General features: G+C 39.3%; 1 protein-coding gene across 1 annotated transcript; it reads right to left on the bottom strand.

The window, feature by feature from the left end:
• Positions 1 to 602: 602 nt before the first annotated feature.
• On the bottom strand, positions 603 to 26,898 carry wdr41.L (WD repeat domain 41 L homeolog). The gene is made up of 13 exons (XM_018265421.2): positions 26,705 to 26,898; positions 23,518 to 23,633; positions 19,801 to 19,849; positions 18,695 to 18,826; positions 15,000 to 15,062; positions 14,143 to 14,254; positions 13,742 to 13,804; positions 12,715 to 12,825; positions 11,441 to 11,625; positions 9,026 to 9,147; positions 3,720 to 3,805; positions 2,597 to 2,730; positions 603 to 1,034 (listed from the first exon to the last, which is right to left on the bottom strand). Exons 1-13 carry the CDS (start codon positions 26,750 to 26,752, stop codon positions 873 to 875), a joined length of 1,383 nt encoding a protein of 460 aa, XP_018120910.1. The 5' UTR covers positions 26,753 to 26,898; the 3' UTR covers positions 603 to 872.
• Between the last annotated feature and the right edge of the window lie 45,191 nt (positions 26,899 to 72,089).

A 72,089-nucleotide genomic window follows, 5' to 3' on the forward strand; every position in this document is an offset into this window, starting at 1 on the left:
GAGTGAGCTCTAATACATCTTCTAGGCAAAAGGAGCCCCCTATAAGATATATTGGATCATCTGACACCAAACTCCTGAATGGAGACAGAATGGAGAGAATCAGATGCTGAGAGAGGGATAGTGAAGATAAACTTGATTATTTAAGAAACAGTACATCATTTTTAATTGATTGTTTCTTATTTCAGTATGCTGAAGCTTATATTCAATTTTCATTTTCATGATAGTTCCCCTATCATTGTAGGTGGATGTGGCCTGAGATGCTGTCAGGGATAAGTCAGGACTCTTGACAGGCAATTAATCTTTCTGCCACTGTCTCTTCCAAGTCCATTATGAAACAGTCTCCGGGCAAACTACACACTTAGCACTAAAACTATTGTCTGATTTGCTGTGTGTAGGGCGGCCAACCTCTGGAGATTCAGAAATCTGCTACTACAGGGCACAGTGATAGCGTTACACTCTGATGTCAGGATTAATGAGCAGAGATGAGGAATTACTAATAGTGCAGTCTCAACAAGGCTCTGCTATGTTATACACAGTGTATTAGGCAGGGAAATTATTACTGGCACCAGGGAAATACAAGGCAACATAAAGAAACACTGAAATAAAATATAAAACATTTTTATACAAATAAAACCAGTGGCAGTCCTTCAGTTTCAGGCTTGAAACTTAAATCTAATCATCTAAAAATGATGTTTTCTGATAATATTTACACCTGATCAATACTGTAATACCGCAGTCACTCTCCAGCTACTATGGACAAGCAATTCCCAAGAGATTGAACTTGCTGCTGGGAGGCGCTGGGGTTATGGAGAAGCGCAGTGTGAAAGCTGCTGCCAATGTAAACATAAAAGCAAGACCCCCAAGCAAGTCGCTCAATTAAGGGAAAACTTTGGGTTCAGGTCACCATTTTGCTCAAGCTTCTGAAAGAGCATCAAGCTGCGCAGCCTAGACTCGCGATGTCCTTCCTTCCATATAATGATGAGATGGTCGGCAGAGCAGGTTACCAGGCCATGATCTTTAAAATAAAGGAACATCTTAAAAAAAAAAAAAAAAAACGAAGTTAGTATTCATGGTGTCAAAGCTGGTGAGTCAGTAAACACTTAAAAAGACACAGTCACCAAATTGCTTTATTGCCGAGTATAGGGAATAAATAGGCTCATGTTTACATGGAAGTTTATTCAATAACTAATCAAAGTGATCCCTGCCGGACATCTTTGTATGGGAAATTTATAAAACCCATTAGGCTTTATGAAGGAAAACTACAATTTGAACAAAGAATATTTTTAAATTGTGATTTCTTTTCTCAGTTAGAAAAGCCTTCAATGAAGTGTGCTCTCCCATGATTCACAGGGAAAGTGCGTTCTCCCATGATTCACAGGGAAAGTGCGTTCTCCCATGATTCAGAGGGAAAGTGCGTTCTCCCATGATTCAGAGAGAAAGTGCGTTCTCCCATGATTCACAGGGAAAGTGCGTTCTCCCGTGATTCAGAGGGAAAGTGTGTGCTCCTGTGATTCAGAAGGAAAGTGCGTTCTCCCATGATTCAGAGGGAAAGTGCGTTCTCCCGTGATTCAGAGGGAAAGTGTGTGCTCCCGTGATTCAGAGGGAAAGTGCGTTCTCCCGTGATTCAGAGGGAAAGTGCGTTCTCCCGTGATTCAGAGGGAAAGTGCGTTCTCCCATGATTCAGAGGGAAAGTGTGTGCTCCCGTGATTCAGAGGGAAAGTGCGTTCTCCCATGATTCAGAGGGAAAGTGCGTGCTCCCATGATTCAGAGGGAAAGTGCGTGCTCCCATGATTCAGAGGGAAAGTGCATTCTCCCATGATTCAGAGGGAAAGTGCATTCTCCCAATATTCAGAGGGAAAGTGCATTCTCCCATGATTCAGAGGGAAAGTGCATTCTTCCATGATTCAGAGGGAAAGTGCATTCTCCCATGATTCAGAGGGAAAGTGCATTCTCCCATGATTCAGAGGGAAAGTGTGTGCTCCTGTGATTCAGAGGGAAAGTGCATTCTCCCAATATTCAGAGGGAAAGTGCGTTCTCCCGTGATTCAGAGGGAAAGTGCATTCTCCCATGATTCAGAGGGAAAGTGCGTTCTCCCATGATTCAGAGGGAAAGTGCGTTCTCCCAATATTCAGAGGGAAAGTGTGTGCTCCTGTGATTCAGAGGGAAAGTGCATTCTCCCAATATTCAGAGGGAAAGTGCGTTCTCCCGTGATTCAGAGGGAAAGTGCATTCTCCCATAATTCAGAGGGAAAGTGCGTTCTCCCATGATTCAGAGGGAAAGTGCGTTCTCCCATGATTCAGAGGGAAAGTGCGTTCTCCCATGATTCAGAGGGAAAGTGCGTTCTCCCATGATTCAGAGGGAAAGTGTGTGCTCCTGTGATTCACAGGGAAAGTGTGTGCTCCTGTGATTCACAGGGAAAGTGCGTTCTCCCATGATTCACAGGGAAAGTGCGTTCTCCCATGATTCACAGGGAAAGTGGGTGCTCCTGTGATTCAGAAGGAAAGTGCGTTCTCCCATGATTCAGAGGGAAAATATAATGCAGCACTGCAAGGTACCCAAAGGGACACATATATAGAGACATGGAAGTCTGTCACACCTGCACGGATCCTGAATGGCCAATCAAATTCCCAATCAGCTCCAGTGTTGCTATTATCCCTGTATCCTGGGTTTTCTTCACTGCATGACTGGATTGCTTGGCAGTTTTTCCAAACCCCCACATACTAAAGAATCCTGTGCAAAAGGAAAATAAAATGAAGAGCTTAATTAGAACAGATAAATATTATATTATAAAGTGGTCTTTTCTTTTGATATAGATATTCCTGTTATTGGGAAGTTACAGAGATTCTGTCATGATTTTTATGGTGTAGTTTTTATTCCTAAATTACACTGCAAATAATTCACTCTACAATATATTTCATTCCTGAACCAGCAGGTTTTTTTTTTTAGTTGTAATATTGGTGTGTAGGCGCCATCAGGTCATTTTGCCTGGTCATGTGCTTTCAGAAAGAGCCAGCACTTTAGGATGGAACTGCTTTCTGGCATGCTGTTGTTTCTCCTACTCAATGTAACTGAATGTGTCGCAGTGGGACCTGGATTTTACTATTGAGTGCTGTTCTTAGATCTACCAGGCAGCTGTTATCTTGTGTTAGGGAGCTGCTATCGGGTTACCTTCCCATTGTTCTGTTGTTAGGCTGCTGGGGGGAAAGGGAGGGGTGATATCACTCCAACTTGCAGTAAAGAGTGACTGAAGTTTTTCAAAGCACAAGTCACATGACTGGGGGGCACCTGGGAAACGAACAATATGTCTAGCCCCATGTCAGATTTCAAAATTAAATATAAAAAAAAAATATTTGCTCTTTTGAAATACAGATTTCAGTGCAGAAGTCTGCTGGAGCAGCAGTTTTAACTGAGGCGCTTTGAAAAAAAAAAAAACATGACAGTATCCCTTTAAGATTTACCATTGTGAGTATCTACTAACTGTAATTCTAAAGCAACTGGACTTGCCAAGTCATCATGAAAATGTTTCACCACCCATCTGAGCAGCTTTGAAAGCGAACATGGCCGCAATGCACAAACGGTGCCCAGTATGTCGGCGTGGAATACATTACAGGGTCCCATGACACAACCAGCACATTGGGGAGAGGCAACAACAATAATAATTAATAATTTTATTAACAGGAATGTATCAGAGGCCACCATGTTACTTGCACATACTGTACCTGCTGGCACAGACTCTGCTTGAAGTGGCCTGCTGCGCAATTCCCAGATACGAACACTGCCGTCCTCTGAGCAGGAAACAAGCTGCCTATAGAATGGGACAAACAAAGTCATTATTAAAGTGGTGCAGTTTAGTCTTCCATCAGATTAGTGTCTGCTTCCTGAAGTGCAAGGAGAATACGCCCCGAGGGCCCCCTATACTGCCGACTTGGTCTGAAGGGGCTGTGTTGTAAGTTTTACCTGCTCATGTCTGGCCTCGTTCTATTATTATTATTTATATTAGCATTGTACCTGAATTATCACAATGCTCACAAGTTTGAGCAAAATAGAGAAATTTAATTACTTACCGTAATTTCTATTTCCAAGTCACCTACCATGGCAGCACTCACCAACATGAGTATTCCCCGCCCCTCAGGTCACTGGACAGGAAAGGGTTAACTCCCAACCCTATAACATCCGCTCTGCACCGCCCCCACCTTGTCTATGTTTCTTAGCTTCAGAAGGGAGGGAAGTTGGTGAGTGCTGCCATGGTAGGTGACTTGGAAATAGAAATTACGGTAAGTAATTAAATTTCTCTATTTCCCAAGCCACCCATGGCAGCATATCACCAACATGAGAATTTCCAAAGCCAAAAGAAGGGAGGGACAACAACTGATGCTTAACATTTATTATGAATGCAATACAGCTTGCAAAACTTTTCTCCCAAATTTAGCCTCTTGGGAAAGAAAAACATTTAACTTATAATGCTTTATAAATGTATGCAAGGAGGACCATCTTGCAGCCTTGCAAATTACGTCTGGCGGCGCTCTGGCTTCCGCCGCCCAGGAAGCAGCCAATGCTCGAGTAGAGTGAGCCTTCAAGTCTCTAGGTACCTCTCTGCCTGTTTTGTGATAGGCGAACACTATGCATTCAACGATCATTCAACGATCCATCGACTGATAGTCGCTTTAGACGGGGCACAACCTCTTCTAGGACCCCTCGGAATGACAAACAGTCTTTCTGACTTCCTCCACGCCTGTGTACGGGTCAGATAATGAGATATTATTCGAACTAAGTCCAACGTATGCCACTGTTGTTCACGCACTGTTTTGGGATCTGGACAAAAGGAGGGCAAAGTTATCTCCAAATTCCTCTGGTTAGATTTCTCGGGATCAACCACCAGTCTAGGCTCGCCATCACCTGACTTGGAATATGAAGAAGTCTCTTCAGATTTATGGGATTGGTTGACCCTGAACCCAGAAAAAATATTTGAAGGGGTCTCATGTGCCATCTTGCCCAACGTACCATCTGAATGGTGGAGAAAAATAGACCCAGAATTGACATGCAATCCTTGACTGACACTCTGGTGAGCTGTTGAAAGGATCTCACTCGGTCCATGATGTATGAGACCTTCTGATCTGGAAGAGACACTATCCCTTGAAGAGTGTCCAAGCTGGCTCCTAAGAAAATTATCTTCTGAGTTGGCACCAGATGACTCTTCTGCCAGTTTATCACCCAGCCGAAGAGTTGCAGAATTCCAATCGCTTTGTCTCTGTTTTTTACAGCTTCTTCTTCTGAGTTGGACACCAGAAGTATATCGTCCAGATAATGGAAGGCTGGGACCCCCTTCACTCTCAGGAAAGCTATTACTGTTACTAAGACCTTTGAAAAAGTCCTTGGAGACGTGGACAGGCCAAACGGAAGGCAAGTGAACTGCACGTGTTGTTCCTGAAACACAAACCGCAGGTATCTTCTGTGTGGACCATACACTGGAACATGAACGTACGCGTCTTTGAGATCCAGATTTACCAACCATGCTCGAGGCGGAATTGCTGCAATTATGGATGTCAGGGACTCCATCTTGAATTTTCTGCAACGTATAAATTGATTTAGTGGACGAAGATCTAGAACTGGTCTGAAGGCCCCTGAGGATTTTTTACTAGAAAGAGTTTGGAGTAAAACCCTCTCCTTCGTTGCTCCCGGGGTACTGGTTTACAGCACCGGTTTCTAGCAACTGATCCATATATTCTTGGACTATTTCCTTTGCACCTTGAACCTTCGGCACCAAAGAAACTCGATACACATCGTATCTTGGGATCCTGGAGAATTCGAGATGGTAACCTTCTCTTATAATCTCTAAAACCCAACGATCCCGAATATTCTCGGCCCAAACCTCCTTGAAGAGTGCTAAACGCGCTCCTACTGCACAGGTTCGAGCCGGCCTGATCTCATTGTGTTCTGTGTGAGGAGGAGCCGAACCCAGTTGCCTTTTTTGCCGGTTGTCGTGGCTCCCCTCTAGAAGATCTCCATGGAGACTGTCTGCCTTGAGACCTCCCAGGTCTGTACTGCCTTGAGTTACGAAAATTCCTATTCTTAGGTGATTCAGCTCTTGGCCCATGACGTCTGAATTTCCTCTCTTGTGGAAGAAAAACACTTTTCCCACCAGACACCTTTTTAATAATTGAATCCAGACTCTCACCGAACAATCTGTCTCCTTCGAAAGGCAACTGACACAAATTGGCTTTAGAGGCAGTGTCTGCTGACCAGGACTTCAGCCATAGTGCTCTCCTTGATGCTACTGAAAGAGCCATTGACCTCACTGCCAACCTGACTAAATCGATGGAAGCTTCTGCCATGAAATCAGTAGCTATTTTTAGATCAGACAACATCTCTCGCAAGACTGATCTTTTGACATTTGAAGAAATGGCATCTTCTAGATTGTTTACCCAGATCTTCATCGCCCTAGAGGTTGAAGTTAGTGCAACTGCAGGCCTGCAAGATGCCCCGGCAGAGACAAACGCCTTCTTCAGATCCAATTCCATCCGCTTTTCCATCGGATCTCTAAACGCACACGCATCGTCAACCGGAAGGGTAGTTTTCCGAGCCAATCGAACCACTGCCGCATCAACTTTAGGTAGATTATCCCACAACTTTGCATTAGGCTCATCCACAGGGTATTTCTTTGCAAATTTTCCTTGAATAACCACTCTCTTTTCCGTTTTCTTCCACTCTGAGCTAATTAGCTCCTTAATTGAGCCATGAACCGGAAAGGTAGAGGAACGCTTTTTCACAGACGGAAACAACTTGTCTGCAGAAGAACTCTTTGGTGTCTCTTCCGTTAAGCTTAATGACTTCCTAACTGCCTTTACCAGACTCTCTACTGTGGAGGCATCAAAGGCAGACTCATCCTCAGAAAAAATTTCACCTTCTTCTGATAAATCCGACTGATCATCCGCCGGATCATAATATTCGTCTTCTGAAATGTCCGAAAGGGACTCATACAGCATTTCCCGAGACCTCTTAGGCCTCCTGCTTGAAGAGGATGCTTCCTGCACCCCCTGCACCACTGCTTGCTTAATTAGGGACACTAAGGCATCCAATTGGGGTGCTGTAGAAGTTTGAGGCTCAGCCGTTAAGGGTTGCTCCGCGACCGACTGCTTTCTTGCTTGTTGACTTTCCACCTTCTGTGCTTCAGTAGAGGCAGAGAGGCTAATAGGAAAGAAACAAGCACCATTAGCCTCCACTCTCTCCCCAACAATAACTCCGTTATCGTTTGCTTACCTAGAAACTTTTGGCTGCACTCCTCTCCCAGAGCCAGACTGATCCATGTTGTCTGTAACCTATGAGACAGGCAATAGTAAGCACCCTTGCGTCCAAAAATAGAGAATTTAAGTTCCTCCATGCTCACCAACACACCACGCTTCACTTCCAATTCCGTCGCGCGTCGTGACGTCAGACGCCGGCGCACGCGTCCGTCGCTCCAGAAATAACGCGCGACCGGAATGACGCGCGACCAAACTGACGCGCGACCGGAAATGACGCGTACATCCGGCCGGTGGAACGCAAGAACGCCTGGCTCTGGGAGGAAAATGACGTACTTCCTGCGTCTGTTAGAAGCGTTTTTCAGAGGATCCGCACTTCGCCACCAAACAACACGGCCAGTATTTAACTGTGGGCCTGATAGGTGGAATTTGACCCAGCCATTGGTCCTTCTCCACCGCGATCCCCTCCGGGGAGCATATGGGAGGCATCAGGGCAGAGAGAGAGCAGAGAGACCCTGGAAGCGGTAAGCTACACACGTGACCTGGACAGGAAAAAGACAAGGTGGGGGCGGTGCAGAGCGGATGTTATAGGGTTGGGAGTTAACCCTTTCCTGTCCAGTGACCTGAGGGGCGGGGAATACTCATGTTGGTGATATGCTGCCATGGGTGGCTTGGGAAAAATACCTTTTCCCCTATTGCAAGTTTGATTTTTATTTATTTATTCAGGGAAAGAGAATGTGTTTGTGCCATTTGTTTTATGTTTAACATCATTTACTAATGCATTTTTCGGCACTTCTGAAACTATTTTGCCTGTGATTAGGCGTATCCTGTTCTATCCAATCATTCTGCTGAAATAGCGGCTGTTATGCATTTCAAACTATGTTTAAAACAAAACATTGAGGATTAGTAAATGAAGTGACAATGACGCAAAAATTAAAAAGGTGATTGCAATCACATGGGCTCCTAGCTAAAGTAATAACGCAATGCATAGCTTTGTTTTGGGAATACCGATTACGTGTCTTTCTCATGCAGTACAAGTAGGGAGTTATTTATTAAAGTCGGAATGCCAAAAACCTGAAAAAAGTTTTTGTACTATAAAATACGAATTTTTTGTGGGGGAAAAAAACTCAAATTTTTCGGTATTTATTATACACCGAGGATGGAAAAAGTCAGAATCCGAAAATCAGGCATCTCAGAACTGCCAAGGTTGCGTATAAGTCAATGGAAGAAATCCAAAGGTATCTTGATCTGCGCTGGGTTTCGTGCAATAATGCGAAGATTTCATGGGTTTCGGGTCAAAAATCCAAAAAGGTGAGTTTTCATGCGGAAAATCCAAAAAAAGATGTAAAATTAGTTTTTTTCATTTATTTTTCGTGTTTTTCCCCTGCACAGGAAATTTTCGGGAAAATGCATTGATAAATATGGGGGGAAAAAACGGTGCGGATTTGGCTGGAGTGGTTTTCAGAAAATAATGAGATAAATCCTGACTTTGATAAATGGGCCTCTTACAGTTTATATCATAAGAATGTAAATACTATTAAAAAAAGCACTTGAATGAAAAAAATGGCACAATCATAGGTGTAGGGTTAGCACATTGCATTAGACAGACAGACCTGTGCCTATATATCTGAAGGCAATAATTGTATCTTGAGGTTCCTGAGCTTCCATTTCCTTCTTTAATATATCCCAACAAATTATCATTCCAGTAAACAAATATCAACATGGAACATGACATTTTTCGAGACCTAAACTCCATACTGCGAGATGCAAAATGCAGGTGACCGTACCCATTGGGAAGTTTAGCGATGTGCTGGATGCTGGAGTCATGGGCTCTCTTCTGATAAGCAATCACTCGCTTCATCTGCAGGTTGTACACGTACAGGCCTCTTCCCACTGCAGCGAAAACATTCTGCACACAAAGATCAACATTCAGACATTAAAATGGATTCAGACCAACATAAGGCAACTGGGGTCCAACGAAAACTTCAGGCAAATCATATTAAAGGGCATGTAAAGTCTAAAATAGAAAAAGGCTAGAAATGCTGTATTTTATATACTAAATATAAACATGAACTTACTGCACCACAAGCCTAATCAAACAAATGATTTATGCTTTCAAAGTTGGCTACAGGGGGTCACCATCTTGTAACTTTGTTAAACATCTTTGCAAGACTAAGACTGTGCACATGCTCAGTGTAGTCTGGGCTGCTTAGGGATCGTCATAAACAAAGCTGCTTGAGTTCTGCATGGCTGGGAAGTAAGGCGGGGGCTCCCTCTGCTGTTCATTAGTATGATTGTTTCCCTGCTCAGAAGTTAGGGACCATCTGACAATTCCTATCCACAGCAGTAAATGAAGGGAGAATTTCACTGCATACAGTCAGGTTTCTTATAAAAACGGTACCCATTTTTTAATTAAAGTATATTGGAGATAGGTTTCTTTTTCATTAAAGAAAGTAAAAATGGGGTTTTATTTTTTTGCCTTTACATGCCCTTTAAGTAATTGTGGATATATTGGGATGTACGGAGATACTGAGGGTGTGCCCATTATCGCTCCGCATAGAAAGTATTAATTAGAGGCCAGTCTTTCTCTGAACGAGAGTAAGAGAACTAGGTGCCCCCAATAGCATGTCCATTTGTACACACAACTCATGTGTATGTGTTTCCCCATGCTGAAAATACTGTAAGAATTGATTAAAATGTAATTCAGAGTAAAACTGGTATTGTGCATCCAACAAAACAAGCACCAGTTCTAAACATAACACAGGGGTTCCCCTTACTGTGAAACTGGCCCCTCAAACCATTAGAAGGGGGGGCCTCATATGAAGTATAATTAGGATAAAATTTGAGGTTGAATGCTTATTTGGATACAGCTGGAAATACAGAAGAGTGGGTATTATGACAACTCTTTTAATTGATCTGTTATTTTGTCATTAAGTAAAGGATAAGTAAACCTTAAAAATAAGTGACTGTAAAATGATGAGGGGGCTATTCTAAGCACTTTTGCAATGTATAATCATTATGTATTTTTTTTTTTTTAATTCCAAGATATTAAAGGATACATGTACTGTTAACATGAATGAATTGTGTTACAACAGCGCCACCTGCTGGTCATTTTCCAACCAGTCTGACCACCAAGTAGTCAAGGAAATTGTCAGGAGAAACAAAGAGGACTGCTCTGGTGTTCTTTTGGTTAGAAAAAAAATTAGAAACCTTTCTCAAACCTTTGCTAAACAGAAAAACATCAGAGCAGCCTCTTTCTTTCTCCTGACAACTGCCTTGACTACTTGGTGGTCGGAAACTGACTGGAGCTAATAAAACAAAATAGCGCACTGCCCAGACTTTAAATACTGTGATGCTTCAATCCTCTTAGGCCTCACCACCGGTCCGTCAATGTAACCATAAATTGCAGATAATGAGGAGAGCAATCCAGAAGCAGGTTAACTGCTACAAAGTGTGCTTTGTAGTCTGAAATAAATCACTTTGTAGCAGTTAACTTGCTTCTGGATTGTTCTCCTCATTATCAGCAGGTGGTGCTGTTGTAACAAATTTCATTTATGTATCCTTTAATATCTCAGAATTAAAAAAAAAATACATAATGAATGTACAATGCAAAAAGCATCCTCATCAATTTTACATTCGCTTATTATAAAGGTTTACCTATCCTTTACAAGTCTGAAGACCTCTGGAGTGTTAAACATGTTCTATAGAAATTAACCAAGAATGTATTTTGGAGGACAAACTATAGTTATGTGTAATTATGATCTATACACAGGGCAAGGTAATATTGTTCAATAATGAAAAAAGAATTCGCAATATGAATAAATGTGCACAAAGTGAACAGTTTGTCCCTCACACGACGGTATAATAGTGATGGGGAACTTAATAGTTAGAGATAGTGTGCAGTGTATGTAATAAACCTGCTTAATGAAATTTTTTTTTATGTTTGCTCCAAAAGTTAAGCCAACTTCAAGCAGGTGTTAAAGGTTCGCAATGTGCAATTTAGATTCGCAATGCAATAAAAGTCTAATGAAGAATATTACATTGCGACATGCAAATGTTTATTCGCAAATGTGTCCTCTTTGTGAATTGTATTACATTTCCCACATAGATTTTTAAGCACCACAGGACCAAGGACCATCTTTTGCATAATTTTCCAGAGTCAAGTTCGGTAACTTCTCTAGACGAGATTCAAATTCACCTACTTCTTCATCAGATGTAAGATGTTGAACAGAAATCTCTTCTGGGTTCAGCAGTAATTTAATTTCCTGCGGTGCATCTTGTGGGGATAAGATCTCTGAGAAGTTTCGTTCAACTGCCTTATATGTCCAGTCCATGGCATCCCACACAATCAGCTCCCCGGCATGGGAACCACTCACAAAGATAAGATCTGGAGCACAAAATTCAATATTACCCATTGCCCCAGACATTGTTATTGTGCACATCAATGTATTTATTACACACGCATTATTTCGTTTTAGACTTGTGTGCTGTGATATATATAGGTTATTGGTGCAATTATATGTTATACATTTCAGCATTTGAGAAGAAGGAATTCATGGTGTTTATCTCTACACCCAGAACTGCAGGAGAAGGCTTGTATTGCTAGTTGACCATTCGCTTAGCAATTCATGAGAAAGCTGTGATTGCCATCCTGTATGTTTTAATCAATGGCCTGTGTCTGTAATTTTATAAATCACCTGTAACCAAATAATACACACTACAGCATTGATCCCCAACCATTGGCTCGGGATAGACAGTTGCTCACCAACCATTGGATGTTGCTCCCAGTGGCCTCAAAGCAGGTGCTTATTTTTGAATTTCTGCCTTGGAGGCAAGTTTTGGTTGTATAAAACCACATGTACTGCCAAACAGAGTCTCCTGTAGAATGTCAGTCCACTTAGAAATATCCCAATCACAGCCAATCACATCACTTATTTGGCACCTCCCAGGAACTTTTTTCATGTTTGTGTTTCTCCCCAATTCTTTTTACATTTGAATGTGGCTCATGGGTGAAAAAAGTTGGGGACCTCTGCCCTAGATAATTCCTGACATGGTCATTGTGTGTGGCCAACTCTACTGATTCACCTGGGCTACTGTGAGAGTATCTCATATTTTCACTAACTGGCAGGGTTTAGGGCAGTGATCCCCAACCAGTAGCTCATGAGCAACATGTTACTCCCCAACCCCTTGGATGTTGTTCTCAGTGGCCTCAAAGCAGACGCTTATTTTTGAATTCCAGGCTTGGAGGCAAGTTTTGGTTGTATAAAAACCATAAGTACTGCCAAACAGAATCTCCTGTAGGCTGCCAGTCCACATAGGGGCTACCAAATAGCCAATCACAGCTCTTATTTGGCACCCCAGGAACATTTTTCATGCTTGTGTTGCTCTCCAACTCTTTTTACATCTGAATGTTGCTCACGGGTGAAAAAGGTTGGGGACTCCTGGTTTAGGGCATAAGTAAAAAAATGATTCTTACCACTGACTGTTATCAGTGAGCGGATGATATCTTGGTGAGCAGACAGGCACCTAACTTCAGACACATCCCACTGATCACTCTCTCCTCTGGCAACACTGAGTTTAAAGATCACTGTCAAATAAAAAGATTAAGGTTACAAACAACACATACACTTGGAAATACAATACTGCACAATTATCCTGCTGCAAAGCATAATTGAGACAGTAAATGTGGAGATAAACACTACTTCCTGGTAGCTCTAGTCAAGACAAACATCATGAGGATACACCCATCACTGCTGGGACACGAAGTACCAATATTTAAAGGGGAACTATCACAAAAATGAAAATGTAATATAAGCTTAAGCATACTGAAATAAGGAACTTTCTTAATACAAATCAATTAAGTATTCTGTATCGTTTCTGATATAATCATGTTCATCTTCACTGTCCCTCTCAGCATCTGTTTCTCTTCATTGTGTCTTCATGCAGGAGTTGGCGGTCAGATAATCATTGACAGTTAGATTCAATATATCTCATAGGGGGACTCCTTTTGCCTAGAAGATGTATTAGAGCTCACTCTATTAAAATCATGTCTCTCTACATGCAAGAAAAGGCAGTTATTTTGTTTGATTTTGTTTGTACTGGAATTAGTTATTTGAGTGAGCTCTAATACATCTGCTAGGAATTGAAGCCCCCCCCCCCATAAGATATATTGGATCATTCAACTGACACCCAACTGCTGCATGAAGACAGAATGAAGAGAAACAGATGCTGAGAGAGAGATAGTGAACATAAACTGGATTATTTAAACACAGAATATTTAATTGATTGTATTTACAGTTTCCTATTTCAGTATGATGAAGCTTATATTACAATTTTGCAATAGTTCCCCTTTAATACTATTCAGAAGGAACTCCATAAGTCCTACATGTACTGAGCCCCGGATGGACTATTGTGCTCCTTATGGTGGCCCAGGACGGTTGGAAGGTCTTTCTCTGCCATAAACTACAACACAAACACAGTTAAAATAGTATATAATAACTTACTCAAATCTTTGCCGATGGCTGCAGCCACACAGTTTTTGGGTAGTTCAATCAAAGTGCTGATACCTTTGGGAGGAAGGGGGGGGATAATCAATATATATTCATTATAGGATCCCAAGCAAACAACTGAAAATAGAAGCGTTTTGTGCACGCAATTCTAAACCATAGCTTTTATTTAATAATCATTCAAAAAAAAAAAATGCTTACATTTTTAATATTTAACAAATTTGCTGCTCTTAATTCACTAGTAAAACAGTGCTATTATACCAGTGTGAAAAAACCTACCAGTAAGAAAACGTCATTCACAAACACCATAAAATTCTCCATGTGATTTAGTGCAGCAAAACAAAAAGATGCCGGACCCCATGCTGCCAATACACTGGTCTCTGAGAAATCAGACTCACCTCCATCCACAAAATAGCCGGTCTCACATAGCAGATTAAAATCTCTGTTCCACACTCGCAATTCATTGCCTCCCGACAGCCACACGTCCAGACTCTGAAGAACTAGAAGCGCCTGCACAAAACAAAATACAAACGCACTCCTTAAAATTGAAAGTATAGTCCGGTGTGGTTATTTGTGCATGACACAGACAAAATGTTGTTATGGAAATCTATAAACTATAAAAGGGGGTGGAAGTAATTGAATCCGTTGAATTTCACTTGCTCATCACATCTTATTCTGGAGGCAACTATTTTGTTTTGTCCTAAAGGTTACATTATAAGCCAATATGTAGCTACGAACTTTACTACAAGTTACCACTTGAACAGGTATAAGATCTGTTACACGGACACCCATTATCCAGAAAGCTCTTTAATATAAATGAATTCCTACTGGAGACAAAACCAGCCTATTGAGTTTATTTAATATTAAAATGATTTTTTTTTTGTAGACTTAAGGTATGAAGATCCAAATTACGGAAAGAGCCCTGTATCCAGAAAACCCTAGGTTCCGCGCATTCTGGATAACAGGTCCCCTACTTCTACTGCACTTTTCTATACTGGTGCTTTGTATGTTTGCATATATTCACATGGCAAGGGACTTCAAGGTTGCCATTTTTCTAAACGTTCTCCTTATACTTCAAAATATCAGAATTTCTGATCATATGTATAATTTACAACAAGCAGCATTCTAAGCACACATCACCTGATAATCCCTTTTTATTAAAATGCATATTTTTTTCTTTCATAATGGCTAAAAAAAAGGCAAAAGAGATACTTTAATAAAAGAAGAAAGTGCATTGATAAAGTGAGTAAAATACCTTTACAGTGGACTGGAAACCAGACGCCTTCTGCACTTGCTGAGCACTATCACAATCCCAGGCCTGACTTGTGTTGTCAAGAAATTTATTAGAAGCCTCACAGAGAAACCCTTCACATTCTATTAACCATTCCTTCACAAGACCCTTATTAGCAGTGTGCAAAACATATGCCATTTCTCTTTATCAGAATTCATGAAAAAAAAGCATGCCCATTAATCGTTCATTAAAGGGCACCAAAATCAAACACATATTAACAATCTGACCAGTACAACCTAAACACATTTAATCTAACTACATATATACTGTATTTGAAAAAAAACCAGCAGATTTTAAAAATCCCTTACTTTGCAAATGGGTTCTTTAACTGAGGGAGTCCATACTGCGACAATAACATGCAAATGAGTTCACAAGCATGCTCAGATTGTAGTATTGACCTGCGTATTCTACCCAGAATGCCTTGTTTTAGTAAACTCCTCCACTAGAAGTATCATGAGATTTCCCTATCTGTATTAGCAGCAATTAACAGCCCCACTGCTGCACCATCTTCCTTCCAAAACTTTACTAGCAGCCAACAGGATCAGCTCTGCAGCTTAGTAGGGAGCCAGTGGGTGAATTAACAGGTGCAGTGTACAGCAATTATAAAGAACTAAGGGGCAAATTTACTAAAGGGCTAAGTGACTAATGCTGGTGTAACTTCGCTAGCGAAGGAGATAGGGAGCGAAGTAGCGCTAGAGTCTAATGCCTGGCTAATTTGCGCTCTGACGAATGGACGTAACTACGCAAATTTGCTAAGATGCGGATTTTACTGAACGTTACCTCTTGCGCCAGACTTGCCTTCGCCACCTCAGACCAGGCGAAGTGCAATAGAGTAGATAGGACTTCCTCCAAATTTAGTTGGAAAAAACGCTGGCATCTTCATTTTTTCAGGGTGATAGGCTGCAAAAGAGCGTAACGTAATTTTTTCTGGGGTAACCGGGTTCCCCTCTACATTTCCTAACATATGGAACATAAACTATACACTGAGCTCATGTGTAGGACAATATAACAACTTTATTTTCTTTTATTAAGCTTTCCCGGGCTTGTGTAATGTAATGTATTTGCTGCAACATATACGTCCATTCAACATTAACTTCCCACCATATGCAAATTAGCCAACGCTAGCGCAACTTCACTTTGTGTGGTGCAGTAACGCTAGCGCAACTTCGCCAGCATTTGGCACCCTGTACGCAACTTCAGATTTTAGTGAATTAGCGTTGTCCTGGCAAATCTACGCCTGGTGAAGTGTTGCAATGTGAGTGAAGCCGTCGGTGCCGAATTTTCGGAGGTTAGTAAATTTGCCCCTAAGGGTTGGCTTTGCCACAACAGATCTGGCGGCGCAGCAGTCTAAAAGGGAAACTTTAGCGATGAATGAAAATTTAATATAAGCTTCCTCATACTGAAACTTTCTAAATACAATCAATTACATTTTCTGTACTGTTTCTGAAATAATCAAGTTTATCTTCACTATTCCTCTCTCGGCATCTGTTTCTCTTCATTCTCTTGGGTTGGGTGTCAGATATTCATTGACTGTTAGAACTAATATATCTTATAGCGGGGCTCCTTTTGCCTAGAAGATGTATTAGAGCTTGTATTTACAATGTTTCTTATTTCAGAATGCTGAAGATTATATACCATTTTCAATTTCACGAGAGTTCCCCTTTAAGGGTAGTGCCCAGTGTAGTAACCACAGACTAAAGCTGGCCATACACAAATCTTTCTGTATAATTTTTCATACATGTATGAAGGCCCACCATTGTGACCCATATCCATGTACTATGATGCCAATGTCAATTACAACCTGATCCGTCAGAGGTCTGGTAGGTCTAAAAGGGGCGGTTCACCTTTAATATGTTATAAAATGGCTAATTCTAAGCAACTTTTCAATTGGTCTTCATTACTAATTTATTATAATTTTTTTAATTCCAGCTTATAAATGGGGGTCACTGACTCCATCTAAAACCAAATGCTCTGTAAGGCTACAAATGTATTGTTATTGCTACTTTTTATTACTCGTCTTTCTATTCAGGCCTCTCCTATTCATATTCCAGTCTCGTATTCAAATCAATTCATGGATGCTTGGGTGATTTGAACCCATCAACCAGATTCCTAAAATTGCAAACTGCAGAACTGCTGAATAAAAAGCTAAATAACCCAAAAACCACAAACATTAAAAAATGAAAACCCAATTACAAATTGTCTCAGAATATCACTCTCTACATCATACTAAAAGTTAACTCTAAGGTGAACAACCCCTTTAAGAGGGGTAATACATATGTTAGGTCTAATCTGGCTAACAGCGCACATGCCATATCTGCTCACATTCTTTTTGGTTATACTTAACGTCATGAAGAACCACTGAATGTTACTTCTGGGACCCAGACAGCTAGAAAATTATTTTTTTTAGTATTTTTGCTTTAAAGGAGAAGGAAAGGTTAAAACTAAGTAACCCTTATCAGAAAGGTCCATCTAAATATACCAGTAAACACCCCAAGTCCCATGTCAAAAGAAATACTGCATTTCTTTCCTTCTATTGTGTACACATGGGCTTCTGTATCAGACTTCCTGTTTTCAGCTTAAAGGAATTGTACAGTGTAAAAATAAAAACTGGGTAAATAGATAGGCTGTGCAAAATAAAAAATGTTTCTAATATAGTTAGTTAGCCAAAAATGTAATGTATAAAGGCTGGAGTGATTTGATTTATAACCAGTCAGTCTATATACTACTTCCTGCTTTTCAGCTCTCTTGGTTTACACTGACTGGTTACCCTGGCTACCAGGCAGTAACCAATCAGAGACTTGAGGGGGGGCCACATGGGTCATTTCTGTTGCTTTTGAATCTGAGCTGAATGCTGAGGATCAATTATAAACTCACTGAACAGAAATGTACCATGTGGCCCCCCTTGAAGTCGCTGACTAACTCAGAGTTATAGAGCTGAAAAGCAGGAAGTTGTATTCTGGCTGTTTTATTAGACATCTGTTCACTCCAGCCTTTATATATTACATATTTGGCTAACTAACTATATTAGAAACATTTTTTATTTTGCACAGCCTATTTATTTACACCGTTTTTATTTTCACACTGAACTATTCCTTTAAACCTCATTGCCCTGGGCAAGAGCATGCTCAGTTTGCTCCTCTCCATCCACCCCTCCCTTCTCTACTGTAATCTGGGCCCAGAGCAGGGAGAGACTTGGGCAGGAAGTGATGTCACACCATGTTAATACTGCAGCTCCTATTCTAAACAAACAGAGAGCTTTTTTCTCAGGTATGGTAAAACATTCTACAGAATAAATATAGCAATCTAGCTTGCACTATTGCAGCTAATCTATTGGCAATAAAATGCCTCCGTAGCTTTCCTTCTCCTTTAAAGAAATTGTATGTAACTCTCTGCTATGCTGGATTATTTGGAACACTGAATGCCAACTGTATCCAGCTGTTCATTCAAAATCATCCATCCAGTTTAAGCATATATAGGGATCAAAGGACTATGCTTTTAAGCACTTTTTTTGACATGCTGGCACCTAGTTGTTCGGATTAGTGGGAATAATGCACGTTACATTATTTCTCTACAAGCTCAGGGTTCAAGCATCTAGAATCACAGCACATAAAAATGAATGTCTATATTCTTTCTGCTTAGCTGCAGGTACTCAAGGATACAATAACAGTTTTATCAGCGGAAGCGGTCAAAATTATTTCTGTCTTTCCATGAAGAATGTCTGATGCACCCCAGACAACCATCGCTGTGATCTTCTGTGTATGTCCATGCAGCTCACACAGTATATCTCCTGTCTGGGCAAAAAAAATACCTTGTTAAAAACATTTTCAGTTTTAAAATTGTATTAACTATTAATATTTAAATATTACAAATAAACCCATTTTAAAAACCATGTAAATACAGGTAAACAGATAAAATAATTATAATATTAAAACCATGAGCATCATTTACAGACACTTGCAAGATTTGACCAAAGGGGCCGTAACCAATAGTAAATTGACTGATTGGTTGATACGGTTTATCACATAGAGCAAACTCTCCCAATAATATAAAGGCACCACTATTTCCTAACTGAAGTTGTTCTGATTTAAGCAAAAATTCACCAACACAGGTGTATGAGACACATTTCATGTACAAATATTAAGGCTAAGTGGGAAATCTGGTCTAGTCATACACCTAAAGGTCCAGATCTTTACCCAATTTGGCCATCCACACATTGGGCTGAATGGAATGATCCAATTGTTTAAACCCTGGGCAAACAAAAATATAATTGGGGCATACTAAGACTAGTTGAGAGAGAGGAACACATCATTGTCCAGTTGTGGTCCTCACCTGATGACGGGCTTATTTTATCTGCCACATATTGGTCAAGCAATTCATCGAGGGCTAATAAGAGATATATATGTGTGTGTGTGTGTGTGTGTCTGTGTGTGTGTGTGTGTCTGTGTGTGTGTGTGTGTCTGTGTGTCTATGTATGCTCATGAAACTCCTTGAAGACTGATAATAGGCTTTGGCTCCTCTTCTTTGCAACTGCAAACACACACAGAGCTGAAGCCAGTTCTGCATCAACTTCAAACTGCGCACATTCCTGTGGCAAGCTTACATAGAAGAGGACCAGAAGCTTCCCAAGATGTACACATACACATACACACACACACACACATATACACACTCCCACGAATACCCTCTCATTATTAGCCACTGCATTTATTATCTCCATCCATGCTTTTTTCTTTTCAGCTTTTATAATTTTACAACAGTTACATACCTGAACATCCCAGATATAGACTGATCCATCATCACAAGCAGATGCAAACCTAGTGTAATTGGGTAGGAAAAAGCAAGAGATAGCAATACAGAGTTATTGTAAAGATACACAGGGAAAGGAAACTGCATGAGGCACATTGTTGGTATATGGGGACTAATGAGATTTTCAAAAGTTAAAATTAAAAAAAATATTTATTTTGTTTGTAAAGTAAGCAGTAACAGTTCATGTACAAAGCGTTTAAAATAATGCAGCACACTTTGGCACTACTCACAAAGGCACTTGTGCATACACTATCCTTAGAAACTTGCAGAAAACAGTGCCATGCGCCTATCGGATGAATTGTATGCATGGCCTTAAAGGGGTGGTTCACTTTTTAGTTAACTTTTAGTATATTATAAAATATCCTATTCCTAGACACTTTGCAGTTGGTCTCTATTATTTATTTTTAATAGATTTTTATTTTTTCCTTCCTCTTCTGCCTCTTTTTAGTTAATCACTGCCCAGTTGCTATGGTAAATAAGATCCTAGCAACAAATAGCTGCTGAGGAAAAAAGGAAAGAAAAAAAACACAAAACATTAAAAATAGAGACCAATTACTACTTGACTCAGAATATAAATATCTACATTATACTAGAAGTTCATTTAAAGGTGACCCACCCCTTTATTGTACCCTACATACAGGTTTACACAACCTGTTACTTGCAGCAGTTAGAGAAGTGTCAGATGAAGGGAAGGTATGAGAGAAAACAATTAAGGTGTAAAGTAACCATAAATTAAAATGTAAAATAATCATGAGAAATAGACTGCAGTGTACCACTATGAAGGCCTTTACAGACAGCCACTGCTTATCCTATAGAATGCAAGTTCATTGATTGGATTATCTGTGGCCTAATTCATCCGGGGCCTTTAATTCCAAGTCAATTATCTTCGATTAAAGGAGGCAGTATTGGGGCTTTAAGATAAATGCTCAGAGAATCTTTTCAGTTCTCTCCCACTGAGAGTCAGGCTTCCTCAGGGAATGGGACTGCTTTTATTATAACCCCCTTTCTGCTTCTATTAAAACAAGAAATGCTGCTGATGATATGAAATTGTGGCTGAAGCCGTATCTCCTAATGCATTCTCTCTCCGCTATTGATTTGCTTGTTTGCCGGTGGATTGACAGGTGCGAGCGAAAAGAACACAGGTCTCGATATTTTGTATTTTCCTTCGGACACCGCCATCATTTATATTGATCTTTTAAGCCTTTGTAATTGCTTTTGCTTTTGGAAAACAGCAATTCTCAAAACTAACTCTGCAGTTTTCACATAAAGGGAGGGAAAAAAAAGAATCTCTTTTTGTTCGTCAAAGTCCACTTTTGTCAAGGTTACGGCAATAACCCAGGCAAGTGAATGGTCTCCATTGCTGGATTTGATGCTTGTAAAGATGGATGTGTTTCCTTAACCCCATTTCCAGGCACACTCTTAACAAAAAGAACTCATTGTGCACCATGAATGTTAGCAGAATGCATCCTAGATGAGCAAGATGTTTGGTTTACTAGTGTTTTTCTAGACTCCTTCCAGGTAGTGCATGATATAAGTATTACTCCTTTTGTTGCAACAGAACCTTTGTCCATATTTATTTGTTTGCTGTGGTGTCCAACCACAAATTTAGAGGCAATTGTAAAGGTGAAATGTAAAATGTAACAATTTTACTCACTCTGTGCCAACAGATACAATATATGGGCATTTTGCACATCATATAATGCAAGGTACCAGCAGTACAGCCTGGGTAGACAGGATAGATCACCTAAATTAATTTTTAGTATGATGTAGATAGTGATGTTCTGAGGCCATTCGCAGTTGGTGTTTTGTATGGATTGTGATTTTTGCATTGTTTGGCTTTTTTTCCAGAAGCATTTCAGCAACCTGGTTGCTAGGGTCTTATTTATTATATCAGCTGAATGAGAGAATGGAAGATGAACAGAAGAGGCCTAAATAGAAAGAGAAGTTTTTTGGCTGCTGCAGTAAGCGACCCCAATTTTAGGCAAAAGGAGGTGGCAACAAAATCGACTATATAAAATGCATGCCAACTGAAATGTTACTCAGTACAGGCCATTCGATTACATATTTAACGTAAGCTTCATTTTATAGTTCTGCAGAAATCCTTGACCTGTGACCCCTGTTTATCTTCCTGGTTAACCATTCTATTCTTCACAGCTTATCTGGTATCTCAAACATAAACATGTGACCTGTAGGCCTATTTCACCTTGAATGGCTGCCAATACAAATACATAGCAGCTAGTTTATATGAACTATAGATGTGTTTCTTAAGCAAATGCACAAAGCAAATAATGGCGAAAGCCACTGAATGCAGAACTATGAATCTCTTCATTATCATTGATTTATAAGAGATTTTTGGCAGTATAGCTCTCTTGTTCACTCTCTCAATCATTTGCTTTGTTGCATATTTTAATAGATCTTTCAGCTAATGGCAGACAAGAGAGAGCTCTCTTCCAAAAATATATAGTGAAAAAATACCCCCTTTTGTAAAATATAAGGATATTATAAGTTCCATGGAGGAGTTCCATGACCATATAAAAGCACAATGTACGGTATTCCTCATATTTTCCAACAAGGGGTACTTTGTTTATTATAATACACAAGTTTTAGTGTGGTGCTGCTGAATGTATGTATAAACGCTGAGATACTCTTTATGATGACATATTTAATTTCCAAAAAATATGCTGCTAAAGCCCAGCAAACTTGGTCATTAACCAATAATTAGTCAGGAGAGAATTTCATTGTAGAACAGTGTGGGGCAGATTTATTAAAATGCGAGATTAGAGTTTATCACAGGAAAATAGAATATATATAGAATCATTTATCAATGGGTAAAAGTTAAGGCCCCCATACACGGGCAGATATAAGCTTCCAACAGATTAAGTTGGCATCTTATTGCCCAGTGTATAGGCCCTCCCAACAGGCTTCCCTGATCCATACCTACCCGAAAAATGGGCAGATCCCAATTGGCCTTGCTTAAAAATCCCATAGGATTGAGGACTGCATTGGTAAATTGATGAGGTCCTCGATCGACCACCCTTATTTGCCTTGTTGTGATCTGATCGTTGGGCCCTAGGGCACATGATCGGATCAGCCCAATATCACCCACTTGAAGGTGGGCATATCGGAGAGAGAACTGCTCGTTTGGCAACCTCACCAAACGAGCAGCTCTCCATATGTATGGCCAGCTTTAGAGATAACCATTTGATAAATATGATTTTAAAAATCCAATAGGAATGAAAAGAAAGTTTTTCTGTGATAAACTCACATCTCACATTTTGATAAATCTGCCCCTATGAGTCAGAGTTGCCCAAATATGTCATAGCAGCAAAGCAGGAGTCTCAGACAAGTAGAGCTTCCACAGGAAAAGGCAAACATGGCTGTGGTAAGTAGTGCTTACACATGAAATAGTCTTTTGACAAGTGAATATTTCATAACACCCAATAACAAGTAACAAAAAGTCTAACCCTGTATAAACCCAAAATCCAGGTTTCATAATTATCTTAGTCAGGAAAATGGCAAATGTCGGTGGAAAACAATATGCACAATGCACCCAGCAGTGAATGACAAGTAGAAGTTGCTGCTAGGTCAATTAGGAAAGGATTGAAATGCTCACATACAAAATATAAAAAATACTCATTGTTTTCCATTGCACATTTGTAACCACGTACATTCTTACCTGCACTCATCTATCTGTAAAAGGAAACGAACAATATCATTATGTCCCTGTAGCACAGAGAGTTCTGTATACGGGTTCTGTGTCTGTTCTTCCCCAATATCTACTACTGAGGATTTCTGTAAAAAAAAAAAAAAAAAAAAAGTACAGTTCACTATAAACACATTATTATTGTATATGGTATATGTGCTATACCCGGGTGTCTACATTTACGGATTATTGAAAAACCCCTCTCTGAAAAGCAGGGTCTTGGCAACGGTTTTAAGGGTTACATTTTTATTGTTGTTGGCAGAATTGGGAATAAATAATGCATTTTAATTTATCTCGTAACCTTGATTGTGTATTATACTTTAAAAAGTGGAGGTGTTTCAAAAAAAAAAAAAAAAAAAAGTTCATCAGAATGCACAGTAACAATGGGTGACACTTTTTCCCTACACTCTCTGGTTAGGAGGGAGTTATCACTACCCAAGTATCACTGTCCAAACACAGCAATACCATTCAGCAATAGCTAACAATATCACAGCTAGAGTAACTTTTGACCTAAGTCAGTTTAGATCTTATCTGCAGTTATTCAAAATGTGCACCTTGCATTTCAGTATGGTTACACTCAGAACCACTCAGCCCTTTCTGCATCTCAATCTGTCAATCAAGTGCTGTAGCATCTATTGACTCACGTCTGGTTGACGCAGGGTGCTGAGGGATCCCTGAAGCAACTGACTGATATGGAGGTGGTGCTAAGTCTAGGCGTTCTCTCAAGCCTCTGCATCAACAGGCATAGCACACATGCATCTAAAAAATTATGAGCATGTGTCACAGTGTAGTAGTGATGACAGAGAGGGGTGGGGTTGTGATATTTCAGGGCCAGAGTCGTTTACGAGCCAAATTGGGCTAGTTTTAAAACTTAGTGGCGGGGTTTAAAAGTCCAAAACCACCAACATACGGATTTGGACTAGTTTTGGAAGTTGCTGCGGGTTTGGACTTTCAAAACCTGCCCAATTTTTTTAATGCAAATTAAGCCCACGTTAGGTTTTAGTCTGCTCTTTACTAGGCTTTGGCATGTACTAGCTGTGGAATCTGCCAGGGGGAGCCGAGTTAGCCTAGTTGATGCTGCTAAGCAGTTCATTGGTCCAGACTTCACTGCTTTCTATTCTAACACCCCACAGTTGCTTTTGCATTGCCTGGTCATACCCCAGTCCCTCATTTTGTGTGGGGATTGGTATCCTTGCGGTGAGTTTCTTCAGCTTTCTAATCTATGTACCCATGTGTTTCTTGTGGCGATTCTGGTAGACGGGGTAAGGGCCACTAAACCAAATATACCTGATTACCTGAAACTGGTATAGCTTTCATAATATATAGAGAAATATTATAAAACCATTTTTTTTTTTTTTTTTGATGTATGAAAACACAAGGGAATACCCCCCTATCCATCAAGAGCAGCAATACTATGTTGGTTTTTGTATAGGTGTATTCTGGGGAAAGGGCCTCCTAAAATTGACATTTGCTTGGAATACCCTAGAGGCTGTAGCTAAAATGCACTTTTTCATTTCTATAGAAATCTATCACAACCAGGAAAATGTAAAAATGTCCACTTTAATGTAAGAAAATTGTAGACCGTTCACTGATTTGATACCCTTATTGTTTTACTTTATTAAGATTTTTTAGTGTACAAATTGGGCTATTTTTGGGCTACTTTTAAAATGGCTTTTGGCTACTTTTTGCCTAGTTTTTTTTTTTTTAATAGTTTTTGGCTGGTTTTGAAATGTAAACCTGGCAACCCTGGATTCATGGCATTCTGGGGGATGGCTTGCCAGGAACAGAATGCTGTGCTTCAGCTTAGGGGAGTAGGCATACCTCCCAACTGTCCCTTTTTCGGAGGGACAGTCCCTCTTTTGACAGTTCAACCTGCAGTCCCTTATTTTTACTGGAAAGTCCCTATTTTCTCTGCATTGAACAGCCAGAGAAAAACAAAGTTTCTCACTTAATTGGCTTTTAGCAGAGAGTCCAGAACAGCTAACAGATGCAAATAAGATACTTTGTAACAATTTTGAGATACAAAAAAACAGTTTAGATGAGAAATATTTTCACTTTCATAACCGGCCAGATTTTGTAAAATGTACACGGTAATTAGGGGGTGTGGCCACAGAAAGGGGCATGGTCAAAATGCCGCTGTTCTACGTGCGAAAAAACAATTTTGTCCCTCTTTTTACTTCCAAAATGTTGGGAGGTATGGAGTAGGCAGGGTTTGGGAGAGGTCTTTGGGCGGTTAGGAGTTGGGCCATGGGTGGACCAACTAGGAATTGTAAACTTACTGCAAATACATTGCCAGTAAATTGGTAATACCAGGTCTGGAGTTATTTTACTGAAATACCAGTCGGGTGGTAACTAAGGTTGCCACCTGGCCAGTATTTTACCTGCCTGACCGTTAAAAATGATGCTCGACACCAATGTTATTAATAGGGAAAACATCTAAATATACAGGACGGACGGTATTTTTTTCCAAAAGGTGGCAACCCAAGTGGTAACCCCATTCTAGCGTCGAACCCTAAAATGACGCCAGCTGGTGTAAAACTTTCAGTAATTGTGACCAATTTACAGCACAGTGTGAGAGCAATTATGTTAATTTTAATCTATTGGGTGCAATACTAATGGAAAAAAGGCTGCATGGGGGGAGGGCAACCATATTGTGTTCTCTGCCCCTTGAATGTTCAGTCAAGTAGGGCTAGGGTTGCCAGTATTTTACTGGACTGGCAAATAAAAATGATGGTTGATCCAGATTGTTTTTTCCAGAAAAGGTGGCAACCTTAAGTAGGGCCCATAGCTAAAATGCAAAACAAACAATAGTCAGAGGGTGGCAGACCCCAAATAGAGAGCAGATTTTGGAAGTAGCCATACTGAAACAACCATTGTCTATTTTTATACATTTTTCAAGGGCAAGAATTAGTGCAGACAGAGCATTGAAAGTGTGAGCCCCAGGAATGAGAGGGACCCTAAAGGGAAAGAGATCAGTGCGCAGCGGCATGGAATATGTATTATAATAAGTAACAATTATCAACTACGGGAAACAAATTGTAACGACTGTTACAGTGTGACATGTTTGCTCTGAGATAGTTGGGGTAAAACCCCTCTCTGCTCCCTAAAATCACCCCTTCCCGTTACGCGCTGCTGTATGGAATTCCCACACAGTAGATACCTCCACTCCATTGTGAGGTTCTCGGCTTCCCAGAAGCCATCGGAACATTGCAGCGTCTCCGTGTGTCCCTGTCCCCGGGCTCGGAATCGCCTTTCTTCGAGTTCGGTCGTTTAAGCGAAAACAAAAAATAGGAACACGCAAAATCACTTCCGCAAAGGCTCCACAATAACAAACTAGGCCCAACCTGTCATTGGCTGTCACCTAGCAACCAGCAGTACACCGGCACTACGGCGAGCGTGACAGGCAAAAATGGAACGCAAAATCGATAAGGGAGTGTGTAGTGTAGTGTAGTGTAGTGTAGAGGGATGTCGGCTATTCTGTGCTTCTGTTGCTTCTTTTTTGGTGGGTTTGAGAGAATGTGATAGAGGCCAGCTGAGCCTATATGTGCTATATACATTGGGAATATTCTGCTGGGTTTATCTGTAACTGTGAGCATCCCTTTGGTAGGGGATTCTGGGAGTTGTAGTATCTACATGATCACAGGTACATTCATGTTTTTCGTAGTGCAGGTTTATGTTTGCTACAGAATGGGTTATTGCACTTTCCAGGCTTGCTGTCCAATAATTCAGTCCTGTTCTTATGCCTGCAACCTCTTCTACTTTTATACTGTAATATAGTATCATTCTGATATGTCAGGATTTTGCTTTTGTTTTGTAAACCTTTTTTCATTATTAATAAAACTCCCTATGGCTGATACTTTATTAATCCCTTTGGGGTGGTGACACATGCTAAGATTCAGGGAGATTTTGTTGTCTCTTCTTCGGGCGACTTCCTGTCGGCTAGAATCTAAATCGCCGGTGGGATGGCACTCGGAGCGCTTCGTTTTTCGAAGTTGCTTCACAAGGAAACTTCGGGAGACTTCGGAAAACAAAGCACTCCGAGTGCAATCCCTTCAGCGATTTAGATTCTAGCCATTGGAAAAGGCTTTTCGGGGAGATTAGTCGCACGAAGAAGAGGCGATTTGTCGCTGGGGGAATAAATCTCCCAGAATCTTAGCGTGTCACTAGCCTTAAAGGGGTGGATCACCTTTAAGTTAACTTTTAGGGGCAGATTTATCAAGGGTCGAAGTGAATTCGAGGGAATTTTCGAAGTAAAAAAATTCGAAACTCAAAGTAATTTTGTGGATACTTCGACCATCGAACAGGATACTACAACGTCGAATTTACTTCGACTTCGATTCGAAGTAAAATCGTTCGAATATTCGACCATTCGATAATCGAAATACCGTCCCTTTATAAAAAACTTCAATACTTCGAAAACCAAAACCTGCCGAAGTGCTATGTTATGCAAAAAAATTCTGTATCAAAAGATATCTGTCCTAAGGCTTTTTTCTTCAGTAAAAAAAATATTTTATTTAAATTCACATTAAAATTCAGATACATACTGACCCCCACATGGCCCACTTTATGCGTTTCGCACCTTCCGGCGCTTAGTCATAGGTGTCTCATAAGTGCTATGTTAGCCTATTGGGACCTTCTAATGCATTTTTCTAAGTTTTTTGTAGTTGAAGTAAAATCATTCGTTCAATCGCTGAAATCGTTCAATTGAACAATTTTACGTCAAATTCTGTAAAAAAAAAACTTCGAAGTCGAAGTATAGCAATACGATGGTCGAATTTCGAAGTATATTTCACTTCGAAATTCGACCTTTGATAAATCTGCCCCTTAGTATGTTATAGAATGGCTAATGCTAAGCAACTTTTCAATTGGTCTTCATTTTTTCTTTTTATAGTTTTGAATTATTTGCCTCCTTCTTGTAACTCTTTCCAGGTTTCAAATGAAACTCACTGACCCCATCCAAAAACAAATGCTCTATAAGGCTGCACATGTATTGTTATTACTACTTTTTATTAATCTTCTTTCTATTTAGGCCCTCTCCTATTCGTATTCCAGTCTCTTATTCAAATCAGTGCATGGTTGCTAGGATAATTTGCACCCTAGCAACTAGATTGATGAAATTGCAAATTTCTGAATAAATAAAGCTGCTGAATAAAAAGCTAAAATAACTAAAAAATTAAAACAAATAAAAAATTAAAACCAATTGCAAATTGTATCAGAATATCACTCTCTACATCATACTAAAGGTTTTTGGTATTACTGTTCCTTTAAAGAGGTTGTTCACCTTTTTAAGTATGATGTAGAGAGTGATATTTTTTGATGTTACTGGTCCCTTAAAATTAGACACTCATTAATTCCACATTATAATAACTAGCAATTCACATAGACGTGTACTGTAGAATATGCAACTTTCTATGTAGCCATGTAGTCTGCATGTAAGTAAATTATTGGGTAAATTTTTTTCCTGCTCCTGTCAATGGCATTTTGCTGTGTCCCATATTGTGTAAAACTCAATTTTTCCAGCAGGTGGCACTGTGGCATGACATAAGGAAAACCACAAAAGGAAATAATCTTATTACCGTGTGTTATTCTTTACAGCATAAAAAAAGATTGTTTTGATTAATTAAAGGGGAGCTATCGCGAAAATGAAAGTTTGATATAAGCTTATAATATGGAAATAAAAAAAAAACTTGCTAAATATAATCAGTTGTTAAGAGAGTGAAATTCTTAGACAATTTGTCGTTTTTCTTATTATTTGTGGATTTTGAGTTATTTTGCTTTTTATTCAGCACCTCTCCAGTTTACAATTTCAGCAATGTGGTTGCTATGCTTTACAGATTACCCTAGCAAGCATGCATTGATTTGAGTAAGAGACTGAAATATGAATAGGAGAGGGCCTTAATAGAAAGATGAGTAATGAAAAATACCAAATAACAATACATTTGTTTTTTTTAAATGGGGTCATTGACCCCCATTTGAAATCAGGAATGAATCAGAAGAAGAAGAAGGTAAATAATTCAAAAACAAAAACATAATGAAGACCAATGGAAAAGTTGCTTAGAATCGACCATTGGAATTGACCATTCTGTAACATACTAAAAGTTAACTTAAAGTTGAACCACCTCTTTAAAAATGCTGTACCATTTCTGAAACAATCAAGTTGCTCTTCACTATCCCTTTCTTTCATCTGTCTCTCTTCATGAAGTCGGGAGACTGACTTTGATTGACAGATCTAATATATCTTTTAGGGGTGCTCCCTTTTCCTTGCAGATGTATTAGAGCATACTCAAATAACTATTCCTGCATAAACAAAATCTAACAATATAACTGATGTTGGCACAAATCCTGCATGTAGAAAAACAGGATTTTTGGTGATTTTGAAACAGCGCGCTCTAATATCAGACTAATATCAGACTAATATTAGACCTAACGATCATTCAAAATCAGAATCCCAATTCCTGCATGAAGATAGAATGAAAATAGAAAGATGATAAGTGTAGAGTCCTGCAACAGGTCGGGTACCCACAGAATACACCCAAATTAGTCAGTATATTGGTGGGGAAAGACCACATGTTCTGACTGTGGGTTCCCATCTGGAAAGTTGTGGGCAGCTTTAAAACCTAAAAAATACCCAAGTCCTTTACAATTTGTGACGCCACTTCTGGTCCTAGATCTGTTCTGCCCAAAAATACTGATGTTACTTTTAGGCGCATGTGTAGGAGCTAGGGCGAGATGCCAGAGGCAATGCAGGTGCATGGGTTTCACCATCTCAGGGCGCAATTATTAATCATTGGTTAGTCCCGTAAAATCTGGGCACATGGAGAAATCACAATCAAGCTAATCATACTGTACATAAGAAACATATGGAGAATACAGATTTTATAAGCTTCAATGGGATACATATGGGCCAATTTACTAATGCTTGAACTTGCAGGCTTGAGCATTCAGGTTCTAAAACCACACAAGTTCCTAAACTCGTGTGGTTTCTGCATCCAAATACCTCGGTTTGCATTGTTTTTTTCCCCGGAGCTGGTTTTTAAAAAAAAGATGAAAATAAAAAGCTTGGCACCCAAAACCGGCTTTTCATTTTTTTTGTCGGGGGAAAAAAAACCCAAGGAAACCACGCATGCCCACGTGAGTTTAGGAACTTAAGCACTAGTAAATCTCATCCACCACATGTGTCATAAACCAAATATTTGCCAGTTCATTTTGTAATATAATACAGAAGGTAAGTGGCTCTGAAGTCAATGTTTACAGCATAGAGTAGTCCTTGTCAGGTTACTTGGTATGGCCCACTACTTGGTATGTTCCACTACCTGATGTCCTGTGTGTTGCAAAGCCACTGCAGATATGAAAGCTGGTGAAAGACTGAGGGGTTGAAGGCTGCTTTGTCTTTGTCAAAATATAAAACCAGTAAAAAGTACCTGAAGGAAAATATTTATTATACAGGTATGGGACCTGTTATTCAGAATGCTCAGGGCCTGGAGTTTTCTGGAAAACTGATCTTTCCATAATTCAGATCTTTATACCTAAAGTCTACTAGAAAATCATTTAAAGGGGCTGTTCACCTTCAAGCTAAATTTAGGGGGTTATTTATTAAGGATCAATTTGTGTTTTGCACAAATATTTGCGTTTTTCAAGGTTATTTGTTTGGGCAAAAATCACATTTTGGGGTTAAAAAAACTTGAATTACGTTATACGAAATAGGGTGGGACAGAGAAGATATCTGCCCTGGGCTCCAGCATCACAGTGCTACTAGGGGGAAGTGTTGATAGAATTCCAAGGTACATATAATGCTGTGTAACAGTGGTTATAGATGTACATCAGGGAACTCCATCCCATGGTTAACATGCCATTTATCTGCAACTCTTAGCATCAACTCTTAGCGAAATTGCACAGAAATTCCCAGTCAGCTTACTGAGGACGCGGAAGATGGACGCGCAGAACTTCGCTGGAAGAATCTGCACCGAGGGGTAAGTATGGAGTATGGGGCATTTCCCTGGGGGGGGTAGTTAGCCTGGGGGGGGAGGAGGGAGGCCTAACTGGGGTGGGGGGTAGGATTTTTTTCCCCACAGGTTGATTTCTCCTTTAACTGTCAGATTCTGTAAGTTGAAGCAGCTAAAGGGTCACATGATGGACACTGGGTCACTTTAAGATACTAGTGGCCCCTGGGCTAAGATCATTTGGGTCTGTCCTCACAGCTGCCCCAAACAATCAAGAAGGAGAAGTTTAATATAATAATGATGGAAATAAAGAATTAGTCTGTGCTTGCTGAATTAAACATGAGGTCCATGCACGCCACCCTGGACCAACAGCACTTGGAGCAGATAAACTAAAACAATAAATAACATTTTTATTAATATAATATAAAATTAAAGTAAATCTAAATTGAATTATACAGAGTTCTTTCTGCTGATTAAAATGAGAGGTCTGCTATTTCTAGAGGATGCGTTATAGCAAATCAAAGGCCCTGGGTAATTGTCCCTTTTTCCCATTTATTAAGACGTCCCAGCTGAATATTAGTACTTGGGAAGAGGTTCTTGGTGTAAAGAAGGGTTTAGGGAAACTGGGTAGAGCAAATCAATAGTATTAATATAACTGATTTTAACTGCCTGATGTACGGAGGTAATGACTGACGCGTGGAAGCCCTTGAGAACTAATTCAGCTTGTTCCTTAATATTCTTCTCAAATATTAGCAAGAGCAAATAGATAATAGCATTCTATGAAAAGCAAATGTAGTTAGAGGGCAAGGCAACAAGATAAATCAGAGAGTTTAAAGTCATCTAAAATTCTGACATGTACAAAAACAGTGAATAGGTATAAGATTTGAGAACATTATGTTTACAAAATATTCCTATGATTACTCACCAATGTAGTCTGCTTTTTTGTACTTTTATTTGGAACAGAGAACATTAAAGTCGCCTACTTTTCCTGCATGTAAAAGCTTCCCACAGGGTTGTGCCTATGTAAAAATGTTCCTTTCATTGCTAGCTGGCACTGTATTTATAAATGTATGTAGGATGTTGCATTATTAAATTAGCCCATACTCTCCAAAACAAAGTACTTTTACCTTCCTGCTTTTAAAGCCATTCATAAATACAAACAGAAGGGATCGACCAGAACAATTTGAGAGACTGGGCTTCAGTTGACAAGGATTTTTTTTTAGACTAGAGCTAATTATATGCATCATGTTGGATGTTGAATCATATTATATTTTTAGACGTTTACACGACACTTTCGTGAAAACAAAAGCTGAAATATATTTGTCCTGTAATATATTTTCATTTATTAGGCATTAAGCACCTTTTCATATATCAAAAGTAGAAGAGTGAGGAGAGCAATCCAAGGCAGAAAATCTGCAACAATGTGATTTATTGGCAGCTACAAACACACAACATGTTTCGGGCCTCAAACGCCCTTTATCAAGATAAAGGGCGTTTGAGGCCCGAAACATGTTGTGTGTTTGTAGCTGCCAATAAATCACATTGTTGCAGATTTTCTGCCTTGGATTGCTCTCCTCACTCTTCTACTTTTGATATATGTCAAAGACTTGCGGTAAAGTCTATGAGGAAAGAAGCACCGTTGCATTTAAATACTGGGCTGTGCGCTGAAGTAACGCTTTACTTTAAGCACCTTTTCAGTTTGCCAATTTAGTCTACCTTTCAAAAAAACAACTCACCCAAATTTTGTTGGAGTCACCCTGATTTAAGCTCCCTCACCTGGTCACCCAGAGTAACACTTAACTGACCAAATCCATTGAAATATATACATTCATCATTCAAAATTCTCCAATATCGTGTAGAGCAGGGAGCAAGGCAGGGCGCTGGGCTGGACTGGAATAGGGGTGGGGTTGGGTGGAATGGGGGGCAGGTGGGGCCAAGATGCACCTGGATCACTTTTGGTATCTGTGCATTAACAATATTATGTTTAGGTAAGTAAAAATAAACATTGGTATGATGAATACCTGCTGGCATAGGGTGGAGTCAAATATTCAGGTGAGACTTCTGTCACTAAGAGCTGACTCATGCAGCCTGCTAGGTTTTTCTGACAGGAGTCATGGAGCTACCAATCTGAAACAAAGATACCTAGAATAAATACACACACACATCAAAGTAAAAAAAATATTTAATGAGATATACAGATTGATGGGGTAAGAATATTTGCACATAATCAGTGAATGACAGATTACCCTTAAAGGGCATGTAAAGACAAAAAAAAATAAAATTCCATTTTTACTTTCCTTAATGAAAAAGAAACCTGTCTCCAATATACTTTAATTTAAAAAATGTGTACCGTTTTAATAAGAAACCTGACTGTATGCAGTGAACTTCTCCCTTCATTTACTGCTGTGGATAGGAATTGTCAGATGGTGCCTAACTGCTGGCAGGGAAACAATCATACTTATGAACAGCAGGTGGAGCCTTATTCCCAGCCAAGCAGCTTTGTTTGTTTCGCTGTCGGCTTAAACAGATAAACTGGGATTCTATTTGGAGGATTATTTTGCAACAGCCACTGGTTATGCACAGTTGGAGAAAGTTTGTATTAAACAATACAAAAACTATAAAGATCCACATTAGATTACATGACAACACAGGACCAAATGCAGTCTGCCTATTCTGATTATTAATCAGTCTTGCTGTGTCGGCTTCTGTTAGATATTATTTGACTTGCGCTGTTTTCATAATTTATGACGATCCCTAAGCAGCCCAGACCACACTGAGCATGTGCACAGTCTTGGTCTTGCAAAGATGTTTAACAAAGTTACAAGATGTTGACCCCCTGTGGCCAACTTTGAAAGCATAAATCATTTGTTTGATTAGGCTTGTGGTGCAGTAAGTTCATGTTTATGTTTAGTTTACAAAACACAGCATTTATAGCCTTATTCTATTTTATACTTTACTTCCCCTTTAAAACTTGAAGAACTGATCGTGTTTTCAGCCAAAACCCTCTGAAAAAAACTTGAACATCTTCATATGGTTCAAGGGACTCCTACATGATTCTTACATGATCTAGACAGGTTTTAGATGGTGAATTTTTTTTTAACCCAAATAGATTTTGAATTTTGACCAAAAAAATCAACTCAAAAACTCAAATTATCGTGGAAAACACAACTCGAACCTTAATAAATACTCCCCTTAATTATCATTTCTTCTTCATTATATCTTGACTTGCTCCCTAACCTAACCTAACATGTCAGGTACTGTAAGTGCTATGATCATTATTGGAAAATGTTTAGAAAGTTGGGGAGGCTGATAAAACATAGTTCCTTTTGCCTTCTTATAAAATAAAACACATTCTAATTGCACTGAAAATCCCATAACAAAATGAAAAAAAGCCACTCTCTTATCCCAGTGCTTAGGGAAAATGGATACACTGTATATTTGAATTTATTTTTGTAAAATCATAATTTTCCATTTGTAGTATAACAGTCTTTGGTATGTATTGTTGAAAAGGTCAATAAAATTATACAAGAAGACACTCAGAGTAGCTCGATGGCCTTTCAAGGCAGCGGAATGTGATGGCACTGAAGCAGTACTGCAGCTTTTATAATGTACTATATAAACTTTACAACTTGCACATTTTCTCCTTGTGCCTTGATATCGTTTTATAGTGGAACTATAAGTGCTGTGGCAGTTTACTGCTACTGCTCAAGATATACATGCAGAGAAAAGGTCAATTCCAGAATTTATCACAATATTGAGACATCTATACTGTGCAACCTCATAGATTGTGGAAATGTTACATATGTATCGTTTTGAAACACACGGCTAAGTTAAATCTTGCTTATCCTGTTGACAGTAAATGGTTTGGTACAATTAAAGGGGACCTGTCACCCTAAGAAATAAGTTGAAATCCTATTTTATCATGTTAGTCAAGCAAAATAAACTTTACTTGCACTATATAAATTATTTAAATCTTGTTCCCTTCAGTCTGAGAAGTCACGATCACAGTAAGCATAGTAACATAGTAACATAGTAAGTAAGGTTGAAAAAAGACACATGTCCATCGAGTTCAACCTTTTTTTTTTTTGTTTGTTTTTTTTTTTTTTTTGTTTATTAACTACCTATCTGCCAGTTGATCCAGAGGAAGGCAAAAAACCCATCTGAAGCCTCTCCAATTTGCCTTAGAGGGGGAAAAATTCCTTCCTGACTCCAAAATGGCAATCGGACTAGTCCCTGGATCAACTTGGACTATGAGCTATTTCCCATAACCCTGTATTCCCTTACTTGCTAAAAAGCCATCCAACCCCTTCTTAAAGCTATCTAATGTATCAGCCTGTACAACTGATTCAGGGAGAGAATTCCACATCTTCACAGCTCTCACTGTAAAAAACCCCTTCCGAATATTTAGGCGGAACCTCTTTTCTTCTAATCGGAATGGGTGACCTCGTGTCAGCTGGAAAGACCTACTGGTAAATAAAGCATTAGAGAGATTGTTATATGATCCCCTTATATATTTATACATCATATCACCCCTTAAGCGCCTCTTCTCCAGCTTGAACATCTCCAATTTGGCCAGTCTTTCCTCATAGCTAAGATTTTCAATACCTTTTACCAGCTTAGTTGCCCTTCTCTGTACCCTCTCTAATACAATAATGTCCTGTTTGAGTGAGGGAGACCAAAACTGTACGGCATATTCTAGATGGGGCCTTACAAGTGCTCTATACAGTGGAAGAATGACCCCCTCCTCCCGTGACTCTATGCCCCTTTTAATACAGCTCAAGACCTTATTTGTCCTTGATGCTGCTGACTGGCATTGCTTGCTACAGCCAAGTTTATCATCTACAAGGACTCCAAGGTCCTTTTCCATAATGGATTTGCCTAGTGCAGTCCCATTAAGGGTATAAGTGGCTTGGATATTTTTACATCCCAGGTGCATGACTTTACATTTATCAACATTGAATCTCATTTGCCACTTAGCTGCCCAGATTGCCAGTTTGTCAAGATCCTGTTGCAAGGATGCCACATCCTGGATGGAATTAATTGGGCTGGATAATTTTGTGTCATCTGCAAACACTGATACATTACTTACAACACCCTCCCCTAAGTCATTAATGAACAAGTTAAATAAAAGTGGACCCAATACTGAGCCCTGGGGGACCCCACTAAGAACCTTACTCCAAGTAGAGAATGTCCCATTAACAACCACTCTCTGTACCCGATCCTGTAGCCAGTTTCCTATCCATGTGCAAACGACTTCATTAAACCCAACAGACCTTAGTTTAGAAAGCAGTCGTTTGTGGGGCACAGTATCAAACGCTTTGGCAAAATCCAAATAGATCACATCTACTGCCCCCCCACTATCCAGAATCTTACTTACCACATCATAAAATGCAATCAAATTCGTCTGACATGACCTATCCTTCATAAAGCCATGCTGATTGTTGCTCATAATGCCATTCATTAGGACAAAATTTTGAATGTGATCCCTTAACAAGCCTTCAAATAATTTGCCCACCACAGATGTCAAGCTTACTGGCCTATAATTGCCAGGCTGAGATCGTAATCCCTTTTTAAATATTGGAATAGCATCAGCTTTTCTCAAATCCATAGGCACCATACCAGATGACAGTGAATCTGAGAAAATCAGAAATAAGGGCTGGTCTAAAACTGAACTAAGCTCTCTTAGAACCCGGGGGTGTATGCCATCAGGCCCTGGAGCCTTGTTTACATTAATTTGTATTAAAGCTTTTTTAATCATATCCTGAGTCAGCCACTGACTAGATTGAGCTGAACCATTCGTGCAGTTATTAAGTGAGCCTGTGAACCCAGACTCCTCTATTGTATACACTGAAGAAAAGAACTGATTTAACACATTTGCCTTATCTGTATCTGTTACAACCATACTGGTACCATTATTTAATGGAGCAACACTCTCAACCTGCATCTTTTTACTATTAATATATTTAAAAAACTTTTTAGGGTTAGTTTTCACCTCCACCGCAATTAACTCTTCATTTCTTTTCTTAGCCTTCTGGATTGCTGATTTACAACATTTATTACAGTGTTTATATTCATTAAATGCAGCTTCTGTCCCTACAGATTTGTAGCTTTTAAATGCCTTTCTCTTCTTTCCCATTAACATCTTTACCTCTGTATTAAGCCACACAGGATGATTCTTAGAGCTTCTACGTTTAGTCCTTAAGGGAATAAATTGAGAACAGTAATGATTTAATATCATTTTAAAGGACAACCATTTCTGTTCTGTGTTTTTAGCTGAAAACCTAATGCCCCAATCAATGCTCTGTAGGGCAGCCCTCAAGGCACTAAAATTAGCTTTGGCAAAATTCATGGTTTTTGTTGCCCCAGTATATTTTTGTTTTTTGCACCAGACATTAAAAGATATAACATTATGGTCACTATTACCCAGGGGTTCAATGACTTGCACATTTGCTATAAGTTCTGGGTCATTTGAGATCACTAAATCAAGAATAGCATTTTTTCTGGTAGGCTCCTCAACAACCTGTGCTAAAAAATTGTCGTGCAATAAGTTTATAAACTTGTTCCCATTAACTGATCTAGCAGTACCGTTGCTCCAGTCAATATCTGGGTAATTAAAATCCCCCATTATCATTACTTTACCTAAACTAGCAGCCTTTTCTATTTGCATTAGGAGCTTTGTCTCTTCCTCCTCACTTACATTAGGGGGTCTATAGCATACTCCTACAATTAATTTGCTGGATTCTTTACAATTGGTGAAGAACTCCACCCATACGACTTCTGGCCCATCATTTTCTAACATAACCTCCTCCTTTATATGAGCTTTTAAATCCTGCCTAACATACAGACATACCCCTCCTCCTTTTCTATTGCCTCTGTCCCTCCGAAACAAAGTATAGCCACTGATATTTACTGCCCAGTCATGCGACTCATTCAGCCATGTTTCGGCCACACCAATCACATCATATTTTCCTTCCATCACCAGCAGCTCCAGCTCTCCCATTTTACCAGTCAGACTTCTTGCATTTGTAAACATACATTTAATACTGGCACCATATTGAACATATGACATGTGGTCCTCCCTATCCTTAACAGTATCCCCAGCCAAATCTCCTCCCCCATTTTCCCTTTCTTTGCCCACTATCTCATCTAACCTGTCTACCACTGAATCTTTTACTGAACCCTCCCCCCCCACACCTAGTTTAAAATCTCCTCCAACCCTCTAGCCATCTTCAAGCAGGCAGCAGACATTTTGTAAACACTGTTATTAAGGCAAGCGTTGCATTATATTAAAATCTTGTTTCTGAGCCAGAATGAGGCACCTGATGCCCATGCCCGTACACTGGTTACAAAGTTAGATGTCAAGGAAAGAGGGGGCATGTGAGGAGTGCAGCAACATCCAGGAAGTGCAGAATGGAAAGTGAAAGTAACTGCTTGCTCGGCCAATATGCCTAAGGCATAGAGGTAGGGCAGGCAATGAATGATTGACAGCTGAGATTTTTAAATATGTTTCTAATAGGTCTGGATGTTTTAATAAAAAAATTATTTAGGCTTTGTGTTTAATTTAAAAAGGTATTTTATTATACTGATTTTTATGTCTGGGTGACAGGCCCCCTTTAAGGACATGCAGCTACTAACATATTAAGGTTGCCACCTGTCTGGATTTGACCTGGACAGCCCGGTTTTCAGAAGGGCTGCCCGGGTCAAGACAGTCTGCCCGGTTTTCCAAACAAGGAAAACTGGTTAGGATCTCCCAAGATTAACATGGCAATCAGCAAATCCCTGATCTCCACGGCATAACCCCGCCCACTGAAAGTAGCATGCCCCTGCCCGGATCGTGAGTTGCACAAAGGTGGCAACCCTATAACATTTAGTTGTATCAATAAGTATTAAGGATGAAAATAGATATGTGCCCTCCCTAAGCACCTAACTCTTTGGAGTCTTTAGTAAAAATTAAGATTGAAACTAATTTAAGTCTAAAAAAGGCTCTTGCTATGTAAACTGAAACAACCCATTAAAGCAGAACCAAACAAAAAAAATAAAAACCCCTACCCCCCCTACCCTACATAGACACTCCCTCCCTGCTCCCCCCACCCAGCCTAGGTGGTACCTTTGGTAAATGCCCCTAACTCTTTACTTACCCCTCGGTGCAGATTCAGGGCATCGGAGCTCACGGGAGCCATCTTCTTCTCTTCGGTAAACTTTGGGTAGAGATCGGCGTAACGGCACATGCGCAGTTGGACCAATCTTCAGTTTCGCGACAACTGCGTGTTCACTGAAAGTCGCTGAAATTGCTGAAGGGTAGTGGTTTTTATTAGCAAGGGTTTGGTTCTCCTTTAAGGCAGTGCCCTTGTGTAATTCCTCATGTAAAACAAGTCCCTTATCTGGAAAGCCGTTATCCAGAAACTTCATATTACCGGAGGGACATCTCCCATTGAGTCCAAATAATTAAAATTTTTCAAAATTATTTTCTTTTTTTCTGTAATATTAAAACAGTATGTTGTACTTGATCCCAACAAAGCTATATGAATCCATATTGGTGCCAAGACAGGTGATTTTTAGCAGACTTAGGGGCAGATTTATTAAGGGTCGAATAGTAAAAATGAATTATTGAGTTCAAAACTTCACACATTTGAATTTTAATCCCCCTATTTGAATGCGAATTCAAATGTGAGATTTATCAAACTTTGACCATGGAAACAGTCCTAATTCAAATATTCGCCACCTAAAATCTGCCGAGTTAATTTACAAGTCAATGGCAGAGATCCGTTGAGCCATTTGGAAATGTTAATAGCCTTCCTGACATTTGAGAGTTTTTTTCTGAGAAAAACTTGGTCTGTACAATGGGCCTCTTAATAAATGGTGATCTCAATTACAGAAAAATCCCCGTCGGGCCCTGGGCCTAGTGGGCCACACCGACCCAGACCCACACCCACCAACGGCCCATGGTGCCCCATGATCACGTTCCCCTCTGGCCCCATCGCAGCCGAAACTACAGCACAGGTACACGTGGGGGGCCAGAGGGGGGTCGTGGCTGGGGGCCTCTAGGGGGTGGCGACAGAGGTAGGGAGGCACAGTGGGGGGAGCCCAAAGGGTAGGTGGGGCGGCCCTGTGGCGGAAGCCATAGTGGGCTCCCGGCCTCCAGTCCGACACTGCCTCCCAGTGCTGGAACTAGGGATAGGCATAAGAGGCACGTGCCAAAGGTGCAAAGTTGGAGGGGTGCCAGTCACAGTACCTCTTCTGCCACCTTTCCTTAGTTTGGACCCTTGTGCCCCCACCTGTGGTAGCAATTCCAGTATTCTGGCCGTGCACGATACTCTGCATATATGCACCTATGCATCTATGGGTACGTGCGCATGAGGAGGTGCCGTGGGTGCACATCTGATTTGGCCCAGCACTGCTGCCCCCAGCATAATACCTAGTGTATATTAGACTCTCAACACCTCTTCAACCATAAGTCCATAGCTGAAGATCTTGGCCTTGGGGGACCAGTAGGCTGTCAGTAAGGTTTTGAAACCTATGCCATGTATAATCCAAGGCCCCAGACAGAGTGTAAGGAGTCTAATGTAACATATGTTCTAGTACGAGTCATAAAAACCATCATTAGGCACCCTTGTTATCAATAGTGTTACAGTTGGTTTCTAGAACACCCCCAGTGTTTCTGTTTTTGCAGTCGTGGGAGCACAGAAATTTTTGTGGGTGAATTCTCCAGCCACAAACCACAAGATAGATTGAGAAGGGGAAAAAACACTATGCAAATGCCAATGTAAATATACATGAAAAATATTTCCAATATGCAACTATGTCAGTCTAAATAATGTACTGTTGCATTTAAAACAATTAATGTCATCTCTCAAGTGTGAAATGTTTTACTTTTGTCATATTCTCTTTTCTACAGTATATTATAGTGATGCTTGGAAATCACCATTCTGCTATACATGGCTAATTTAAATTTGATAATGACATTTCAAAATAATCGGTTTGCTTTGCAACACTTAAGATAAACTGTTTTTAGAGAACCACATGGAAACATTTGTCATCATTTAAGCTATTTTCTACGACTTTGACATATCTGTCCACATTTATTAGAAAAATGTCATCTGCATATAGATAGACTTCTGCGAAGGTGCAGATATTTGGAAGGTCATTAATACAATACATGATAAAAAAGAGGGAATGGGTCCCAGGGCAAAGCTTCCGAAACACTTATTTTAATTGTCCTTGTATTTAAAACAGATCAATTTACATAGTGCCTTTTCAATCAATTTGTTGGATATGAATTTTGACTGAGGGTTTTATTCTTTTCTTGCGTTATTCTTAGTGCATTATTTCTGTCTATTTCTTTTAAGTAAAATGGAATAAATGAATATATAATGTATGTCACTTGGTTAAATACATAAGCAGGTTGACAAAAAGGATTAGGATAAGAATATGTATGTACACAACTGAGACTGCACAAACCCAGCACCCAGATCATGTATATATACATATTCTGCAACATCAACACCTATATACAGTACATGTATATGTTATTGAACATGAAATTGCACCCGCTCTATTCACAAAATGAGTTTGGTGTGGCCTATTTCACATATTGGTACTGAGAGAGAATTCTTTTTATATAGATTCCCCTGGGAGCTGCCGTGACTTGGATGTATTATGTTTTCAAGCTAGCCTTGGTCACTAGAACCATGGCCTTGAGGGCAGAGCCACATGTTTGGCTCTAAGAGCAGTTCTTTGTTTTTCTGTGCTGTGGAGTGATATCTCTATGCTCTCCCACCAGTAACTCCCTTTTCATAAGTCTATAAAAACTCTGTGATTCCTTTGTTCGAAGTTCTGACTCTTTGTGAGTTCAGAATCCACAGAATTTGCATCAAATAAACTTTGTCTTTCACCTCAAGTGCAGCATATACAGTATATAGATATATATATATATATATATATATATATATATATATATATATATATACTGTATATATATATATATTGCACTATAGTTCCTGTGATGCAAAGAAAAAGTTGATAGTTCCTTTGATGCAAACCATCCATGCATGATGCTCAAATAGGGAAGAACATATTATGGAGCTAATTGTCTGACCCTTTCCCATTCAGCTGATCTCAGCGCTGCAAAATATGTTGGCGATATAAAAATACATGTTAATAATAATAATCTCCAGCTCCATTCAAATTGTTTTTTACCTCTGTGCTGCCCAGGCAAAGTATTCATCCAAAATCCATGCCTCACAACTGACCCAATACTTTCCCCTTTCAATGCCCAAGACTGCCCTATACTATCTCTCCCTTACTCAAACCCCAGCGGCCATCTCTTCTGCTTGGCCTGCCCACCTCTTCTGCTAGTCCCGCCAACCTACCAATAAAAAATAAGTAGGCAGTCTTGTTTACAGATGCCAGCTGGATTTGCGTGCGCCCCAATATCAAGTTAGCATGCGAGCCAGCGAGCGCAAGGTGAAAAGCACTTTGGTCTGCAAAGTTTTATATAAATATAGTAAGTCAGATTCTGTAAACAAGAATGCCTACTCGTTTTTTTATTGGTATGCAGACTGGACTAGCAGAAGAGGCGGGCGGGCCAAGCAGAAGAAGGCTAAGGGGAATAATAATTTTTGACCATAGATCTCCTTTAACAACAAAAGAAAAATTAAAGTTGGTAAAGTCTACTAACACAGTAAAATAGCATGTAATCTTACTCTTACACAGACACAGCCTCAAACCAATATCATCCACAGAAACTAAGACTCCCCACCATGGCTTTCATACACACACACACATGTTCACATAGGAAAATGAGCACCTGACAGACCCCTAAACCAAGCAAACAACCAGGACCTCTAACGTCTTTATCACAAAAATTGGTTGAATGGATAGTAGGAAGGTCTTACCAACACTGAATGCAGATTTAAAATGCTAAGTGGCAGATGAGGTTCAGTGCTGATAAATACAATGTTTGCCTTAAATGGTTATACTGTTAATGAGACTAAGTTAGCCAAATTATTGATTGAGAAGGACATGGGGGTACGTAAGTTACTGTAAGCAGTGCCAGTTAGCAGAAAGAAAGGCCAGCATGTGGTTGTACTGTATTATTTAAAAGGGGTATATAGATTACTGGGTGGAGAGGATAATTATTCCCCTCTACTAAGGACTGGCATGACCTAAGTTAGAATATGTAGTGCACTTTTGGTCTTCAGTGCCTAAAAGGGACATTAATGAAATACAGAGTCCAGACAATAATAAATAAATGGTATATTAATACATAATAAATAGTATGGAAAGTCTCAGTTACAAAAAAAGGTTGACCAAGTTTATACAGAAGAAGAGGGGCTTAAGGAGGGTATGATAACTATAAATATATGAGGAGCCCATACAATAAACTATCTGATGATTAATTCACCATTTGCTCTTTCCAAAAGAGGGATAAGAAGATATAAGCTGCAAAGTTGTGGAATTCTCTTACTGAGGCAATCGTACTGGCAGAAACATTAGACATTAAAGATAAAGGGCCAGATTCAATTCAGTGAGAAAAAGTTTTCTTGCTGAACTGAATCTAGGCCAAAGCTGGATGCATTTTGAGAAAAAAAATATAGTACTATTGGTATTTTTACTACAGTGCAGTGCCATCTTTTCCACATAGACACCCAAGGGCAAATGCCTAGGGTGGCATCTTAAGGGGGAAGCCCTCAGGTGCTTATACATAAAAAAGAAAGAAATATTAATTTCTAAGCTCCTGTTTTCCACTAACTATATCCGACAGTAGACCTTGTGATGTACCACTGCTTTAGGTGGCAGGTGCATGCACAGACACTTTCCTGCTCTTGTGCTGATTGGGTGGTGGTGGTGGTGTCAGGGGGCTTTGTCTAAAGGTGGCCATAGACGTAACAATTATGATCATTCTTGGAAAAGATCTTTCCAAGAAAGATCGTTTGTTTCAATACACACGTGTATTGCTGAATCGTCAGATATACAGGTAGATATACGGGAAGAAACAATAGAATTCTACCTGTATCTGATGATTCAGCACTAACAATGGCCGATATTTGGGTCCCTTCAAAGGCACCCGATCAAAATTTTCTGTCCAGCCCGATCCCGAGCCGAGTATAGTAGAATTTTACCTGTACCTGAAGATTCAGCACTAACAATGGCCGATGTTTGGGTGTCCAGCCCAATCGACGAGCTGACCGATATCCAAGTCTTCTGCCGATATCGGCTCTTTTTCCACCATACAAGCACCGAATATCGGACGAAAATTCGTTTTGTACGATATTATCTGTGTGTCTATAGTGACCTTTAGACATTAATGGATGTAAAGTACAGTGTTGTCCTTTTGGAGTCAGAAAGGAGTTGGTATTTCTCTTCTAAAACAAACTGGAGACAATATAGGACTTAGAATGGAAAACATCCCACACTATGAGCCAGATTCAATTCAGCAAGAAAAAGTCATGTGAAAACTCATGGATGAAATTCAATTTGAGATGCAATTCAATTCAGAAAAACATCTCACAGTTTATGAAAGCTCTATTGATATCTATGGGAAAAAACTGGAAGTAAATTTGGGAAAAGTTTTTTCTCCTCAAATTAAATTTCATTCATGTGATAAACCATGACATAACTTTTTCCCACTGAACTGAATCTGGCCCAATATGTGGTTCTGCTTTTAGACATTTGGACACAATGCTAGTCCATTGTGTCCAGGCCGAGTCAGCAGCTTATTGGCCTCTGTTTGGGGCCATCCAATGGGCTTCCCCGATTGATATCTGGCTGATAGTTGGCCAAATCTCAAACGGGCAGGTTAAAAAATCCAACCGGATCGCGGCCACATCTGTGTGTTTATGCAGTCCCGCGATCTGACCACCCGTATCGGATGCATTATGATCCGATCGTTGGGCCCTAGGACCCACAATCGGATCAGCCTGATATTGCCCACCTCAATGTGGGCATATCGGGGAGAGATTCGCTCATTTGGCGACATTGCCAGACAAGCGGATCTTTACATCTATGGCCACCTTTACGATACAGCTTCATGGCCAATAACATTGCTTCTCACATTACAGCAACATCCTGGTTACTACAACCTGCCCAAACCATGAAGGTTTTTGCGAATATAGCCCTATGATTATTATTTGTCAAGGCTTTGCTCTTGCACTGATCACTATTTATTAAACAAACTATGTAGTATTTGTCAGTGACACTGTGCCCATTTCAATTTGCATCTGCTGGCCCTGCATTTACTTATGGAATGTAGGGCAGTTAATGGAGAACTAAAGCTAAACTAAAGAAGTAGTCTAGAAATGTTGTACATTATGTTTTGGGCTTCTGGACCAACCCAAGGCAACCACAGCCCTTTAGCAGTAAAGATCTATTTCTCCAAAGATGCCCCAGTACCTCCCCATCTTCCTTGCTGCTGATTTACTGCACAAGCTCTGTGCTGCTGTCACTTACTGAGCTTAGGGACCCACTCACAATATACAGTACACATAGAATATAAATGTCACAATATAAGGCTGATTAGTAATTAATACAGATAATTACTACATGACAGCACAGAAACCAGTGCAACTAGCATCAGAATTTAATAATTAGCCCTGTAGCATCTTATCTTATATTACAGGCCAACCTCATTTTCAGATTGATATTTTGCAAATACTAAGCTTAGCTTCTCAACAGCTGCTCAAAGGCCACTGTGAGTGTCACGTACACATTCCAAGATGTGACCCCCTGTGACAAGTTTGAAGTCCTGGATCATTGCTGCTATTAAAGAGAAAACTATACCTCCAAACAATGTAGGTCTCTATAAAAAGATATGGCATAAAACAGCTCATATGTAAAACCCTGCTTCATTTTAATAAACCATTTTCATAATAATGTACTTTTTTAGTAGTATGTGCCATTGGGTAATCAGAAATGGAAAATTGCCATTATAAAAAAAAGGGCCACCCCTTGGGATTGTACGATTCACTGTGCACACAAACATACCAAACAAACCATACATGTTAGGTCACATGAGCCAATTAACAGACAGAGTTCAGTCTTTTGCTTTTTCACTTCTTCCTGTTACAGTTAGAGCTGCAGTATTTCTGGTCAGGTGATCTCTGAGGCAGCACACAGACCATAACGGAATGGTGGTTCAAGGCAAGAAATTTAAAAGGACAGTTTTTACTTAAATAACTATTCCAGTTTGGTAAGATTCTTTCATATGCCACTTAATTTGAAATAACTATCTGTTGCTTAAGTATTCATTTTGGGGGTATAGTTTTCCTTTAAAGGGGATGTAAAGGCAAAAATATAAAATCCCATTTTTACTTTCTTTAATGAAAAAGAAATCTATCTCCAATATACTTTAATTAAAAAATTTCTACTGTTTTTATAATAAATCTTACTGTAAGCAGTGAAAATCTCCCTTCTTTTACTGCTGTGGATAGGACGGTCCCCAACTGCTGTGCAGGTAAACAATCATACTTTCAAATGGCAGGGGGAGCCCCCCCACCTTACTTTCCAGAACTCGAGCAGCATTGTTGGATTCCCTGTAGAGATTTGTATCCAGAGACTCAGTGCAGTCTTTATATTCTGATTATTAATCAGTCTTACTGTATTGGCTTCTATGGCAAATATTATTTGACTTGTGCTGTTTTGATAATTTATGACGATCCCTAAGCTTAACCGCCCAACTGAAGCCCAGACCACACTGAGCATGTGCGAGTCTTGATATTGCAGAAATGTCTAACAAAGTTACAAGATGACAGCCCCCTGCACCAACTTTGAAAGCATAAATCATTTGTCTTATTAGGCTGCTGGTGCAGTAAGTTCATGTTTATATTCAGTATACAAAAGGCAGCATTTCTAACCTTATTCTATTTTAGACTTTAGTTGCCCTTTAAGAAGCTAAAACTTTAGGCTGATGCAATAAGTTCAGTATATAAAATATGGTGTTTTTAGCTAGGGATGCACCGAATCCACTATTTTGGATTCGGCTGAACCCCTGAATCCTTCGTGAAAGATTCGGCCGAATACCGAACCGAATCCGAACCCTAATTTGGATATGCAAATTAGGGGTTGGAAGGGGAAAACATTTTTTACTTCTTTGTTTTGTGACAAAAAGTCACGCAATTTCCCTCCCCACCCCCAATTTGCATATGCAAATTAGGATTTGGATTTGGTTCGGACGGGCAGAAGGATTCGGCGGAATCTGAATCCTGCTGAAAAGGGCCGAATCCTGGCCAAATCCCGAACCGAATCCTGGATTCGGTGCTTCCCTATCTTTAGTCATATTCATTTTTTGGGTCTAGTTCTCCTTTAAACAGCCAATGCATGGTTAAAGCGCCCGGCTACCCCTGTGAGTAAATAAAACAAAAACAGATCTGTAAATGACTTTTCCACAATATAAATTGCTCTAAAAGGTCTATAAAGACTAAACTGATTTCATTGACTACTCGCCTTAGATTCGGATTAAAAATGCAGGTCAGATCATTGTGTACACTCTGATGCAATTCTAATTAAAAATATCTGCTTCAGAATTTAACCGTAACCATGGTAACCCCCCTCAGTTGCAGAATCCTAATTGGAAATATAAACAGAAGTTTAACTAGAGGGGAATTAGCATAAAGTAAAAGGCTCAACATCCTGACATAACCAGGTGTGACACAGCATTTACATGATGTGTCAAGCTGTGGAAATTAAAAAAGAATGTCGAGGCAATCGTATTCTGTCACAAAAGCACGCTAAGCAATTTTATAAAAAGGCATTTATTGTCATGTCACTGAGAATGCTGCCCTGACCAGTAACACTGCTGACATTTGTTCTAAGGGAAGTGTCATTATGCGAGCTATTGTGATGGTGATGTATAAGAGAAGGAAACGTATCACACATTTCCAATAGAAGGCTGGAAGGTACAATGTCATTTGGCCTGTGCCGAGGGGGGATATCTTTATAAGGCTCCGACCCTAGAAATGAATTATTCTTGTAATGCTCTCTGGCTGTCAACCTTCAAGGCATGAAACCAGTGAGACTGGAAGGCTGTTGAACGGGAAATGACAGTTCATCCAAATCATTCTGACATTACTGAGTGATAGTGGCTTGATATGTTAGAGGAAATATGCACCAAGCAAGAGTATATAATACAAGGAGTGCCTAAGGTACAGATGGCCAAGCTTTGACAGGCAGAAAACCTAGCAATGGACAACTACTCCCCAATGGGGTGCCCTGTGCTTACAATCTTATTATTTATCAAAAGCCTCATATTTTTTAGAAGCAATACATGCCATGTAAATGTAAACTCTCTGACTGAAATCAAAAATGATCCAAGCGACACTAGTTACAATAACAAAATCTCCTAGATGGTAATATAGCGAATAAAATATAAGGATATTATCAGTGTCGGACTGGCCCGGCGGGGCACTGGGAAAAAAACCTGGTGGGCCCGACCCTCATGGACCCCCGCCGGGCCGGACCCCCCTCTCCCGGCGATAAATTCTACAAAAAAAAAGTATTTTTCATCGCCGTGTGGCGATTTGCGCATGCACAGGGCGACGTTCGCGCAGGCACGCCGAGCTGAGTGCACTTCACAGTGGAGGGGCGGCGTTTGCACATGCGCGCTGAGTGCGCTTTCACAGTAAGGAGGTGGTGGGGGGAAGCAGGGAAGGAGGCGGCAGGGAGCCCTGGACAGCGGTCCCGGTGGGCCCCTGGGCCCCCAGTCCGACCCTGGATATTATAAGTCGCCAAGAAGTTCAACGACCGCATGAAAACACGAGGCTGAAGGCCGAGCTTACTTCTAATATCCTTATTATAATCAGGGATGCACCGAATCCAGGATTCAGCCTTTTTCATCATATTCGGTCAAAACCTTCTGCGTGGCCGAACCAAATCCTAATCCTAATTTGCATATTCAAATTAGGTGCAGGGATGGAAATCGCATGAACAAGTAAGTGTTAAATGTTTACCACTTCCCACCCCTAATTTGCATATGCAAATTAGGATTTGGTTCGATATTAGGCCAAATCTTTAGTGAAGGATTCAAGGGTTCGGCCTAATCCAAAATAGTGGATTCAGTGCATCCCTTATTATAATACACAAGTTTTAATGAGTCATGTGACAGAAATGACATTACTAAGCTCCGATTATAACTGATAACATCACTAAGTGCCATTTATAAGGATATAATTTAATTGATATTCATGGCTTTTGTATATTATAAGAGTAATAATATATGCTTTTTGAGAAAATATATATATTTCTATTGTAGTAAAAGCACACCTATCATAGCAAAATACTTTTTACCTCCAACAGAAGCAAAAAATATTACTCTTTTCCCCATAAAATATTATTGTTTCTCCACCTGAAGTGCAGGCTCTATTAACCAGCGATTTTACTATGATACATGCCCATCAACGCCAGCTTAAGCAACCAACAGATCTATTATGACAGCACTAGAACTTGCAGTAAGTACAGGGCACACTGCACAAGCTGGCATTGTTGGAATGACACTGACATTAGGGTACGTGTAGAGGGCAAGAGAGAAACCTGTGTGCCAGCTCCTGCCCACCCCTCATAAATACAGAGCTACCAAACACAGATATCAATGTATTTATGAAGAAATAACAGATCCTTGCACTCCATTCTGTGGGGCTAACCAACAGGGTAGTTTGCAAAGTACAGAAACTATGGCATCTTGTATGTTCCCATTATTTACTAGAAATATGTCTTTTGTATATTTTTTTACTAATGTTTATGGCCACAATTAGATATGTACCCTGAGAAACTTTCATTCTGTGTACTGGGGATATATTTTGTCTTGTACAGGTATGAAACCTGTTATCCAGAATGCTCAGAACCTGGGGTTTTCCGGATAAGGGGTCTTTCTGTAATTTGGATCTTAAGTCTACTTAAGTCTACTAAAAGATTATTTAAACATTCAATAAACCCAATAGTCTGCCTTTGCTGCCAATAAAGATGAATTATATTTTAGTTGTGATCAAGTTCAAGGTACTGTTTTATTATTGTGAACAATATAACACAGTGCTAAATCTGATGGATTAAAGATATAACAGCACCAATAATAATTGTGGATCCACTTGTCCATGAACGATAAATCAAGTTCCAATATGATGCACTTCCAAAGGCAGTCTATGGGGGTTATTTACTAAAGTCCGCTTGGGCTTTTTAGTGCAAAACTCAAATGTTTCTGTTTTTATTTCTTGGATTTAAATTTTTTGGGATTTATTAAAGTCTATTGTTGCAAAAAGTCAGAATCTGAAAATCCGCCATCTCAGACCTGCCGAGGATGTATATAAGTCAATGGGAGAGGTCTCTATCCTATTTTGAAGTTTCTGTGGTCTGTGCTGGAATTAGCCCTAAAATCTGACTATTTCTGGCTTTTCGGGCAAAAATCAGGAAAAGAAATCGCACGATTCGGGAAAAACCTTTGCTCAATTTTATCAAGTTTTCCCCTGATCCGATTAAATTGTGTGTTAGCGTGTTTGGGATACAGAGTATAACTTCCTACTTGTGACCACACCTGCAAACATAGCTTCCGATAGTGAAGAACCATCACGGTTTGTTGTGTAGGCAGCATATGGTTTACACACATAATTGTTGTGCGTGGATTGCAGATCTCAGACTTCTCTCCTGTTTTGTAGGTTCTGCAATATGGCTTAGTGTTCCTTTCTCCCGGCAGCTCTATTAGTACACTTTGCACTATGATATGAATTAGTGTCCACTTCTCCTATACCTCCCAACTGTCCCGTTTTCTGTGGGACAGTCACGATTTTGACAGCTCAGCCTGCAGTCCCGGGTTTCCTACTGAAATGCCCCGACTTTCTCTTTGATCTCCTGCACTGACTCGAAAAAGATAAAAAGTTTCTGAAACCTGCCAAATTTTGTAAAATGGACATGGTAATTAGGGAGTGTGGTCATAACATGTTCATGTCCAAAAGTTGTTTGCAGTGCTGCATGCGGCACAAGTCTTTGTCCCTCTTCGTTTTTCAAATGTTGGGAGGTATGCCTTCTCCCTATGGCTCTACCAGTCAGGTCTGGACTGGGAGTCAAAATAGGCCCTGCCATTCCAAGTACACAGAGGCCCAAACAGCCCCCTACCAGCCTACTACATGGTACCTTTCTATTGAACCATACAGCAAGCCCCTCTGGCATTTGCCAGAACCCACAGTTTGCCAGTCTGGGCCTGCTACCAGTGCACTCTGCACTATCATATGGATCAGTGTCCCCTTCTCCCTGCGGCTCTATCAGTGCACTCTGCACTATCATATAGATCAATGTCCCCTTCTCCCTGACGCTCCATCTGTGCACTTTGTCCAGCTGTCCCTCCGGAGTCTGTGGCGATATATAATCTTGAAATTGGACCAGCACTCCAATTCCTTAAATCACCAATTTATTAAAACATCACTTGTGTATCCAACGTTTCGGCCCTCATTGGGGATAAATTATGAATATACTGTATATAATATATATAGTGAAACAAACACTTAGATTTAAAGGATTACTGCCCTTATAAAACAAATATCACAGTTGTAATAAGAGTAATGTTGTGAAAATGTATATATTTACATTGTAGTATACATCAGGGTACTACACCAGCATTACTGTGATCTTCAACCAGATTTTGCTGTTGATTCTTGAAGGTTAGTCAAAATATGTCTTGATGGCATCATATAAAGTGACAGGTATAATCTGCCACTGGGATCCTGTTCTGAACACACTAAATAAAAAATCTGTGAGTTGATAGCAAAATACATAATTGGGTCAATGCCGCATTTTAAATATATACCCATATAAATTACAGTGGAACCTCAATTTTACATCCCCTGATTTTAAGTTTTTTCTGGTCCCCTGAAAAACATAAAATGGGGGTTCTACTATATATCCAATGCCTCCTTTTGAGCAAGTACTATAGATATGATTAAAATATGATATTAAATAGGATGTCCACATGTCCCCATGAATAAAGAGCTAGCTTCGGCATTGCTGTATTTATAAATGGCAAAAGGGGTAGGTGCATAGTTGCCCCCCTCTCGTTCCCTATCATTCTGTGGGACCCTGTAATTACCACCTACCCTATAGTAGGCCTAAACTCTTGAACAGACTCATGGTAGAAGTGCTCCGTGCATGTTCACTAAGGTGCAAGCTCTTGTGCCACTTAGTAGTCTTACACTTTGCCCTGAATCCCCAGCATTCTGTGTAATATATCCCTGTACACCCTTGAGTGATATATACCCATAACTAATAAAAACAAGCCTTCTTTGTTTAGAAGGATTATTGCCCTTTTAAAATGAATATAACTTGTGTTCTTAAATATATCTAGCATGTAATTAAAGTACCATAAAGTCAGTTACATGTGTCAGATTAATAAAAGGCTAAAATAATTAAGATTCTTCAGACAGGTGTATGGTTAATTATGTATTATACTTTGGAGAGAAATTATTGTACATAATGCAATGAAAAAATAATAAAATTATGGTCCAGGCTAAATCTACATGACAAGTATAAAGCCTATCACACTCCACTGCTACACAAACACTTTCAGACTTTCACATTACTGCAATCAATTACTGTTTAAGTAGAGTAATTGACATTGGTTAACCAACTCTTTGGACATTATTATATTCACTTTATTTGTGAAATAATAGGTATGATAATTAAATTTGAAATGCACATTACAGAACGGAACATGTTTAATTTTTTTGATTCTTTCTAAATCTAATCTGTCTATTGTTACAATCAAATTATTGCTAGCACAGATGCATGTGCAGAATACAAGTTCTGGGGAATTTAGGGCTTATGTTTCTGTACTAAATACTCTGCAATTAACATGTCTGTGTTTCATTGATCTTGTAGCGAGTGAGCTGTTGTTGATGATACTAAGATTGGATATACAGGTATGGGACCTGTTATCCGGAATACTCAGGACCTGGAGTTTTCCGGATAATTTGATCTTCATACCTTAAGTCTACTAGAAAATCATGTAAAGATTAAATAAACCAATAGGCTGGTTTTGCTTCCAATAAGGATTAATTATATCTTAGTTTGGATCAAATACAAGATACTGTTTTATCATTACAGAAAAAAAAGGAAATCATTTTTAAAAATTTGGATTATTTGGATTAAATGAAGTCTATGGGAGAAGGCCTTTCCGTAATTCAGAGCTTTCTGGATAACAAGTTTCTTTTTTTTTTATTGAAACAAGGTTCATAAGCATTATTGTTTACACGGTTCCACATATTCATCATTAAGATAGAGTTGGTACACAATATGTTAAGAGGTTATTTTTCACAATTTACTAATTTACCTGCCCTGTTTGTATGTTTTTCTACATTGTTTCACTTTCTTTTGTTCAAGAATTTAACAAACTCAATAAACAACTTTGAATTAACAAAACATTTGTGTATTGCTTCTTTCCTTTTTTTTTTTTTGGCTCTTCGTGGGTCTTACTGTGGGGGGGGAGAGGGGTTTTTACCCTTTTGTATAAGGTTGGTGTTGCCATGTTGTACCTTTCCAATCAATGTCATGTATATCTAACCAAGGTGACCATATTTTTTCAAATTTTGCTGGACATCCTCTTCTTGTATAGAGAAGTTTGTATATAGGTAGTGCTTGATTCATTTGTTTTTCCCAAATGATTGGAGCTAGTTGAGCCTTCCATTTTGTAGTGATGGATTTGCAATATTTGCAAATAGGATGGAGATTAGTGCTCTTTCAGCTGTTGTTGGGGCAAGGTCCGGTGCTTAATTTAGCAGCATCAATGACAGGGTAATTATGATTGTGGTGTCCATCATATCCGAGGTGTATTTTGCTACCTCCTTCCAAAAACATTGTATCTTGTTGCATGTCCATGTGGATGAAGCTTGCTTTCGTTTGATGACATCAAGGGCATTCAACTGTGTATGTTGGGGATATCTTGGCTAGAATGTTAGGAGTTAGGTATGCTCTGTGGAGAAATTTATATTGTATTAACTTGTCTCTGGATGCTATTATGTTATTGAATATTGAGTCTAGGGTTTCCTTCCAGGTATCCATGGTCAGTTCAGGTATGTCTATTTGCTATTCATTTAGGAGCATACTGTACCTAGTGGGTTGTGGCGTAGTAGGATGAAAGGGTCTTAATATGGGTGTTGGCATAGGCTTGTTCTTCAATTCTGGTGGGCATGGTCTGAATGGTGGACCCTTTGAATTGGGTGCAAATGCTGTGTCTGAGCTGGAGGTACCAGAATAACATTTTGTTGGGCAGGCTGAATTTGTTTTTAAGGCATTGGAAGTCTAACAGCTTGCCATCTTCCATTATATTGTGGACATATTTTATTTGATATTTAGCCCATTCTTGTGTGTCTGGTATAGTCAGGAGTTGTGGTAACTTGGGGTTGTGCCAGATTGGGGTATGTTCTGAGCAGTTATTCACTGGTTTAGGGAAGAGGCTATGGGCTGTATTCCATGCCCAAACCACCACTCTCATGGGTGGAGTTACTTTGGTCATTTATCTGCATCCTCTGTACAGAAGGTTTTTGAGTTCTTCGTATGATCCAACTGCTTGAGGGATAACGAGTTTCTGGATAACGGATTCTATACCTGTAGTGCTAAATTACTGTTACCCAGTGCCTTCCTATTGCAAGTCAGATAAAATTAGCTGTATATGGGTAGAAATCCGCTTTATATTTAAAGGGCAAAGACAATTTTTCCCCCAGGCCGACACTTCACAGTAACAACTAACAGGGCACAGTGTTAACATTTTACTTAACATTCAAGGTGTCCCTATAGCACTGGGAAGTAGTAGAGTAAAATCTACAGACCCAACAAAGGAGGACATCACTCTTTCCAAGCTAATTTTCTCCATGCCTAATTTTCTCCATGGTGAAAATTCTCTGGAGAATTTTCCCCACTACAATTGTATGGGACAAATATACTGGCAGATTTCCACAGATAATTTACACTAGTAGAACATTCACCACATTTCTCTTGGAAAAGATTTTTTTAGTAAGTATGAGATGTGTTGTGAAAATACACCTGGCGAATTGTCACATGACTTGGGGCAGCTGGGAAATTGACAATATGTCTAGCCACATGTCAGATTTCAAAATTGAATATAAAAAAATCTGTTTGCTCTTTTGAGAAATGGATTTCATTGCAGAATTCTGCTGGAGCAGCACTATTAACTGATTCATTTTGAAAAATATATATACTTACCTCACACCCTGGGCCAGTGCTCCTATCAGGAGAAAACTGCACCAGTCTGGGGTTATTCCGGCAAGTGATCGGCTTCCTTCAAATTTCCCGGGGCAAACACATGCGCAGTAGAATGAAATAGCTGACTTCTTAGTAAAAGTTCGGCATTTCGTGCTACTGAGCATGCGCATCCGTGCAAAGAAAGAAGAATCTGGAAGCCGATCACTCAGTGGTGCTTGCTGGAAGAACCCCAGGCCGGAGCAGTTTTCTGCTGATAGGAACACCGGCCTGGGGTGTGAGGTAAGTATTTAAAATCACTTGGGGGTGCCTAACGTTTGGCACCCCAAGTAAATAGAGCCTTTTCTTCTCCTTTAAGACAGTTAAGGCACCCTTGGCCCTCATAGAATGACCGATGTGTGCTAGGGAAGTTAAGTTTTAATATTAAAGTTTCTGGTGTTTGGGATCCCTTTTATATCAAGGCTGTTGGGATTCCCCAAGGTCAATGATCCCCAACCAATGGCTCGTGAGCAACATGTTTCTAACCAACCCCTTGGATGTTGCTCCCAGTGGCCTCAAAGCAGGTGCTTATTTTTGAATTCATGGCTTGGAGGCAAGTTATGGTTGTATAAAAAACAGGTGTACTGCCAAACAGAGTCTCCTGTAGGCTGTCAGTCCCCATAGGGGCTACCGTGGATGAGGGTGCTCCCCAATTCTTATTAAATCTGAATGTTGCTTATAGGTAAAAAAAAAAAGGTTGTGGACCCCCACTCAAAGCCCAAGGGACCCTGGCCACTGACCCTCGCCACTTATACTAGGCAAGGGTGGTATGGTTTCAATATAAAAAAACTGCATGATTACAGTCGGGACATGCCAGAAATTTCATAATGGTTCTAGGCAGTAAATACCAATTGGAAGCCATTAGACTGTACATCTATTACAGTTAGACTTTTTGTAAGAAAAATGAATTTTGTCAGTAAATGTCATTAGGTTCTTTAACTAGAACAGGGTAAGCTTTTTAATTCTGATGCTGATGGACATAATTATGTGAAAAATATGGATAAAGTATTGCACACATTGCTAGAGGAAAGTTTATGTAGGCAACTGGGACACAGTTATTATATTAAACGCTATTTTAAGGTATTCCACTTCTTCCATATATGGAGAATCACAAACAGCAGTGCTAGGCCAGGTGCAAAGTGCAAATAACAGTTGTTAAGGATCAAGGTGCAAATATTTGTGCTCCCACTGTTGTATTTATAAGAGTATGAGGTCCAGTAAGTCTCTGGATGGTGTTTCTTCAGGGGCCCATTGTATTATAAGCTTCTATCTGCAATGAATAGCACATAAATCACAAACGACTCCTAGAATTATGGCAAAAAACAAGAATGACTGTAAAGACTGAAACTGTCAGAAAGAATCTCGCTGCAAGACATTAGGTTGGAGCCAATTACACTGACAATGCAAACCCCACTGGTTATTCTGCTTATTGAAAGCTGCTACATAAGATTGATAGGGAGGGCATGTGGGCAGCACTAGCCAGATGGTCATTTATATTGAGTAAACTCAGAATATCAGCAACACCACAGTGAAGCCATGCTGAGGTTAGAATTATCGGAGCAATTATTAATCTGTCTTAAAATATCCTGCAAGGGCAGGTTTCCTTGTTTAGTTTGTTAGATTTTATGATGAGCAGATCTAGTGGTACACTCAGTGATAAAATATAAAAATTAATACAAAGGGCACATTATATATCTTTTTATATACATCAGCAATGACTAGCCTATGGCCATCCAGCCAGGGACAGCCTTAGTGTAAACAGCATATGCAAATTCTTTTCAGCCCACCTCCAGCTGTTCAATTGAAACTTTTGGTTACCCTAATGCAGAGGGGTTAACTGTATTTGTTCCTACACGTCCTATTTGATCAGATACCTACACTGCCCTTTTCTATCAACCCCCTTACAATAAAATTAACTCTCCAAACCCAACGTTACCTGTCTTGTCATCTCACCTCCATTTCACCATCACCATTTCAAGAGAGTGTTAGATATGAAAAAACGGCGAAGAATAATAAAAAAAATATATTTCTTGGAGAAAAAAGGAAGGGGGGCAAAGGGAAAGCTGAGAGACATAAGAGAAATAAAAGGGAAGAGAATAAAGGAGAAAAACATGGGGATAAAGGGAGAGAAAGGAAAGAAAAGGAACATTACAGAGGAAAGATACATAGATGATATAAAAGATGAATACACAAGAATAAAGATGTCACCCAAAGAAATAATTCCACATTCTTTTCTATTGTGTTTTTCAAGCAAAATAAACTTTAAAACAAAAGTGATTTAAATCGTTTTTTCTTCATCCTTCTGAAATCCACAATTTAATTTTGTGAACACTTTTATTAAATGGGTGGCTTACCTTTAAGTTAACTTTTAGTATTTTATAGAATGGCCAATTCTAATCAACTTTTCACTTGGTCTTCATTATTTTTTTTTATAGTTTTTGAATTATTTGCCTTTTCTTCTGACTCTTTCAAACTTTCAAATGGGGGTCACTGACCCCATCTAAAAACAAATGCTTTGTATATGCTACACATTTATTGTTATTGCTACTATTTATTACTCAACTTTCTATTCAGGCTCTCTCATATTCATATTCCAGTCTCTTATTCAAATCAATGCATGGTTGCTAGGGTAATTTGGACCCTAGCAACCAGATTGCTGACATTGCAAACGGGAGAGCTGCTAAGTAAAAAGCTAAATAAGTCAAAAACCACAAATACTAAAAAATGAAAACCAACTGCAAATTGCCACTCTCTACATTATACTAAACCTAAACTGAAAGGTGATCAACCCCTTTAAGGCAAGCTCTGCATAATGCCAATATCTTGTTCATGTACCAGAATTGGGGACCTGTTGCCCATACACAGGCTACACACGAGGGAGGAGCCTATCACCCTGAAAAATGAAAAGTTGCCAGCGTTTTGTGGGACTTAGAAAAATTTTCATCTATTTTTTGAGGAAGTCCTATCTACTCTATTGCACTTCCCCTGGTCTGAGGTGGCGAAGGCAAGTCTGTTGCAAGAGTTAACGTTCAGTAGAATTGGCGAAGTACCGAAATGATGTCATGCTGGCGAATTTTCATCAACGTTATTCACTTCGCACTTTAGTAAATTTGCTCCATAGACTCCCTTTTATCCAAATAATCCAAATGTTTAAAAATTATTTTCTTTTTATCTGTAATAATAAAACAGTACCTTGTACTTGATCCCAACTAAGATATAATTAATCCTTATTGGAAGCCAAATCAGCCTATTGGGTTTTATTCAATGTTTACATAATTTTCTTACACACTTAAGGTATGAAGATCCAAATTACAGACTACTAACTGGCCTCCCTAACTCCCATCTCTCCCCTCTACAGTCTGTATTAAACACTGCTGCAAGAATTATCCTCCTCTCATACAAAAGGGTACAGGCCCCTCCACTGCTGAAGTCCTTATCAAGGCTTCCTATAAAACAAAGAATAACTTATAAACTCCTCCTCATAACTTTCAAAGCCCTTCATTCCTCTGCACCTAACTACATCTCATCTCTTGTTTCTCTATATGTTTCTGCCCGAAACCTCCGCTACTATTACTGCTGTTTCCTGTATCAAACCCTTCTCTCTTGCGACTCCTTACATTTGGAATGCCATTCCTGAATCTCTCAGGAGAGAATCCTCCTTCAGTGTTTTTAAAACAAAACTCAAAGACTCTCTCTGGGAGCACCTGGATAACACCTGAACTGGCACTTATATAACAGTGTAACAAACTGTAACCCCCGGCACCTTAATACCCCTCTGAATTGTGTCTGTATGTTACCCTCCCATTTAGACTGTAAGCCCTACGGGGTAGGGTCCTCTAGCCTTTTGTTTCCTTGACACTGAGCACTTAATCTGTATTGTAATTATATTTTTTATATATATGTGAATTGTATTTCTAATAATGCACTTATTGTTACTTTTTATTCCAATGACCCCTTGTTTGTTACTACTAATTTATTGTTATGCTGTACAGTGCTTTGCCCTCGAGGAGTGATTTACAAATAAAAATATACATACATACATACATACAGAAAGAGCTGTTATCCGGAAAACCCAGATACCAAGCCTTCTGGATAACAGGTCCCATACCACTGAGAAACTGCCATACTAAATGGATTAATAACATCAAAACAATAACATGAGCCACAAAGTTCTCTACTGAGAACACCAATAATGGATATAGAAAATATTTTGTTTAAATGTCCCTTGACCGTGTTCCTCGTCTTCCTAGTCAATAAGTATCTCCAACCATTATGATACATTCAGCCCTGTCTGACATCTGTCCTGTTTCCATATAACACTGTCCATTGAGACTACAGACAACTACCCTATTGCTCTTCCCATTCCGCATCAGGGACTTTGCATAAACATTCAATCTGCATGTTAAAGTAGGCACCGTGCTAACCACCACAAAAGGCTTTTAGATGCACTTACACTTTTAACATAAAGTATTCACAAATTAAAGTTGGCTTTTAAGGACATTTACATACCCAGTAATGGTGCATTGACAAAAATTGAAGATGCATTATTGCAATTTCATATAGAGACAGATGAGGAGCTTGATGTACAAAATAAGTAAAGCTAAGTAAAATGACACTTTGTTAGACCGCTAATGAGTGATAAATGCAATAACATTATTACCTGACAAATAAATTACCTCTCTTATTGTTGCTGGTGTAATTAAATGAATCTAAATTATACATAAGATAAATGCATAGAGAGCTTTAGTGTGGATACCGCCTAGGCACTCTCCAATGAGGGTAAATTAGTATTTTATTTATAAAGGTGTGATGCATCGGGATCGGCTTTTGCTTGTTAGTTAAAATATCTCAGAAAGATGTACAGTCCCTTTCATTGTTGGCATGTTTTTCTCTACGGGCAGAATACTCTAATGTAACATTAAAATGCTTGCATTTTAGTAATACAAGTTCTACACAACTAAGTAACTTGGACGGCCCTGTGATAATTCATCCTGACCTTATGATTAATCACTATTTGATGGTCAGACACCTTAAATTCCAAGCCTGCAACTTTTATTTTGTCACTGTTGGATTGTGACCAGAGAATCACCAGAAACCCCAATATTTAGAGCCGAGATTTGAAATCATCAGATATAGAAAGGGATAATACCATGATATTGTTAGCCCCAGATTATACCTAAGTATGCTGGGAGGATATCAGGTACTGTAGCTCTACAGTTCAGTCTATGTATCATTTCTCTCAAAGTTTCTATTCTCATTTTTGATTCCTGAAACACAGACATTGCCAGTGGCATAAGTACCGGGGGAAATGAAAATTCTCTGCTGCACACGACTTACTTGCATGTAGGGTGCATTCAATTCCCAGATTGCCTCCGAGTCCAATAGTATCCAAGCTATGTAAAGGGAAGAAGCACACCAATTCACACGGGCTTCAAGGTGGCCATAGATCCAAGAAAAATCGTTCATTTCAATACACATGTGTAGACCTGAATTGTCAGATATACAGATAGAAACAATAGAATTCTACCTGTATCTGACGATTCAGCACTAACAATGGCTTATGTTTGGGTGCCTTCGGCCTTTATCTTGTTTATTGCAGACATTGTCGCACAAGCTTTCGGGGACAAACCCCTTTCTCAGGTGCAAATACACAACACTGAACACAAATCAAGTTTAAATACCTTACATCCCATGTGGTACAAGCATGTGAGCCATTACCCCCATCTCAGCTGCTTAATTAATCACAGTCCAAAAACTGCTTCATGCTAATCAATTGTATATCAATCCAATGCATACTGCTCCTTGTGTATCTTTATCTGAAAAAATGTAACAATAAATAAAAATGTCATTGTTAAAACCAATCTATACAAAGTATCCAATAAATAATTGCACCAGTTTATAAAAACTGCAATAGCTATAAAAAACATTTTAAACTGAAACTTTCATTTAGTCCTTGGGGGGATAGAGAATCAATTCTTTTAATCCAGACTGCCTCTTTTTTAAGCAATTGTTGATTTAGGTTACCACCTCTCACTGAGTAAAGGTGGCCATACATGGGCAGATAAAGCTGCCGATATCGGTCATTTAGACCAATTTGACAGCTTATCTGCCCGTGTATGGGGGCTTCCGACGGGTCTTCCCGATTGATATCTGGCCACGATATAGTTTGGGAAGGTTTGATTTTTACCAGACCGACCCGTCGGAGCCCCTTGGCGTATCGTAATTCGAACATTCGACCATACGGTCGAACGTTTGAATTACCCCCGATATAGCCATGCCGTTAGTGGCATATGGGGGAAAGATCCACTCGTTTGGCGATGTCACCAAACGAGCAGATCTTTGAGTCTATGGCCAGCTTTAATCTGTTCTAGTATTATCCATCTTACTTGGGATACTGCATGTTTAGCATAATAAAAATGTTTATCCACCGATAACTCAGTCATGTTCTTTTTTGTTTCTGTTTCCTTTCTTTTTCTTTCTCAAGGAAATAATTCCGTATGTTACTCTTATGTTCATTTAATCGGACCTTTATGCTCCTAGATGTCTGTCCCACATATGATAATCCGCATGGACATTTAATTAGATAGATAAAACCAGAACTATTGCATGTAAAATGTCCCCTAATTGCGATAAGTGTACCTTTGGTGGGATGGGCAATACTGTCAGCTCGAATAATCCCTGTGCAATGTGCACACTCCCTGCAACCAAAGGTACCCAATTCTCAATGGTGCCAACAGACCACTTTTTTATCCTTACGTAAACATTTCTTTGAGACTCTTTGTCCTATTGATTTCCCTGGCCTATATGAGTATAAGAGGGTATCCTTAAAGATTTTGTGATGTTCACAAATGAAGGGGGGAAACAGGGGTGACAAACAACAGCGGGCCTAGGGGCACCCGCTATGTAAATCCGGCAGCAGTGTGCAATACGAATAAGTTATAAGGTATACTTTGACCCATTATCATGAACGTCTAAGGTCATAGATTATAATGAGAAGGGAAATGACTGGGCATTTCTCTCTTACCCTTTTTCTTTTCTCTACTTATCTACTCTCTCTCCCTTCTCTCTCCCTTTCTTTACATTTTACTTTTATGTTTATTGAATAATTTTGTTATTTACCCTAGATTAAAAGCTCAAATACTAAGGCATTGAGGTAATATAGTTATTTTTATGACTGAAATACGGCCTGGAGGTGAAAGGAATGTATTCATTCTCAGAGACTTTCAAGTCAAACAAAATGTGATGGTTTTATCACCGCACGGGACCAAATAGAACTGTGGAATGTATGTGTTGATAAGATGTTTTCTAAACTGTAATCGTATTAGCTATGGAAAACAGTAATTCATCATGTACATTTTGAAGGTTACCCCTTTTCGCCATGTCCAGTATTTATGAATGACAATGCCTTTGTTGAAAAATAAAGAATATACAAAAAAATAAAAACTCGATTTGCAGTACCAAATTCTTGATCAATATATATTTACACCCATGTCAGGTTTATCTTTTTATTGTTTTTCTTTTATGGTTCTCCTTTTTCTTTTATTTTAGCTGAGTCAATTGTTTAAAAACAATGTAACATTGTTTATTATTATTAGTTTAATGGCAACTAATATACTAACAATAGCTCATGCCCCGGGAACTCCCGATAGGTATATTTAAATATTGTCACATGTTTAAAATACATCTGTGCCTAAATCTTTAGGTACAGGTTTGCAGTGGTAACAGACAGCTGAGGGGGGCATAGATCTAGTGGCACATTTAAGAGTTTCAGTGGCTCCAGGATTCCTGTGTCAAGGGCCTCACTGCACATGATTTGCAAGAGGATGTAGCACAGAATACAACTCTATATAAATGCAAGGAGCTGCAAGTTCCTATAAAGAATGGCCTAAAGTTGCTCAAATGCAACTGCACTTGCTAGTTGTAAATGACCCGTGTTGTCTCCATGGCCCTTTCTCAACCATCTCATTATGTTGTTAGAAATACTACCAGGTCTGGGATGGTCATAATATACAAATTTGATGCATGTCAGTAGTATGTAGGGCAGCACTGTCTACCAGGGCTACATGTTTGGACCTGTATCCTCCATGCATTGTGGCCTTGATCATAGTGACAATAGAAAGTTGCAAAGCCTATGCTAGAATGCAGACTTGTTTAGGTCCCTTGAACCTTGGCCAAGAAACATCAGCCTTGTCTTGCTTTATAGCTAGGACTTTAGATACAGGATTATGAATTTAAGGCACAGTCTCACTAAATCATGGAGAACAAATGTAAACCAGAGAAGCAACAACACATCTCCAAAGAAAATAACTGGATTTACTGTTGAAAAATAAAATTTCACACCGGAAGCAAAATACCCCGGGTACCATTACCCTAATGACTTGATCTTTTTGCCATGGCTATGGCACGCTGATCAGTGCTTAGTGCAACATGTAATACTGTTCAATCAATATCATATAAATACATGTTAATAATAATAATAATCTGTGGGTAAATCTCTTGCAGCTCAGAGGTGTACAGATTTTGGCATGCCACTAGGTGGCAGAATATCATAGCCCATTTTCACAAAAGACTTTCCCATTCTCATAATTTAGATTTCAATAAAAATGTAAAATCGTGTTTAAATCTACAAGAGGGACAGTATTTTGTTGACCAGCAACAACTTTTTTTTTTATTTTCTTTAAAATGTTATTTTTTAATAAGTATTATTTATTAAGAATCAGATAAGCAGATTAATGAGCAATTCTACAAATTTGTATGTACTAATTTGATATTTGAATAACTCTAAAGTCAATATATGCCATGTTTTTTTCAGGGCTTCAAAGCTACAATTTTACTTTACTTTTAACTGAACTAAATGCAGAGCTGTCTTTAGTTACCAAGGTCTTTGTGGAACTATTTATTAAGGACCTTTGTCTTGCTGTGTTTTTGGTACAGTAGGTTCTTCCCATATTTTAGACTAAGCATAGACCTATCTAGTTACCCATCTAGCGGTGGAAGATGTTCCCTATCCAGTTGATTCCTTACTTATGGGAGGTGGGCATTCCCTATTGGCCATAGGTATCAGATGGTTTTCCTAGTCTATAAAAGTGAGAGGATAACTGGACTGTTTGCACTTCACTTAGAGGAGGGTGAATGGAACCAGGAGGCAGTCAGGCCTCAGTGGAAGGAATTAAACCTTAAGAGATAGGACCAGCTAATATTCAATACAGGATTGGGTTAAGAGCACAGATGCAAAAAACTGCAGTGAAGAGTATTGGTACTCCAGGCACTAATCACCAGTGCAGAGATTGGGCTGCATTTTGCTGGATGAGTGAAGAAGATAGGAGGTGGTGTTAGCTCACCTCAGAGGTGGAAGGCAGCTAGGGTAGTTGTCAAGGGCAGTCTGTGGCCCTGGCGAGGTCTAAGTGTTTGGGGTAAGACCCTAGGCCAGTTAAGGACTGAAGCTTTCAGGTGTAGGTTGGTGAGGACCTATGGGATCTGCAGTGAGACAGTCTAGGATAGGTTTGTGCAGGGTAGTGCTGTATACAACAGTGGAGTAGGGGGAAGATCAAGTGGTGAGGAGGCCTACTCAAATGGCTAACAGCCCTCTATATAAGTCTATAAAAGTTTCTTTCCTGTCAATTTGGGATAGAAGGAAAATCGTTCGATCGATGGATTAAAATCCTTCGAATGGTACGATTTTTCCTACGATCGAACGAACGAATGAAATGCGGTAAATCCTTCGACTCCGATATTCGAAGTCGAAGGATTTTACTTCGACGGTCGAATATCAAGAGTTAATTAACCCTCGCTATTCGACCCATAGTAAATGTGCCCCTAGGAGATAGGACTAGGTAGTGTATAATACATAACTGGGTTTGTATCAGAGTTGCAACGAGGACTAGTGTTAGTACTCCAGACATCAGCCACCAGTCTAGAAATGAAGTGAGATAGGCCCACCAACAGATTCATATCCCTTGGAGTTCCACTGTAAGGCCTTGTAATATGGGACTGGCTATCTGCTGAGTGAGTACCAACTCTAAAACCAATACTACTGTGTAATGCCTAGAGAGAAAGATCTTCTTTCAACTGTTGAGTAATTTGGTACCAGCAATGAAGCCGTTGGTCCCGAAATGATTGTGATTATTGTGATGTGGTAAACGTGTGTGAAAATAAATCCATCATTTTGAGGATCAAATGCAGTTGATAAAATAAAAGGGTCATGTTAAAAGAAGGTTTTTTTCCCCATTTTCCCCAGCATCCATCCATAATCAACAAGAAACAATATGGTCAGCCCTTTTTAAGAGTTAAAAATGGTTTTGTTTAGTTTCTGGCCATTTGTAGCAGATTGCTGTCCATGTTCTTCCTTCTCATATGATGCCACCTATTAGCGCATCCAATTTATCTGCCATATTTTCAGTTTTTCTGGGTATTGTAGATCAGTTAGAAATGTGAAATGGGTAAGGTTTCTGCAGACTAGCTGGGCATGTGTGTGGCCAGGCCACTTAGAAGTTTTTTTCAGTTTTCAGTTTCCGAAATACATTCGGGCGCATGCGCAGAAGCGCCAGAAGAAGTAAAGACCACACAAAGTCGGGCACCAGACTGGGGGTAGGTGACAGAAGAGGTGCGTGCCTGGCGCCCCCCCCAGCTTTGCGCCCTAGGCACGTGCCTACTCTGCCTACCCCTAGTTCCGGTCCTGAGCCTTGCTGTGGTTGGGCAAGAAGATAAGGGCAGGAAAACTTTGTGTAAAATGTATAATGAAGCAGTAGAATTCACAATGAATCAGATTAAAGTTTACTGTAGGACTGGCCTGACCAGGTATCACTTTGACGTAGTTGGCCATCTTAAATATATTGCAATACATGGACAAACAATCCCTGTCTTGTTTAAAGGTGAACGTTTGTAGTAGCTTAATACGCAAAATGCCTTAATGGCCTATAGTTTAAATATAGGTATGGGATCCATTATCCGGAAGCCAATTATCCAGAAAGCTCAGAATTATGGAAAGTCTGTCTCACTTTGGGGTATATTTATCAAAGAGTGAAGTTAATAGTGAAGTTCCACCACTAGAGTGAAATTCCATTCATTTCTATGGGATTTTTATAGGCGTATTTATCAAAGGGTGAACTTTCACTTTCACCCATTGATAAATACGCCTTTCAAAATCCCATAGAAAGGAATTGAGAGCTGCGGAATTTCACTCTAGTGGCGGAACTTCACTCTTTGATAAATGCACCCTAGACTCCATTTTATCCAAATAATCCAATTTTTAAAAAAATATTTCCCTTTTCTCTGTAATAATAAAACAGTACCTTGTACTTGATCCAAACTAAGATATAATTAATCCCTTTTGGAAGCAAAACCAGCCTATTGGGCTTATTTAATGTTTAAATGATTTTGTAGTAGAATTAAGGTATGAAGATTTAAATTTACGGAAAGAGCCGTTATCCGGAAAACCCCAGGTCCCGAGAATTCTGGATAACCAGGCCCGGATTAGTGATGAGGCCACAAAGGCCCAGGCCTAGGGCGGCAAAATATGGGGGGCGGCAAAATAAGAGGGACAACATGCCACCCAGCTGCTTTCTGAGACTGGGGACAGGCAGCTCCTAGCAGCCCAGGGGCGCAAGGACCGCACGGACTAGGGGCACGGCCTAGGGGCAGCCAGAAAGGAAATCAGGCTCTGTGGATATCAGGTCCCATACCTGTATTAATAATAAGTGATTAAAATGGGTGTGCAGAGGAACTCTTGTCTTTGTATGAATTTTGATGTTACAGCCTCATTGCACCCCCATCTATGGTATTTCCAGTACACTGCGGCTGAAACTGCAGTGAGATTAACCTATTAAAAACAGGCATATGCCTAGAATGTATATATATATGATGAGAGTAAATATAATATTTACATAATTGGGTTAAAAAATACACACATGTATATAAATATGTATATATACATATTCAGAAGAAAATAAATACAGAAATAAATAAAGAAGACCAACTGAAAAGTTGCTTAGAATTGACAATTCTATAATATGCTCAAGGTTAACTTAAAATTGTGGCTCTTTAAGGGAGCCACAATACAATTGATCGTACAATGCAGTAGGAGTATTTCCTTGGCTTGCTGCAATTATAAGCTGGAGTTTTCTTTAAATACACACTGAGAAAATGGAAGTGACTAATAGAAAAAAAAAAAACATTTGGCTTATAATCAATGCAGAAAGTTTATTTTCCATTTGTTTTTTTTTTTACATTAGCAGAAAGGATCCTTAAAGATGACACGTCCATTGTGTGCAAATATATACAAGGTCAATTTAATTTTGGAAGTGATAAGAAAACAACCTCTGAGATTTGAGCCAACAATACAAGAACGAGGACTGATTCTAATTCTCTGGATCAACATTCAGGGTGTTAGTTTGATTCATTTGTGCAGCTCAGTAGGCAAAGCGTTAAATGTACCCTAACCCAAACCACATGAATAAGTACAGTATTAACTATTTAAAGTTAATAAATCTCCCTTTGATCATCTCAGGTCAGGCAGTTGATCAGTTAACTGACCATTAAACAAAGCTCAGCCAATAATGCAAGGGAGCCATGCAAGGAAAAGCTAAACCAATTAAATATATTGATCTGCTATAATAACCTGGAAATAAAAAGGGCTTTTAGTTAAGAATTACCTTAGTTGGGTTACAAGCAGCAATACATGCCAAGTAAATATGTAATATATTCTTGCAGCCTTAAAGGGGACCTGTTACCCAAAAATATTATTCCAAAACCTAAGAACCTAGTGACATCTAGGAAGTGCTGAATGGAAAGTGAAAGTAATTGTCTGCCCCGCGTCTATGACTAGGTATAGAGGAGGGGCAGACAATATTTGATTGACAGCTGAGATTTTTAAATGAGCTTACAACAGCTATGAATGCTTTAATAAAAAAAAGAATTGGATTTCATGTTTAATTTCAAAAGGACTTTTATTATACAGCTTTTTATGTCTGGGTGACAGGTCCACTTTAAGCCGGCTATAGAAGATGAAGTCGGTTCGTACGATTTTTGGACGGTATGTGGATTGTCCCAACATTTTACATACCATTGCGATCAGTCGGTTATTCAATCGGACAGGTTAGAAGATGTGTATCGGCTAATGATAATATCTCTGCATGTACTGCCTATCTGACAATATCAATGAGTGACTGTCACTACTATTTGTTGCGCTTAACTTTCATACTATTATTGTCTGTCAATTAATGGCCAGAATATTGTCTGATTTCTCCTCTTTACTACTTTATTTAATCTGAATGGTTAGTTGCAGGTCAGAAGATGGCAATGAATGATCATCTGTCGGACATACGGATAAAATCTGTAAGTCTATGGTCAGTTTAAGATTCATGGCACACTGTGCAGTTTTCAGTAGGGGGATCTATCATATCAAGTTAGCATTAATGTAACAACAATACCACTATTAAAGGTGCAGTTCACATTTAAATTAACTTTTAGTATGTTATAGAATGGCTAATTTTAAGCAACTTTTCAATTGTCCTTAAGTTTTTACTTTTTATAGTTTTTTTAAATTATTTGCCTCTTTTCAGCTTTCAAATGGGGGTCACTGGCCCCATCTAAAAAACAAATGTTCTGTAAGACTACACAATTATTGTTATTGCTACTTTTTATTACTCATCTTTCTATTCAGGCCTCTCCTATTCATATTCCAGTCCCTTTTCCAAATCAATGTGTGGTTGTTAGGGTAATTTGGACCCTAGCAACCTGATTGCTGAAATTGTAAACTAGAGAGCTGCTGAATAAAAAGCTAAATGACTCAAAACCACAAATAACAAAAAAAAAAACAATTGCAAATTGTCTATCATACTAATCATATTAAAAGTTAATTTAAAGGGATACTGTCATGGGAAAAAAAAATTCAAAATGACTCAGCTAATAGTGCTGCTCCAGCAGAATTCTGTACTGAAACCCATTTCTCAAAAGAGTAAACAGATTTTTTTATATTCAATTTTGAAATCTGACATGGGGCTAGACATATTGTCAATTTCCCAGCTGCCCCAAGTCATGTGACTTGTGCTCTGATAAACTTCAATCACTCTTTACTGCTGTACTGAAAGTTGGAGTGATATCACCCCCCTCCCTATTCCCCCCAGCAGCCAAACAACAAAACAATGGGAAGGTAACCAGATAACAGCTCCCTAACACAAGATAACAGCTGCCTGGTATATCTAAGAACAATACTCGCTAGTAAAAACCCATGTCCCACTGAGACACATTCAGTTACATTGAGAAGGAAAAACAGCAGCCTGCCAGAAAGCATTTCTCTCCTAAAGTGCAGGCACAAGTCACATGACCAGGGGCAGCTGAGAAATTGACAAAATGTCTAGCCTCATGTCAGATTTCAAAATTGAATATAAAAAAATCTGTTTGCTCTTTTGAGAAATGGATTTCAGTGCAGAATTCTGCTGGAGCAGCACTACTAACTGATGCGTTTTGAAAAAAACATGTTTTTCGATGACAGTATCCCTTTAAAGGTGGACAACCCCTTTAGGTTCCGTCACTTATAAGGGTCACTATACTATTAAAACATATAAGATCCAAACTCACATATACTGAACATATACTGAATTAATTGATTTGTTTGCTTTAAACCAAGGATCTCCCATATAATTATTAATTATGGAGGACATAGGCCTCCTTGGGGCACTGTAACTATTGCCATAGAAGAGCCATTGGCCTGCCATGGTTAGTGATTGATATAGATTGTGTTCTTAACAGATGCTGTTACAAAAGAATATGGAAGAAGGGGTCCCCTAAAGTGATGCTGTAGGGTACAGTAACCTCATGTTACAGCTCTTCATTAATTAGTTACATTTGATTCTTGCTCAACAGAACAACACACCTACAACTCACACTCTTATAAACAACAATTTAGGTAAATAGGCATCATCAGATATCACAAAAAAAGCAGAAATGTGAAAACCATAAAGCTCCCTAAAAGAGATAAAGATGAATGCTCTGATCTAAATGAATTCAAATTTAGTTGCACACTTCTGATGTCATAGAGGACCATAAATGTGAATAGTAAATGAGCAAAGACCTTGCAGTTGGCAGTTATACCAGGTCACCATAGCACGCAGCATGCTTCAGGCAGAGATTATTCCAAGCACAGTAACGTTTTGTAAGGGCTATCGTCCCTATGTAGCAGTATTCCCTATGACATCAAGGTGAGATAACTTTCAACATATTACCTTCCTGTAGAAGCTGTCTGTGGAATATATTTCCCTTTTAATATATGCCTCATAGCTGAATTATTTTTGCATATTTTTTACTGCTTCAGGTTCACATGGTAATTGATGCAGGGCTTAACCCTTCACAAATACAACATCCTTCCCAACTTTTAGCCATGATGAGTAATCGTAGTACAGGTATGGAATCTAGGTATGTATCCAGAAAGCTCTAAATTATGGAAAGGCTGTCTCCCATAGATTCCATTTTATCCAAATAATCCAAATATTTAAAAGTAATTTCCCTTTTCTCTGTAATAACAAAACAATGCCTTGTACTTGTTCCAAACTAATATATAATTAATCCTTATTGGAAGCAAAACCATCCTATTGGGTGTATTTGATGTTTACACGATTTCTAGTAGATTTAAGGTATGAAGATCCAAATGACAGAAAGATCCTGGACAACCCAGGTCTCTGTACAGTATTTACAGATTTGCATAGAAATCTCTCTCTCTCTCTCTCTCTCTCTCTCTCTCTCTCTCTCTCTCTCTCTCTCTCTCTCTCTCTCTCTCTCTCTCTCTATATATATATATATACAGTTTCCACAAGGCTATCAAATACCTGGGAGAAATATATCATGTTTAATAGAAATATTCTATTCTCCCTGAACTTTTCCAAGTGAGCCATGATGGCAGTAGCGGAGTGTACAATTACTGAAAACACCTAACCTCTCCTTTTTATTTTTTGCTGCAAGGATGAATGGCACAAGAGAGGGTAGTTAACACTTTTCCTAGCAATGAAGTGTCACTGTAGCATGAAGCATTTGTTACCTATTGTGAGAGAGAAAATCCCCCTTTATCTGTTGTATTTTGTTTGGATTGAGATGGCATGCGCTTGATGGCTGTGACCTTCACGGTGGCTTATATCCCTGGCTGCACTGATTTTTGATTTAGTACCGATCTGCTGCGCTTGTCACAGGCTACAAGGTGCTTTCCATGCACTAATGCAGCAGCTCAAGGGCAGAGGAGACAAGAAAATGACTAAGTCTCACCAGGCATGAGCTCCATAGAGCTAAGCATGGTGCAGGGTAGGTTACTTTCATATAAACAGCATGTCACAACTACCATTTGTAGTATAATACTCAAATACTCTGTTGAGCCTCATGATTCCAGAATAAGTA

This window comes from Xenopus laevis, chromosome 1L (assembly GCF_017654675.1).
Source record: "Xenopus laevis strain J_2021 chromosome 1L, Xenopus_laevis_v10.1, whole genome shotgun sequence".
NCBI lineage: Eukaryota > Metazoa > Chordata > Amphibia > Anura > Pipidae > Xenopus > Xenopus laevis.

Coding starts and splice junctions, on each gene's coding strand:
- wdr41.L (XM_018265421.2), bottom strand. CDS start 26,752: ATGTTCCGATGGCTTCTGGGAAGCCGAGAACCTCACAATGGAGTGGAG. Junction 3,806..9,025: donor ATCGCTAAACTTCCCAATGG/GTACGGTCACCT, acceptor CCCATTCTATAG/GCAGCTTGTTTCCTGCTCAG. Junction 2,731..3,719: donor AGCAGAGTCTGTGCCAGCAG/GTACAGTATGTG, acceptor CCTTTTGCACAG/GATTCTTTAGTATGTGGGGG.